The sequence below is a fragment of the Carassius gibelio genome, chromosome B18, assembly GCF_023724105.1.
Source record: "Carassius gibelio isolate Cgi1373 ecotype wild population from Czech Republic chromosome B18, carGib1.2-hapl.c, whole genome shotgun sequence".
Taxonomy (NCBI): domain Eukaryota; kingdom Metazoa; phylum Chordata; class Actinopteri; order Cypriniformes; family Cyprinidae; genus Carassius; species Carassius gibelio.
In genome coordinates, this window is record NC_068413.1 from 5,110,210 (window position 1) to 5,182,298 (window position 72,089).

At 37.1% G+C, this 72,089-nt stretch overlaps 1 protein-coding gene across 2 annotated transcripts; it reads right to left on the reverse strand.

Annotated features, from left to right (window-relative positions):
- Positions 1 to 29,796: 29,796 nt before the first annotated feature.
- LOC127977690 (leucine-rich repeat-containing protein 4-like) lies at positions 29,797 to 34,419 on the reverse strand. 2 transcript variants are annotated; one of them, XM_052582695.1, is made up of 2 exons: positions 33,088 to 34,419; positions 29,797 to 32,974 (listed from the first exon to the last, which is right to left on the reverse strand). In XM_052582695.1, the coding sequence occupies exon 2, from the start codon at positions 32,851 to 32,853 to the stop codon at positions 30,937 to 30,939; it is 1,917 nt and encodes a 638-aa protein (XP_052438655.1). In that variant the 5' UTR covers positions 32,854 to 32,974; positions 33,088 to 34,419; the 3' UTR covers positions 29,797 to 30,936. The 2 variants fall into 2 exon arrangements, with proteins under 2 accessions (XP_052438655.1, XP_052438654.1); XM_052582694.1 differs by having other exon boundaries at positions 29,797 to 32,977.
- Positions 34,420 to 72,089: the final 37,670 nt, after the last annotated feature.

Below are 72,089 nucleotides of genomic sequence, written 5' to 3' on the forward strand. Positions count from 1 at the left end.
TGCTAGGTTAAACTTTTCTGTTTCATTCTAAGCTTATTTTTTAAGGGGTGTGCTTATAACATTTTAGGGTTTGTTCACATTTGGCAGGCTTGGCTTGATAAAAATGAGCTTCGGTGCAATTTATTTGAATGAGCATGGATGCTGCCATCTGAATCCTTGCAGTGCACTAAACAAGCAGACTGTGAGCCACCTTTTTTGACCAGCTTCCAAACAAACTCTGGTGCAGTTATGACCTGAGATATGAAGACAAACAAACCAAACTTTAGACCGTTTTGCTGCATGCATGCATTTTTGCCCAAATATTTCCCTACACCCGGTGTGTGGTATAAAGCCCTCAAGGTTTTTAACACATACATAAATGGTCCTTCCTGACATGTTAACATTTTGGCATTTAAATAAACCAAATGCTCAAGGCATATTACTACAAGCATCTGTGAATATTGGCTGACTGTTTTATAAGGTTCAGGACTGGTTTCATGATTGCTGGTAAAAACCTTTTTATACGGGGGAAAAAGGAAGAAAATGCTAAGCCACAGCTGTGTAATTATCTAAAATGTCCTTAAACCGACATTTCTGAGAGGGTGTTCAGAATCGATTTAAATCTCATCCAGGCGAGAGAAAGGCAGAGAGTCACAGCATATTACAGAGCTTTTATGTGGTCTTTGATTCAGCTTTGCGTATAACTGTACGTAATTTGGTGTCACACTGGAGAGGAGGAGACCTCTGACTGTGACTGAAACCATCAGCGGTCCTAAAGGAAAGGGTACGAGGGGATCAGTTACACTCGCTGGAATTCCATTTATACTTGCAGTCCGGTAGGACTAACGCAGGTCGATCCCAAATGTGGTTCCTCCCCTCGGTTGCGCTTATTGGAGGAAGTCCATTTCAGCAAGTCAAGCTTATCTACCACGACTCATTGTTTTGATTAGAATATGATTGAGGGATAGGGATGACAGTACATAGATAAGGAAAGGAATCACTTAGAGGAAATTATGATGGAGGATGCTGAGAGAGAGACTTGTATCCATGGAACTAGAAGGACGGAACGGGTTGAGTGGATGACCAAAAGAAGAGAGATAAAAGAGACATAAAGAGCAGTGTTTTGGGCTTTTGTAGACACTGTGGCCACATGGTCTTTGTTGAACAAAACTGAATAATGCTCTATTCATCAGGGATAAAGTATTCCAGTTGCAGGTCTTGCTCCAGCACTTAAAAGACTTGAACTTAGACACGATTCCATTGGTTTTCTGAGAACAAGTTCTTGGTTCACATTAACTTATTTCAGAAAATAATTTATAATTATTATTATTTTTATCATTATAAAATATGTTGAATATTCTATTATTATTATTATTATTATTATTATTATTATTTTATATTGTATTTTATTGTTTTATTTTTATATATTTTAAATTAAATGTATTATTTTCTAATATTTTTTTAATATTCAATTTTGTATTTTTATAATCCAGTTATATTTTTATAATCGGTTATACTTTGTTTTATTTTAATAGCATTTTTATTTTATAAAAATATTGACTGATATTTTATTTATTGTATTTTTAATATTTTATATTCAATTTATTATTATTTTCTAATATTTTCTTACAATGTCTGTGAAAACACAGCTGAAGTCTTTCTTTTTGTGTGTGATTTATTGTTTTCTTCATAAAATCATCCTTCATAAAGATGTAGAACATTCTGTGAAAATATTACCTTTTTATCTTTAATATTGACGGAGTAAGGCCATGTCAAATATTTTAATTATACTGAAATTAATGGTTGAAATCAAAATGCTCGTTATCTCATAATTACATTTTGAGACTTTAGCCTGGATTTCAAAGACAGGGTCACATTTATTTTAATTTAATTCAGTAATTTTATAATTTAAATGTAATTAGCTAATTAAACGACGTGGTGCTGGACGGGAAAATGTGAACGGCACAGGACTGAAACTAGCAAACACATTTGCGCTGTGCCTTAGGTTGCATTGCGGCAGGTGTATGATGGGGCGCTGAGAATATTTGTTTTCGATTTGAATTCATTGATTTAAAAGTACACACAAGCTTTCTATAGACATATTTAAATTTCAAATTCAGTATTAATTTGTGAACTGCTGAAATTATTTACTGTATGTGACACAATTACTTTATTAGTAACTGTAATTAAATTACCTAAAAATGAGGAGTAATCCCTTACTTTACTTTTTCAGAGCATAAATAATTACTTAGTAATGCGTTACACCCAACTCTGGTGCCCAGGCTGCGTCTCTGCATCCTGCCTGGTGCCAGCACCCCATAATGCACTTTTTATAGGCGCCTCCTGATTTCCTGGATGGAGTGAGTATCTCCGTGGAATATCAATGACTCTTTGCTGAAACGGCGCAGTCAGTGGGGATGGACCACACAGGCCCATAGAATGGTACGAAGTACAGAGCCGCATGCTAGTCTATGAATGTTTCATCATCGCTGTTCTCTTAATCTGATGTATGTGGTTGTCCTCCAAGGTGTTTTATTGATTTCATGTAAAGAACATACAGCCTTTCCAAAATGAGACTTAGACTTTAATGTTGCTGCCGTGAGTGTTTTATACAAACCTGTAAAAAAAAAGGGGGTGTGTATTGATAAAATAAATGTATGGTTTTTACTTTTGATGTAGGAATATATGCATGTTGAATGTGTAGGTCTGAGATGGCAGAACTAAGAAGCAAAATATTCCTGCAAGTCTGTGTGAGCTATACCCAGCAGAGATGGCACCATGAATAGCAATTTTTTAGCAGGCCAGAGGTTCCTCTCAATCGAACTCGACTCTTTCCCATCGCTACGTATGGAGGATTTAGGTTTGAGTCTGTGCAAACCAGCAATCTCTTTTCCTCTCCTAACCAAAACCCTCTTTTTAATTAAATGTTTACGTACATTTAATACAATTTTGCCTGTTTGGGTTTTCATAACATGATTATTAATGCTACTAAATTGAAAACCCTAAACCTGAACCTTCTGTTTTATTGCACTTTATGTATTTGAGCCTGTAGTTTTCAGTTACAGTACATTTAAGTACATGTTATTCGTGTACACACTGAGCCAGAAATCTTAAAAATTGCTCTTGCATGCACCAAAAAAAAAAGGTTTTCATTAGGGGTGGGTGATATGGAAAAAATATCATATCAATTTTTTTTATTTTTTTTTTATTTTTTTTTTTAGAGTTAACGTTTTTATCACAATTCTTTGTCATGTTGGTTTTACTATTTTGCAAGTTGTCTGAGCATTACAGCCAAACTGATTCCCATATTATTAAGACAAAGCCTTTCAAGATAACAAAAAAAAAAGAGATATTTAGACGGCAGATATTAAGTCCAAAGATGGTGAATAAAAAAATATTTGTTTTCTTATTTTTTATAACAAAGATCAAAGATACACATTACAACTACACATTCAACAAATACACAAATACAATATGATCAAATATAAAAATAAAACACTATATAATCCTAATGCAACTGTGTAAAATTTCTTCAGTCAAGAGCAGTGAGTGATTTTTTTTCCCCACCTTTTTTTTTTTTTTTGTTAACGTTAAAGGAATAGTTTACTCAAAAAGCAAGCAAAAACATTCTGCTAGCTGTATGTCAATTCTCCCATAGTGTTTTATTTTTATACCACCATTTATTCACTCAAAAGTTGTTTTAAACCTGAATGAGTTGTTTCTTCCTCTTTTGAGGAACATGGAAAACCAAACAGTTGCAGGTCCACAAATACTTCCAGAGTATTTTTTGCTACTATTAAATTCAACGTGGACCAGCACCTGTTTGGTTACCCACATTCTTCAAAATATCTTCTTTTGTGTTCAGCACAAGAAAGAAATTAATACAGGTTTGGGACAACGTGACAGTGAGTAAATAATGACAGAAATGAAATTTTAGGGAGATTTTTCCCTTGACAGTAATGAAAGTAGGCTGCATGTTTGATAAGCCTACTGTTCCTTTAAGACCTACATGCATCTCATATACAGGCACGTATCCATTTTTCTCTTAACTGTTTACTTTCATTTTAGACATAACCAACTGAGTCTACATGTAATCCTTGTTTGTTTTGACAGTATTAGAACAAAAGATAACTTTGTTCAATAATCAGGTGCTGTTTGACAGGATTTAGCGTGTGCGCATCAGTTGTATAAGGCGCTCAGACAAAGCACAGGTCAGATCAGCCATGAATGAAACATTTAAAAGCACATTCAGATAACGAGAGAGTAACTTTACCGTTGAGTTAACACTGCTGTGAAACATTGTACAGTATGCCAGAGGCGCCAGAACTGCAGCTTACAGAATGTGCGCTTTAGCACAATACTATGATATTTCTTCAAAATCAGATCGTGGAGACATTTTTATCGTCCACGATATCATCTAGTTATCTGAAAAAGTAATCTGATTATGTAACTCTTGTTACTTGTTATTCGTTACCCCGAACACTGCATATCAAAATATTCTTGTGCAAGTGAAAAAAAAAAAAATATGAAAAAACTGTTGCATAAGTGTATGTAAAATAAAATAACTGTATGTAGACATTTAATTTTATTGTGTTAAAGTTTCAAGTATGAAAGTATTAATCAGGAATAAATATTTTAACCATTTGCTGGACCTAATTTAATTGCATATTGTTAAATTAGATTTGAAGTGTTCTTTGCAGTGAGAACAGAGCCATGCTCGTGCTGGGTGGAAAGTTGGCACTTGTAATTCAATGATGTGTTGGTGTGCAGGGGACTAAAGCTGGCCAAGCCTGCAGGAAGTGAATTATAACCTCTCAATTAAATCTGGGCATCTATGAAATATTGAATTGGAAACTCTTGAAGATTCCAGTCACGCCATGGTGCTGCATAAAAGCTGACTGACTGCCTCCCCGGGCCTGTCAGAGGCAAGGCTGGGGCTGATCAGCTTGGTTTTTGCATGCACGCGCACACACACACACACACACACACAGAGAGAGAGAGCAAGAAAGAGTAATTCAAGCTTATACAAGAAAATCTTCTCTCTCTCGCTCATTTCAGTTGTCTTTCTTCTGTGCATTTTTTTATGGTTAGCTCTAAAGATAAACTAAGTATCAAGGAGTCATTTTAATTTTAGTCTTACAAGGTCAGTCCTGTTGTGATGGAGTGTATCAGTAAGTACTTTTGCCTTCTATATATATGTGTGTATATATATATATATATATATATATATATATATATATGTATATATATGTATATATATGTATATATATATATATATATGTATATATATATATATATATGTATATATATATATATATATGTATATATATATATATATATATATATATATATATATATATATATGTATATATATATATATATATGTGTGTGTGTGTGTGTGTGTGTGTGTGTGTGTGTGTGTGTGTGTACACTGAACAAAATTATATACACAGCACTTTTATTTTTCCCCTCATTTTCACGAGCTGAACTCAAAGATCTAAAACGTGTTTCATATACACAAAAGGCCTGTTTCTCTCTAATATTGTTCACAAATCTGTCTAAATCTGTGTTAGTGAGCACTTCTCCTTTTCCCGAGATAATCCATCCACTTCACAGGTGTAGCATATGAAGATGCTGATTAGACAGCATGATCACTGCACAGGTGTGCCTTAGGCTGGCTACAATAAAAGTCCTCTCCAAAATGTGCAGTTTTACTGTATTCGGGGTGGGGGGGGGGGGGTAGTCCGAAAACCAGTCAGTATCTGGTGTGACCACCATTTGCTTCATGCAGTGCAACACATCTCATTCACATCGAGTTGATCTGGTTGTTGATTGTGGCCTGTGGAATGTTGGTCCACTCCTCTTCAATGGCTGTGTGAAGTTGCTGGATATTGGCAGAAACTGGAACACGTGGTCGAATATGCCGATCCAGAGCATCCCAAACATGCTCAATGTAGGAGTGTGCGATATGATGATGATTTTTGATCATGGATGACAAAAATGTCTCCATGATCTGCTTTTGAAGAAATATCTTAGTATCATGCTACAGTGCACATTCTAACATCTGCAGTTCTGGTGCCTCTGTACAATGCCACATGCATTCACAGCAGTGTTAACTCAGCAGTACAGTTACTCTCTCATTATTTGCATATGCTTTTAAATGTTTCATTCACATGCTGGTCTGACCTGTGCTTTTTCTGAGAGCTGCATAAATCTGAATTGCGCACACTAAAGCCAGTCAAACAGTGCCCGATTATTAATTTTTATTAATTTTTTAAAATATTAACTAAGTTATCTTTTGTGCTAGTACTTTTAAAACACACAAGGTTTACATATAGATTCAGTCAGTTATATCTAAAATGTTTAATTTCACATGAATGGGAATAGGTTGTAAGGAAAGGTGAGGAATGGCTCACAGACACACAATGTATAGAAATGTTTATAACAAAGCTTACCAGGTAAAAATGTCCCACCGGTTTTTATGCCACGCTAACATTAGTGCCATGAGAAAATTATATTCAGCTTTGTGTCCATAGATTTTTAATGGGTGTGTTCTAGCTGCTGCATGAGTCTGTTTTGCCTTGTTGAAGAAATTACAGCCAATAAAATGGAAGACTGTGAAAATGGCATCATTTCCTCTCCAATTCTAATAGAGTGGTTTTATATTGCTCGTGATCCAGAGGCTTGGGTGTAGAGACAAACTCACGCAGAGGTTTAGCTGTTGATTCAGAGATATTAAAGCTTCAAGAATTTCACCCCATCTGTGAAGGTATGAATTATGTATCTTGCAATGTAAATGTGTCACATGACCAGAATACTCATGCACACCAGGGACCTATTGTATCGAAAGTGTCTCCTTCAAACAGATTTTAAATGACTCCTGGACAATATGGCTTAGGAAAACCTGTGAGTTACTAAAGCATCTAAAGTAGATTTCCAGGCATAAATACTTTCCTTGCATAGTGACATGAAAGGCGGCGTCATCCCTTGAGATTCCTTGTTTAAAATGCATGTAGATCTTAGTGGTTTGTCAATTCTTACAGACCATCTGTGGCGGGAAAACATGCCGAGATGTTGGGTTGATCTCCAGGCGCTACTCCTCCTGTTAGAGCTTAAAGTCTTGTACAAGCCATACATTAAACAAGCCTGTCTTTCTCTGAACAGCCTCTCATGGCTCTTCAATGTAAGCTTTGCAATAAAGGAATCACTGTGTGTTTTGCTAGGGGGGCTGTGTTGGCTGTGCACATTGGTGCCATAATGCCTCAATGGCCGGTTTTATGATCGTCCATCAGCGTGAGCCAATGGAGCGTGTAACGTGGGTGTGATCCCCGCGGTATCTTGCTCAAACATTCCGCCCGGTGAGATTCTTTCACTTCATTCGGCATGCGTCTCCACCAGGCTCCCTGCTCATGCTCGCACCTGCAATTTGCATCTTTTTGTGATTCTCATTAGCTGTCGCTATCACATTATGCGGGCATTGTGGACACAGAGCTGTAAAATCCGACACCATCTTGTTCATTCAGGTTTGGTATCCCAATATTACTGTTTTTACTGTATTTATGATCAAATGATTTCAGCATTGATGTGCATAAGGCACATCTTAAAAAAAAATAATAATAATAAACTTATTCCAAACAGTTATTTTTATTTTATTTTATATTTTATCAATTTTTTTACTATATTTTGTTGCACTTGTTTTTCTTGATTGCGATTTATTAAAGGTGTCATATGATGCAATTTAAAATGTCCTTTCTCTTTGGAGTGTTACAAGCTCTTAGTGCATAAAGAAGATCTGTAAAGTTGCAAAGACTAAAGTCTCAAATCCAAAGAGAGATTCTTTATCAAAGTTAAGACTCTGCCACGTCCCCCTAAAACAGCTCATTTATGGAAAGGGGCGTTACATTTCCAACGAGTGTTTGCGGTGTTCGGCCAATCACCTTGCACTTGGTCAGTTGGCCAATCAGAGCAGTCTGTGCTTGTCAGAAGGAGGGACTTTGTAGAGAACGAGTATTTGAGAGAAATGGGGCATATAGGGCTTACAATAATGTACAGTATTTGAAAAAAAGAATCTGTTTTTGAACATTAAAGCATGTCAACACATTCTGTTTCACCAAATACACAAAATTATGATATTTCAAAAAGCTTCCTATGACCCCTTTAATGTTCTTTACTATACATCTGTATTTTGTTTTTACTATATATCTGTATTTTTCCCCATTTTTTTTAATCTATTTTGTCTCTCACTTTCTTTAAACAGGGAACAGACTGTCGTGATGTGCAGAGTAGTTTTGGGTCATATGATGATGGAAGTTTGAGGCTTAATAATTCAGATCCTAGTTAGAGAAACCTCAGCATCTGAAGGAGATGTTGACATTGAGAAAACTGGCAGACGTCCACATGCGTCCACAGACTCACACACGTGTGCTCACATGCAGGCGGGGTTAGTTTACGGGTTAATGCATTCACATTACACCTACTGGATCTGAACCATGCTTAACTTTGAGTCAACATTATGCCTCATAGTGTTTATTTATGTGAGGAGCGTGCTGGTTTAATTTTGCTCCAAGAACACACTTTCTGATTCCTCTCAGAAATGAATGAAACAATAAGGGATGCCTCATTTCTTATACAGCTCACGGTTCCTGTCTCTTCCTTGAGTAAAATTAATTTTGGGCACTCATACTGTGGCTTCAAGTATCTGGAAATGTTTGCTGCATTATGGAAAACTCTGGACATGGAATTCCCCCAACCGTTCTACTTGAACATTTCATCTGAAATGACATTATGAGATACCTGTTTTTTTTTAATTGAAGCAGATTGATCACGATCGATCATAATGCTCCATTATTTTAATTGGAGGTGGGAGAATTGAGAGTTCCACTTTAAGGGTTGCAAGTGAAATTTCACAGACTACAGACTTTTAATTTGGCAAAACAGAAATGAATTAATGTAATTGCATTCTATGCAAATATTAAACAGTGTAATTTAGGCAAGGCAAGGCATTTCGTACACAATGGTAATTCAAAGTGCTTTACATAAAAGAAAGTAAAAATCATTCAAAAATCCACAAGTGTCAGGGGTTTGGTGTATCATGAGCACACAAAAAAGATGAACGTAAACAGTCTTTAATTAATCCACACAGAAAGTATCCACAGAAGGCAGGCAGGTCAATCAAAATTTACTAAAAATGAATAATCAAACTCGGCGTAAACACAAAGTTTGCATGTTACAAATTGATAATGCAATACATGAATGGATAATACTTGTCACGAAATGAGTTTTTACCATATCTTTTTACTATCTATATATATTTTTTTATCAGTTTCTATTTTATTGATCTTACTTTGAACGAGTCATCCATGCATCTTTTTTTAAGCTATGACATTTTTTTTTTTTTTTACAAATGTAAAATAAATGTGACTAATTTTGAATCAAAATGTAATAGCTTGATCTTCCAGAACTCTCTTTTGTGACATGTTGGACTTTAAACAATTATTAAGTCCATTTTTTAAATGCCACATATCAAAAACCGGTCAACAGATGATGAATAAATTCCACTGATTTTTTTTATTTTTATTTTTTATACTTTGATTTGAATCACAATATTGAAGACAAGATTTGCTGCTACTACCATTACATCAAGACTTTAAGATAAAATAAATGTAATCTTTCTGGTTGTGAAACATTAATGGGTGCCGTCAGAATGAGAGTTCAAAGAGCTGATGAAAGCATCACAATAATGCAGTAATCCAGTAAAAGTCTTTTTTTTTTCTAAGATTCAATCCATCAAGGCACAACTTTAAACCATTAAAAACAGCTTTTTTCTAAAAGCATGCAACTTTTCACCTCACAAGACATTAATGATGGACTGAAGTCATTTGTATTATTTGTTGTCTCACCCCAGGACAGTGTGTTGTGTTTTCTTCTATCATGTGCTCCGTGACCTAGTTTTCCCCCATGTCTGATTGTGTCATTCAGTTCACCTGTATCTTGTTAATTATCCTTGTTTGCCTAAGTATTTAGTTCTGGTCTGTCCTGTGTTCTCTTGTCCAGTGTTAAAGTTGAGTTGTCTGTGTGTTACCTGCCTGCCTTCTGTAGATACTTTGTGTGTGGATTGATTAAAGACTGTTTATGTTCATCTTTTTTGTGCGCTCATTATACACCGCACACCTGACACTTGTGGATATTATGTTTTTATCAGCTGTTTGGACTCATTGCTCAGTGCACCCATTCACTGCAAATGATCCATTGATGAGCAAGTGGTCTAATGCTACATTTTTCAATCTTAAGAGTAGATAAAATAACTAATCTACTACTTACAGTAGATGGCTTGAAGGTGCACTATGTACATTTCAGCAATTTTTTTATTTTATTATTTTTTTTCGTATAGGTATCCATATATGGTAATGGGTTACTGTATGTCTCATTACTCAACTCTAGGGTGGCTTCACAAGTCCAAATCACATATTTGCATTTGTTCTTTTTGGTGTCTTTTCTCACACCTGGCTGGTCTGGTGTGTTGCGCACAAACAGGGCCATATGTAAATTCAAGAGTCTCATGAGTATTATCTCAAGGTCGTGACGCTCACCCTGCCACTTGGCCGAGCCGCATCGCTCAAAGTTTCCACTCCTCAGAATGTTTAATTATTATTAGACTGTTGCTTATTTGACAGTGTGTCAAATCAGCTTAATTAATACTGGCCATCTGCGGTAGTTAATGGCAGCCTCAGATTTGTGTGGTCTCCTGACAAGCTTATGGTGAAGGAAAAATGGCGTAATAAAAGAACCCATACAGTGGATCAACCCTTCATTATCTGCCACTATTACCAGCTGTGGGTGCCTAGGGCCGTGTAGATCTCTGTACCTCATCGGGAACGCACACCTGTCACGCTAATTTGGACGAAAAAGAATGGGGTGAACACCACAGGTGAAGGGAAATGCTGTGAAGACAGCCATTATTACCTAGACTCTAGGTCCGCTTGGAGTAGAGTCTGCCTTAGGGAGAAAGACAGAGCTACTGATCGCCAACATATCCACCCCCTCCATCACTAAATTGTGATGTGCGTCCGTGCTTATGCCATTCTCTTGATGTTCAAAACAAGTCGAAATCTTATTACTGCGAGTGAATGCCTTGGGACACTTGAAACTGGTTTCAAATAAGTTACGAGTGAGAAATAGCTGTTGCTTGAAAGGGTGCGACCCAAATGCATAATTCTAAGTCTGGTAAAATATCCCCTCTCCCATTTAGTATGGTACTTGTAGGCTGAAAGGAAATCTATGGACAGATGGAACCTTTACTGCAAGGTGTTGCCTAGAGATGAGGACAGAGACGATGAGCTGTCTCGATAAAAATATCGCAGGAAAATCTGACTCAACATGGAGCTGTGCTTGAAGGCAGCATCATTCTAGACAGGGGAGCATTGTTTAGGTATAGACTACTTCAGCCAAATTCAAGAATGTTTATTTTCTTAATTTACTCAACCTTGTGTTGTTCCAAACATGTGATTTGAACAAAAGGAGATGTTTTGTAGAATTTCAGAGCTGCTCTTTTTCAAGGGTTGTTGTCAAGCTTCTTAGTCACCACAAAAGCAGCGCAACATTAGTTTTCCTATATACTACCTTTCAAGAATTTCCTCTCGCTAAGATTTTTTTCATCAGTATATTAGAATGATTTCTGAAGAATCATTTACACTGATTACTGGAGTAAATTCCTACTGAAAATTCATTATTGCCATTACAGGAATAAATTACATTTTAAAATGACCGCCCAGAATTTAATCAACTTTCTGTCCTTTACATTCTTCAAAATGTTATCCTTTTGAGTTCCACAGAATAAAATGGGTACACCTATCTATTTTTTTTTTATATTTTTTAAATGTAATTATTTATGCTCTTCCCATGTTTTACATTTAAATTAACTTTGTCATTATTTAACACTCAACTTTAATTGAGCACTAATAATTTAACATTACTGCAAAATATTTTGTATGCTATACATTATAATGTTTGTGTTTACTTAAGCTTTTTATTTTACATTTTGTTGTTCATTTCTTTCATATACACACAATAATGTACATTTGTATATTATAAAACAAAATCTATTAAAACTTATGTATTTTTATATTTAAATTGCCTTCATCTAATGCTCGTTTAACATTAATATTTATTAACACAGTTAAATGTAATCTTTAACCAGCCTCAAAATATACATTGCATACTGTATGTTATAATATTGTGGTATCTAAATTTACTTGTACAATTGAAAAAAAAAATAATAATAATTGTTTGTCATCAGCTAACACTCATTTTAAAATATTTAGTCTCAAAATCAATATACACCATTCATACTGTGCCTTATACTGTATATTGTAATGCTATGATACCTACATTAACCCGAATAAGTAAAAAATGTGAATTAAAATGAATTATAATGCGTTGATACCTAAATTTACTTTTTTAAAATCAGTTATTGGTTATTAATATAAAAATAAAAAAGAAAATTAATGACTTGTCAATTTCAGAAAGGTTATTTATTTATTTATTTTTTAATCAGTGCAAACCTAGAAGAAATTAAGTTGTATGGATTTGGAATGGCATTAAATGAGTTATTAAATGAAGACAGATTTCTCATTTCTGACTGAACCATCCCTTTTAATGACTGATGTTTCTACTTGTTTCTATTCTATTCAAGCCTCAGTCGCCTTATTTTCTTTCCATGTAGCAATTCAATGTTTTCAACACTTCACCAGCGGGCCAACAAAATGCTTTAACACTTTAAGCTGCTGATGAGAGCATGTTAGCGACTCCGTTCAAGGCAAACACGCGCACACACACATTCACTCATCGGCTATAGAACGAGTGACTTAGACATAGATGAAATTTCCCCAATTTCACACTAAGCTGCCTGTACGAAGGCAAGCGAGCAGAGACACAGCTGAGTGTGAATATGCCAAAAAAGAAGGAAGACCAGGGTCAGGTACAAGAGAAAATGTCATTAGAAATGTGTGAGTGTGTGTGAAGCATGCAGACAGAACGCGTGTGTGACGTGGTGCAGAAAGCCATGTTATCGTCCAGAGTTAATCACTTTGTGCTTCTAGCCTGACTGCAGCCTTGTCCATTCCCCTGTAATTCAGTCAATGTGAAATTGGCTGACTCTGATGGTGTGTGTGTGTGTGTGTGTGTGTGTGTGTGTGTGCTCTAAAACATCACAGGCTCTGTCCTTAGGTTCTCTAGCTCACTTTGGCCATTGGGCTGCTCATTGCTCATTGTTCAGGTCATTCAGAACCATCTGCCTTTGAGCCAACCAGTCAGTCCATGCAACAGGAGGCTCTAAGCAAGTCCAAACGAGTTGATTCACTCGAGCCTCAAGTGTCTGTGAATGAGCAGGGAATTGGAACACTTTTTTCAGGTTCATCAACACTGCCAACATGAATTGGAAAGGGTCTGTGGGGTTACAAAAACAGTATCCGGGTCATATTGTGCTGAATATTCATGCAATAAGGTACAAGTGCTGTATTGTGAATTACTAAAGAAAATTGCTAGATGAATGCTTGAAACCCCTTTAAACATGACTCTATTCAAAACAGCCTTGAGAGCCGTTTTGCTTTAATAATGATCACTGCAAAATAAAAATAAAATATTAAGGACATACTACAAAAAATGTCTCATTATTATTATTATTATTATTAATTTCTATATATATATATATATATATATATATATATATATAAGTCGCACCTGACTAAAAGTCGCAGAGATCAGGTCAGACATTGTGCTAAACTCTCTTTTCGTGTTCTCCAAAATAAAAACAGTCAGGTTAGGAACAACATAATTATTATATCACTAGAATGTTCAATTATTGAGTCAACTATCCCTTTAAGTGTATTAAGTATACGGTTGTATAATGTACCCAGTAACTAAGTGGTCAGGATTTTCATGTCATAGCTGTTACTGTATCATTTATATTAGCACAGCTACAGTATATTGACCAATAAGCAGCCAGAATTGGACCTAACCATTTTATAAGCCATGTTATAAATGGCAGTGTTGCTCGTCATAATCTGCACATGCAACTATACTGTAATTATGGAACAGCTTGTGCAGCTACACAAGAACACAAGTGTAGCCAACATGCACAAATGCCATCAAATCTTCACACAGCTTATGCAGATGCGATGCATGTTTTAAATGTTATGTGTCATTAGATGAGGAAATCGTCCTGACACTTATTGTTACTGTAGAAAAGATGTGCACATCTATTTGTATGAACAAAATGAGTTGAGGTTGATGTAGTGTTTCACATAATGTGATTCGCACAAATGTTGCTTTTAGAACATTCTTGTCAACCAGTCAGAACCCTAATCCTGAAATCAATGGGCAGTGATGGGCTCTTTGGAATGTTTTATGCCCTACTTGTGTAAACCACTGTGCATGTACAGTGGTTAAGCTTTTTATTTTATAAGTTTAATGTAAATTTAATGCATATATACTCATATGTATAATTGTGTTATATTTATATTAATTATCAACATGACTATCCGCCATACTGGCACTCTAAGACACAAGCTGTACAATAGGTCAACGGTATTTACTTTTCTTTGTGCTGATTTGGTGACAGTACTACACCTGTTCAGTACTGTCTGAGGGGCTTTACTGACGGAAGGCATCTGTGGAACTTCTGTGGAAGGTGCTGATTCGACGTTCCTGTCACTCCATGTGTGTGACCGGTGTGTAATCCGCTGGAAAACCTCTCACCCTGAACACCCTGCTGCTGTCAAGTGCACATCACTTTGAGATGGACTCCCATGTCCCTACCACATCGCTCATCTGATGTGCGTCCATGTCGACAGATGAAGAGGATATTCTTGCTGACTGTTAGGAACTCAAACTGTAGATTCGAAGTATCTTTGTGTCTTTGTCTTTATGTTAGAATGAAAATGATGCAACCCAAAACACACACTCGCATCTAATTTAAATGACTGCAATTAAATGTATATAGGGATAATTAATCTAAAAATGTATTACAATTCAGATTGTCCAAGCTCCAAAGCACCAAAAAATTGTCCATATGCTTATGGTGAAGTATTCCAAGTCACCGGAAGTCAACCAGTAGATCCAAATTTAGAATTTAAGTCAGTGTGTAACTTATGTATGTTATTTCTGTGACTTTAATCTTATTCATGTTTGCACAGATTTCATTCTGATGTGTCTAACTGGTCCAATGAGAAGTTAGTATTCCATGCAAGTTTGTACAATTATACAACTCTAATATCAGTAATGCTTGGACAAATTTAATCTGACATTTCTAACTCTGTCCCATGAGATTCATATTAGATTACAAAATCGTAAAATGTTTACAAATATTTACAACACAAACACACTTTGGCTTGTACTTAGCCTCACTGATTCAGGTTGCAACAGTTTCTTAGTATTGTGTAAATTATCTCAGGTTTCAATGAAAGTGTCCTATGCATGTCAAACTATTTAAAGTTTGTGCAAGTATCCTGATTTTCAATATTTTTCAGTGAGTTAAAAGCCATCTGAGATTTATTGTGTGATTGTTAGATACGATCCTTCCATAATAAGGTGTTTATCTGACAGTTTAAGACCTTCGATCCCCACACAGGAGCCTCTATGGCCATTAGTAGTCATCCTTTTACATTCACAGAAACTCCCCATGGTGGAAACAACCTCTTGCACTCCATACTCGCGTTATGAATACATGATGCACTTGACAGAGGGGTCCATTGAAAATACACAGCACTTTCTTGGGTAATTCTATTATAGATGCAAAGAAAACAGGTGGACAGATGGAACCAGTCTAGCACAATTATTCTCTAGAGGACCCTTTAAACAATCGAATACATACCTATCAGAGTCTGCACACATTGTTCTAAACAAAGTCCTCTAAATTAATTTACATAGGTACTAATACAGCCAAGATAATTTCCAGTGTTCTCCAGAAGATGTATGTTTGCACTTACTATAACTAGGCACCTTATGTCCCCTTCATAGCCACAGGCAGCTGATCCATGCGCCGAGGCATGTGGCTCGACATTTCTGTGTGTTGCAGGGGTTTAAAGTCAGGGACTCTGACGTTATGGGCTTTTTAATGAGAGTAGAGATGCAGGCAGAGAGGCCATGAGTGTGATGGAGTAATCCACTGCTGAATTATTCATAGCAACATGTGAAATGAAACATGGCTGAGATTAGCGCTTTTCTGCTCATCACTCCCGTCCTCTGTGGACTCCGCAAACCTCCACCACGGACTAGATTTAACTCACTTTCTCCGAAGCCGCACCGGATCACATGGATGAGCGTATTCGGTTGCTTGTTATTATGCCGGTTTACGTGAGCGTTTGATAGAATTTGATTGAGTTTGATTGCATGAGCCCAATTCCCTCAGTTATAGGATATATGGTGCTCATGCTAATTTATTTGCCTATAATGATAAAAATCCACTTGCTCCTTTTTTTTTATCTCCATAAATCATAAGCAGTGTCTCAGAACAAAACCATTCGCAGTATCCATTAAAATGACATCACATTTTACAAGCCCGCCCACAACTGTTGACAGACACTGTTGTATTAGCAGAGACCCCACCATGAGTGAGCCACACACAATCCGCCATGTTTATCTTTATGCTAGAGCATTTAAAAGCAGCATTCAAGTAAGAAATGACTTCGTATTACAGCTATAGAAGTTTTCAGTCCAAAGCAGTGAGTGATTTTCTGCTTTTACAGTATTTTATTGTTTTGGTTATATTAAAGGGTAACTTAACCCCTGGTCAGAGCCTGACTCCACCCACTGGCAATATTTGAAAAATGCTGAAAAGTGGGCAGAGCACAGCGGAGATAGAGGGAATGAACCGAGGGCGGGACTGAGTGCGTGGGGCGTGAACCTGAGACCTGCAGTGACAGATTGATTGACAGCAGCTGTCAGAGTCGCTTAAATGGAGTGACTGTAGTGACGCAAGTAGCTTTGCAACAAAGCGTTCATCTGAAGTAGAGGACTTTTCTCCCCCACCTTCACCTGAAGTGGAGAATGTCGAGGTGACTGTGGCCTGAGCCATATCAATTCGAGCCGCTGGCTCAAACTGCGCTGTTAACTCCCGCACCGCGTCGCTTTTCAGTGCGAGCTGTGTGGAGAACTCGCGGTCTTCCAGGGCAAGTGCATGCAACCACTGGTGCCTAATTTTAAAGTCTACTGGAAAACTATGCAGTCCAGCAGTGCTGTCGCAACCAGCAACACTACATATACGTACCATCCTGACCACTGTACTAAATACAGATAAATCTACGCCAACTTGAAGCTATCCTAACTGATGCAATACTATCCTACTAACTAACTATGCTTCAAACAATACTTACTTAAACGGAATAATCTAAATAACTATATAAATTATAAAATATATAAATACTCGCAATTCCAACTCCTGACTCACTACAGTAATTTTGACGGAACAAGATGGGTTTTATACGGCCAAGGCGTGGTAGCTCGTACCAAGGGGCGTGGTGAGCTGGAAACTGCTTACGTCACCTGCCACCGCTTAGGGCACTTGCCACCAATAGGAAAAATCAACTGCAGTAGCCACCGTTCAACCTGAAGAGGGCAGCACTCAGACGTTTTTACACCATATATTGTAGAATTAAAACACTTTATACTCAAATGTCAAAAAAGTTACTTGAATCAATGAACAGCACTAATAAAGCCCAATTCTTACAGATCATTAACTAAAAAAAGTTGGTGTAGGGTTTAGTTACTCTTTAACAGTAGGGCTGCATGATAAATCAAAAATGAAATCGAAACCGCGATTAGACAGAAGCTGCGATTGTCATGCATGTGTATCTTTCAGGAAAGCACGGTTCTGTCATCAGTAGTAAACCTCCATCCAAAAGCCAGAGGGCGCACTCATGCTGAAAGTCCAAATACACCTTGCAGAAGAAACCCAGGAAATGCCTATAGTGGTAGTTGGATAAACAGAAGATTTAACTACTTTTATTGATTCAACGTGACAAATAAACACACAGCTATGACAATATATGGTTTATCTGAGTTCTATTATTATAATTTTCATTATAACGTATATTTATAATGCAATGCATTCGTCACTACTTGGGATGCTATGAAATATATTGTGCACCCTATTCTGTGTAAGAAGTCACATCATCTCACAGAAGATTTTATTTCAAACACTTGACTGATGTTATGAAGTGAGTTTGGAGTAAAAACTTTATTAAATGTTTTTTTTTTCACATGCTTTTAGATGGAGCAGCATTTACTACAAAGAGCCGTAGTTAATGGAGAAGCTATGCAAACAGCTGCCACTATCGCAAACGATTACTTCATTTTCATAATCGCGAAACAATATCACCTGCATTTTATATCCAATTTTTTTGTTAACTTGTCAGTGAACTACAGTTCTATGTAAGTAAATGCCGCTCTGTCCGAAAATATGTGATGGAGATTTATTGCTGATTACAGAACAGGCTTTACTGACAATGCACATCACCTTTGATTAATCGTGCAGTCCTAATTAACAGTCACTAAACGGATCTAATGTAAACATGTGATTTCTTTCCCAGCTGTTTACCGTCACAGACAAAACTGACTGTGATTCTGTAACTTATGTGTGTTTTTAATAGAAACTTAAACTTGTACTTGAAAGTTTAAGCGCAATAAAATTTGAAATGCTTTGGATGTGAGCGCTCCGAAAACCGTATATCTGTTTTAAACTGTTTAAACTGTTAGGTCTTTAAAACACAATTTCAGTGCGATAGACATGATAATCAAAAGCAAAAAAAAAGTGTTGGAAAGGTACAGCCCTATTCTGGAAAAGAGGGCGGGGAACTGCAGGTCATTTACATTTAAAGAGACATGCACAAAAACAGACTGTTTCTGCTACCACTCAAAAATATGCATTTTCAGAATGATATAATAAATGATCTGTGGGGTATTTTGAGCTGAAACTTAACTTGCTCATTCTGGGGAGACCGAAGACTAAGATTACAACGTATAAAGAGGAGCGTAATAGGTGCCCTTTAATGGCTGCTCTCAATATTTATGAAAAGCTGCAAGCAAACTTTTAAAGACGTGATCTTTTAATCCTTAACTTTGTACTCCGAGAAAGATAACAAACATGATTGAATGTTGTGTGTGACTGAATATGTTCAAGGTTTTTGCCAAGAGAGAGGCAGTAAATTGTTTGCCAGATGAAATGAGTCACTCCAAATGTCATCGCGGATGCCACTGAATCTGAGCCCTGCAAATTGCTGCACCTTCCTAAAACGCGCAGCCTGGCAGATTTTGTTTACATCTATTAACATGATGGTTATCTAATGGCATATGAACAGCTGGGGGTTAATAGCTGCCAGAGAATTGACTTGAATAAGCAGGGCACATCTCAGTGGTCTGGGGAATCAGCAGCACGCAGAACAATGCTTTTAAAAATTTGTGATCTTTGCTGAGATGGTGTACAGATGTGTGACACCTTGTCTAGGAAAGTTTTTGGCTGCTCAGACTTCCGCTGCCCATGCTGTATTTTTCAGTACATCATATTTTGACCTTTTCCTGGGAGTTTGAACTGTTTAGTGCCTGAGGCGATTCTGGAGGGCAGCGCTTAGAAAGACTAGTCACAACTTTCTTGCAGCCAGACAGAGAGTCACCTATAGAGAGCCTTCAAATGTATAACTCGGACATATCAGATGTGCTTTTTTTGTGGTATTCACCCCATGGTGTGGACTGAAATCACAAACACATCGCACTTTACTTTTGTGTGGTATTCACCCCATGGTGTGGACTGAAATCACAAACACATCGCACTTTACTTTTGTGTGGTATTCAACCCATGGTGTGGACTGAAATCACAAACACATCGCACTAACACAGTAAAGACACTGAGAACTTTCTCTTTCTTTGCCTACCTCTTTTAATCTCCAACCCTTTCTCTAAACTTCCCTCTAAATCTTGGTGAGCGGTTTGCAACTTTATGTGCCACTAACTTGCCACCATAAAATGGGAGGAGTAAAATGTATAAAAGTAAAAAAAAAAAAATATATATATATACATATATATATATATATATATATATATATATATATATATATATATATATATATATATATATATATATATATTAGTGGTGGGCATAGATTATTTTTTTTAAATCTAGGTTAATCTCACTGTGATCTTGAAATTAATCTAGATTAAAATGGCTCATTCAAATTCTGCCGAAGGCATTCAGAATATGTGTGTTACCCAGATAAAATTGACAAACAGTAAGTCTTTGAGAAGGGGTTTATCAAGCTAGGTGGTGCATTAGAAAAGGGGCTCATCTCCTGTTTCCAAAATGCATCACAAAGTGCTTGAAAAAGCTGTAAACTAATTCCACATTGCACAAGGTGCAAACAACCTTACCCCTGTTTCACACCAATGTTTAATTTTTCTTCAAGTTTGTAGGTGTCAAGGTACAGAAACCAAATAATTAAATGTAAAATAGCACTGGATAGTCTTCAATGTAAAAATGAAATATACAATCAAACCTACATTTATTCAGACACCTTCAACATTTCTCACATTATTACAGTTTTGCTATATATATCAAAAAATATATCTGGTGTCTGAATAATTTTTGGTTTGACTGTTAAAACTACAAATTTATTCAGTCAAGAGCAGTGAGTGATTTTCTTTCATTTTCTTGGATTAACATTACAGCAGCCAGTAGCTAAATTAGGCGCGGTCACTTTAAGAGACGATGAACGCATCCAATATAATACACATCCTATTTTTCTCCCCAACTGTTTACTTTTACTTAAGAAATAACTGACAGTTTTTTCGAGCATAATTTCCAAGGTGGATATTTTGACATATTTTATATGTATTTGTCGGCACAAGAGCAAAAATAAGCAAATTCGATGTTCAAGTGTTTTGAGTCGCCTTTCTCTGCGTGAGCCCTGAACACCAGAACACCGTGAGTACTGAATTGGGCTCTTTCACATCTTTTTGTTTGTTCAAACTGCGATTTGTATTTGTTCGTTCAGGTGCAGGAGAGACTTCGAGGAGAACTTCGCAGAAGAGAGCTCGGTTCAGTGTCGCTGTCCGTGATACGCGGCTCTCTCTCTCTCCGCACCGAACTCAGCGCGCGAGTAACCAGCTACTCAGTTGAAACAAGTGAAAAAGATAAGCTTTCACGACGATGTACAGCAGTGGCCAGTCAACTGTCCTGAGCATCTTTTTAGGCTGACCTCAGCCAGTTGGTTATATAAAATATCAAGGTGAAAGTCATCATAGCTTGCTTAGTATAGACCCAGCTCTCAACCCAACTTTGAGAATAGATTAACAGTGATAAATTTTTTTATCGCCCGATAAGAGTCTCGCGTTAACGCAGCACGTTAACGCCGATAACGGCCCACCACTAATATATAATACGAGCATGTGGGCTAACAGCTAAGCGATGGTTTTGAAAGTGATACATAAGTTTTGCCATTTTACAATGATGCAATGCTTTCAGAAAACCTTAATTATTAACCTTAAACATTAATTATTTAGATTTGTATAGATTTGTGTGGTTAACATGGTAATTGAAATATCTTCTGCTGTTAAATACGCTTAATCACAAAGGAAATGTCCCTGTAAGTACAGACGGTGTAGCCATGTACTGTTCAGGCTAGTTCACACTTACCCAACAAATACCAACATTCTAAAACTGGTTGTTGGATTTAGAATGAGTAATTTTTGTTACACTATGTCAACAGGTTTGAAATGCAATGGCACACACACACACACACACAAACCCAACTACAGTTGAAATTTGTTGGGTTAATAATATTCCACAGGTCTTGGTTAAATGAACTTGGTATATTTGCAGTATCCTGCCATATGCATCTCTAGTCTTGATATACAATATGGCAGAGTTCATGAGGAAGTCAGGCTGTCCGGGGCTTGATTAACCCAGCCATAAAGGACAGCTCGTTGCCGTGGTGAATGTCATTGAGGCCTCCGCTGCTGAAGTTCCCAAAGGGATCAGGGCTAATTGCAAATACAACCTTAGCATGGGACATTGCCTTGAGGAGACAGGGAAGTAGCGCTATACGCCTGTTAATGAAGCTACGGAGAACGGCGTCGCTCGGAAACTGTCGTTCGCTTCGAAATTGGGTGGCTGCAATTCAGCAGCTTCAATCATTTCGCTGATATATGCGGTATTCACCTAGATGATAATTAGATCTGTTTTAGAGAGGCGGTTAACGAAGTTACTGGAGTGTGAGAGTGCATGTGTGCAAACGAGCATAATCTGACTTTATGAAATGATAGACCAAAATAAAAACATTTTATTGAAAATTTTAATGAGTAAATAATAAAAATTGACATATTTTGCTGGATCAGTTTAGACAGCTCAGTCTCCCGTATTGTCTCACACATATAAAATACATTCACTCCCACACAAACATAAAAACGGCTGCGTCGAGGAAAACAAACACCCATCTAAGGAGGTCGTGTTGATTCAGTCAGTTTTCAAACATGTCGCGTACACTGCCGTGCCCTGTGTGGGTGCACTAGTGTTTCTCTCCCAGGGCCCCAAATGTGAGGATTAAGCTAAATGAGTTTGTCAGGTTCACTGTTTCAATCCCCTCTACTCAACAAAAGAAAAGGCACTTTTGGGATTTTAATATCCTTTGCTCTGCAATCCTGCTTTCTTGCAGCCAGCAGTTTATGAGGCTTATTTCCCCCCCTTTGCTGTGGCGAGATTAGTATAGGGCGAAGAAAGCAGTGTTTGAATTTTAAAAGCTGTAGGGTAAAATGGATTCCCCCTTTTTGATTTCTATCTTTTTGTTGTAATCAATCTTTCCACCAATTCCCTTTGTTCTCTCTTTCTGCTCAGACGATTTTTTTATTGATCTGATGACATTCACAAAAGCAGCTCACCTTAACACCGTATGTAGAGAGGAAAGCATGATTTGAATGACATGGTGAGTGTAACACTTTAAAGAGAAAAAAAACCTGACATTTCAACACACACAACACACAGAGCAAATCAATAGAGTGCATGTGTCACCCATATAACAGTGATGTGTATTGGCCTTTTGATTTGCGTTCTGTTGTGTGTGTCAGCCACACTGTTTATGCCCTGAGAGCTGCTATATTTGCTCCATATTTCCATTTTTATGACCACCCAGCTGCTCTGATTCTTTCTGAATCTTTCTCATTCCAATTCATCCATCTTCTACTCAGTCAGCAATTTCATCTTAATTAATTTTCAATCAATTTATAATTTCAAGAAGTAGATAAGTTTTGGAGCAGATTTCGAGAACTTTAACATTATATCACTTGCTCACCAGTGGATCCTCTGCAGTGAATGGGTGCCATCGGAATGAGAGTTCAAACAGCTGATAAAGCATCACGATCATCCACAACACAATTTTGGACAATTCATTAATGTCTTGTGAAGTGAAAAGCTGCATGTTTGTAATAAACAAATCCATCATGAAGATGTTTTTAGCTTCACATTGTTGCTTCTAGCTGAAATACGAATCCTCTATTCATAATATTGCTTTGTGCAGTGAAAAAGTTGTCTTGTCTGAATCAGGAGAGAAATATGCACAGATTAAGTACTGCTTATGGGAAAAATCAGTCTAAAACCTTCACTTCAAAGGATCCATTAGTGAGCAAGTGATGTAATTTCTCCAAATCTGTTCCAATGAAGAAGAAATCTCTTCTACATATTGGATGGCCTGAATATAAGTAAATTTATTATTTATTTTTATTTTTTTGTGTGTGTGAAATATTTTGTTCTTTGATTTATTAGCTTTGATATTTCATTTTATTTTTATTTACAATTATTTAATTAAATTTTATTTGATTCCGAATGCCAGGAAGTGGGACATTCTTTCAAAAACTGTACCAAGAAAATATTTTTACTTCCAGGATTGTAACCGTATGTTACTTGAGGTAATTTCATATAGAATTCATGAAAACAGTATGTTACATATAGTGTGTACGACATGGTATGCTGGTACATTCTGTAGGCTTTGCATTGGAGCATGTGAGTAGCTGCTAAGCAGTGCTTCTGGCAGGATAATATTTCAATGTTTTGCCACAGTAAAATGATGCAATGCTTTGATAAAACCTACTTAAGTTTTTTCACTTTTCTGGGATTTAAAGATGATGCTGGTGCTTTTTGTCTTCTTTGATATGTATAATTTATCTAAACTGCTTTGTGATAAGCCCTGAGACGAGATGTGTGTAGTATACATGAATTAGTTAGACGGGTTCTCAAGAGATCTGACTCAGGATCTCTGCTATGTTGAAAGCGGTAAGAACTGTGACATGTTGAGCAAACACTGAATCCCTGGCCTTGGTGCAGGCATTGGGTTCTCCTTCATATTTCATGTTTAGCTTCAGATTTTCTCTCTATCTCTTCCATATCTCTTTGTCTGTCTGCCATATTGACACAGATGTAGAACTTATCGCATGTTATGTTCTAAAGTCTGGGAGTTGTGGGCATGTTATCTATATTATGGTGTCAGAAAACTGAAAATTAAGTTGTAGTGTATGTTATATTGTTCTTTTGAGTCACAAAAAAGGTTTTTGGTGCTTTTGCACTCCTTTGATGTTCTAAAGAAAGAGTGAAGGAATGAGGAAAAATGGAAGGCTGCTACAGTAGTTGATGAAGTTGATCCATAACAGCTGATTGGAATCAGCCTTTGCATTAGACTATTAGAATGAGAGACATTGATACAGAAATACAGAGTGCATATACAGTTAATTTCATACCACAGATGTTCCATTATTTAATGAATGTTTCCCACTGATACGTTGGATTCCCCCTGATACAATTCTAATAGTTCTCACATTAATTAATTCTTCTGTTGTGTATGTCATTAACGCCCACAGCATTAGAGTGTTGAATCACAGTTGAATAACAGAATCACCTTCCATGGTGTTTATTGAAAGTGTGACACATTTTGTAGGAGTAGCTAGCCTGTACTAAATTTGATAAAATAAATAAAAAAAGCACAGCCATTTACGAATCGAGCATTATTGCACCAATTCATTTTTGTATTTTGTGATAATAGACACCAAGCTGTTAGTGTCAATAACAACCCACATGCACCGAAAGTGAGAGTATGAAAACCTTTTAAGCCAATAAAGTGCTTAGGCAAGTATTTAATTTATTAAAATAAATATTGGATAGCAAACAAGCAATTTCAATATTTTCAAATATGAATTATCAGATAGATATTGTATGTTTCTGCCATATACATAATATATATTTTAATGGGAAAATATATAATGACTTATATTATGTAGCTACATATGTAATAACAAATATTAATATTAAACCTATAAAGCTTGAGATTTAAGACTCCTCACATTTGCAAGTTTTGTTGTTGTTATTGTTGTTTTCTTGCTTTATCCATATTTGGAGATCTCTCCCTTCAGGAATGCTTTTCCATTGCTTATATCTTAAATGACAGCAGGTTAGAGCAGGTCAAATGAAACACCTAACACATTATAGACTACAACTAGTTTATGGCTGAAGTGTCACATGGGCTTGATGTGTGTATAGTAGCATTATGATTCCTCAGCAGCAAACGGTCGAGTAACCAATTTATCACTTTCACGTGATTCTTATTAAACACATGTGGTCACTTTGGATCAAACATAAAACCCACATGCACACTTGTCATCCAGCAGACTGCTGTGAATTGTGCAAGTTGATATGTGGAGTTTGAGCAAAGGAGACGCCAACCTTGAAGGTGGCACTTCTTCATCCATGAATGCTTCATTCATAACTCCTCAAATGTATCATAACTGGAAACCTTGAGGGGACCTTGAAAATTCCCTCTTTTCATCTATATTTTATAAAGCCTTGTCAGATGTAATTATGGTATGTTGGTATGTTCTTGTGAAAAATTCCGGGAATTTATTGGTGTGGTTTTCCTCTACCTCAAGGATGTTTATCGTCCGTTGGTTTGCATTTCGTCAGGGTCTGACGGCACTTAGCCACCGTGTTTGTTTTTGTCCTAAAAGCTTCATAAGCAACGGGAGGATTGGACTTTAAGTAAACAAACAAACAAGTTCAGTATTTCCAGGCAAGATAATCACGTAGGAGGCTGCAGAGGCCCCTGAATACACTCCTCATCCCTTTCCAAGTCATGCCGCCAATGCAACACCCACACACACACACTCGCGTTCCTTCTGATGGGCGTCGAATCTCGTACCTTGATCTTAGGTGGCTGGTTCTGTAAAACGCATCATCTTGTGAAGGGACTATGCTGCTAAAAGCATCTAGCGAATACAACAAAATCGCGCTAAATTAAACATTTCATTTTCTCCAAAATGGATTCGGACAAGCTTTTAATTTGTAAATCTGTCAGGGAGCATTGCGACAAGCATCCGTTACGGCTCTGCTTGTCCTCAAACAGAAATCAATAGGAGGAAATTCTAGCTGTCAGATTGTTTTTAAAAATGTAGGAAGGCAGCTCATTCCAGTTATCACTTCAGAATGAAAGCAGAACAATGTTGTTACATCCCTCAACAGAAAAAAACTGTGTTACAGATATATGATTAAACTCTCAGTGGGCATCTGTCTGCTGTCTGGACGTTCCTGGGGCACAGAGATACGGCCCTGCATTTTCTTTATCTGATGGTTCGATGGTGATATTTCCCGTACAACATTCTCTGTGCCTTAGTCTTTTGTTTTCTTGCACGGGGGTCGAGCAAAATATGTGAAAACAAATTCTAAATTATTAGTTCCCATTTAGTTCAAAGCAATTTACAAGACCACATTGTTTATCTTGAATCTAGTTCATGAATTACTTGATCCCAGATAACCAGAGTGCTACCAGCTTACTGTACATCCTCACACCCTTTCTGTGTTAATTTGGTTCGGATGTCGGGCTTAATGAAACCTCTCTTTCTAAGAATGCCAAGGTTTTTGTTTGAGAATGACACAATAACTTGTAGTACAAGCCCAATTAGAGCATGCTTGACTGATCGCATAGACTGTGTAAATGAAAAATCCGATCCTATGCTTAATGCATTTGAATAGGATAAAGCATTAATTATTTGACGTACTATATAAATATTAATGTAGAGGAATAAACAAACACCTTTCACAAGGTTCATTTTTGGTACCATACCTAATGCATTACCTACTAACAAATTGAACTTTATTGTAAAATGTTACAATTATTATGTTTTTTAGATTAAAATGTTTTATGTAGATGAACTTTTTTTTTTACAGTGTTTGATGCCCTAATCCATTACCTAATAATAAATCAAACCTTATGCTAAAGTGTTATCATTATTTTTTACATGGTAAAATGTTTTTAGATGAATATTCATGCAAATGAACAATCAAATTTTACAGTGTTTATTAATGAACCCCTAATGCATTACCTAATAATAAATTAAACCCGTATACTAAAGTGTTATCATTATTTTTGCATGGTAAAATGTTTTAGATGAATATTCATGCAAATGAACAATCAACTTTTACAGTGTTTATTAATGATCCCCTAATGCAATACCTAATAACAAATTAAACCTTAAACTAAAGTGTCATCATAATTTATTTTACGTTAAAATGTCTTAGATGAATATTAATTTAGATGAACAATCAACTTTTACTGCGTTTATTAATGATCTCCTAATGCATTCCGCAATAACAAATCTCATTCTAAAGCGTTCGACTCCTGCGCGTTTCAAAAATGTGTCATCATTGTGTGTTTCATCAAACAGAATGACTTTTAAAATTCATAGTCCGGTATAATGGATTTAATAGTTTGTTAATACTTTTAGAAATCTCGCCATTAATATCCAGTCAAACTTGCAATTAATTCAAACTATAGTTGGAGCAAAGCACTCTGGCATATTCTTCACCCCTTTTTCTTCTACTACCAAATCAAGAGAGCTAATCTTTATAACCTAGAAGAGGCCTCACCACTGTAATAACGGCAAACCAGCATGCCACTCACCCATGGCCAAGATGACCGTCAGAGCCCAGAACCATTGAAAGAAAAGCCCAGCCCTGCACAGACACTTCATTAACTGATAAGCATCTGGTGAGCTCTCTTCTCTAAGGTCCCTCTCCCTCTTCATCTCTATCTATCAGTCTACAGAAAGCTAATGTATCAGTCAGCAGAAGGAGGAGGGTGAGGGGAAAATGCGATCCTCAAATCTGTCAGGATAATTGTGCGACTGATAAGTCTCCCATGGAGAATCCATCAAAAGCCTTCCTCCATAGTGGTCTCACACTGTGCTAGTGTTGACGCAGGAAGTCAATAATGTCAATTAACGTAATAAAAAAGCAGAGGGGAAAAAAAAGGAATGAAAGTGATAAGCCTAATGGCGAAAAGCTGTTGTTGCTCAGATAGCACATGCTATTCCCATTAAAGATCAGATCCTGCATTGTTTTGAAGTCTAGAACTGAATTGAGAAATTGTGGTTTTACGTTGGTTGGAATGGTTTGGAAAAGACAGGAAACTGCTATACAGCTTCAACATCAACAGCTTTGTAAGGCTCATTTGCCTCTTTAAGTGGAATTCAGTTGAACTTGATCCTGTCATTATCATAAAAAAAAAAGAAAAGAAAAAAAAGATCTGGCATTTTGGCCAAACAAAGCCATTAAAAGCCATGTCACATCAACCAAGTCAGTGCAAGTCCTACAGACATTAAAGATTAAATTTACAAGCCTCATCATCCACAGATACAACACCGCAGTGTGCTATAAAGCCTCTTTCCTCTGAATAATGTAAAAACATAAGGACATGTAATGGTCTAAGGGTGTTTTTGTGTGTGTATCATTGCAGCAGTTTGGTTGTGGGTGTTTGCTCTGGCCTGGCTATGTTCTCCAAGACAAGTAAATTGATGTGTGTGAGGGAGGTAAAGGAAGGGTTACTGCAGGCTCAGATCTGAAGATGCCCTTGCCCCTGATTACAGCCTGCCCACACTCTTCCCCCCTTGCTAAATGTGTACAGCATACTGGCACATTAGTGTCCATTGGAGCCGAAAAATTCTCCTACTTTGCATGACACCAAGAGAAAATACCTCAATTATTTGTTGCAATATATTCGACACATGCTGAGTTTATGATGAATGTTATGGTAAAATATTTTTTTTTATAAAAAATATATATAAAAATAATGTCTCTTTAACATTTCAGTGCAATCCCTTGCCAGAATAAAGCTGCTGACATTAAGGAAAACAATACTAAATTTTTCTTTCTTTCTTTTTTTTTTTTTTTTTTTTTGGAATTAAACAAACATTCTTGTTGTAAATTTATTTTAGATTATTCAAGACCTCAGGAAGGTTGAATGTTCCATCAGAAATCAACCTAAATCATAACCCTTAAATGCTTCTCTTCCAACTCTCCCTCTCAACCTCTAATTTGGTGGATGTAGCAGGTTAAGCAGATCAATAAAGGATTAAATGCTGCACTCAACATAACATATGCAAGCACACTGATTCCTGAGCTTTGAACGAGGCACGTCAAACTACTATAAATGAACATAGCTCATGTTTCAAATAACATTTCATCATTAGGCACTGCATCAGGAAACAAGGCTGATGAGTTTGTGTGTGCATCTATGTGTGTGTGTGAACAAGCCCATCAAATACCTATTCAGAATTAGGATGTCACCACATTACTGTAGCCAGAAATTTCACCATGTGACAGCTCATTGCAGTATAATTCACTGTATCAGTGAAATCAATTTTTCTGAGACAGAAAAGCAAAGTATTGGCTGCTTCTGTGGTTGTCAGAATTTAATAATTAAGTAAATGTCCTGAGGTTGAAAAAAAGACAAAAGTTAGGAGTTTAGTTTAGAGAAATACAAACCAAATGTTTTCTTTTTATTGTTTTAACCTCTGTAGACTCCTCATAAAAATAGTGCTGCTCAAAATAAGGACAAAGAAAATTGCTGTTGGAACGATCGCAATAAAGGAAAGCCCATAATTCACACATTCATTTGAATCCTTTTATGAATAAAGAAACTGTGAAACCATGTTAATGTGAACCTGCAGCAATCCATCCAGTCACTGCAACCTTCTTGTGAGTCTTGCAAACTAACATCCAGGTGAGCCCTTGCACTACTAATCTGAAGCAACTGTTGTAATGCGTTTACTAAATTAGCCCTAAAAGCCACTCAAATCATAATTAACGCAGTACAGGATCTGAAAGGAACAGGAAAAAGCAATCAATATCCAACTCCTGAAACTGGATGGATAGTCTGGATAGTCAATCCGATTTCTCAAAAACAAGAGGAACATCAGAGTAATAGTCAGAAGGTTAAACTCAAAAAGCAAGCAGGATGTCTGTTCTGGAAACGTACTGTTAAACGCTTGGTGCAAAACTATGGCGCAGCCCAAAAAAACATTTGGCTGAGAACTGCAGAACAGCAGACTCTGTAAATCCAGCTGCTTTCATTCTCTCTTGGTGTCCTTCCTGGGTTTTGCAATGTTTTGTCTCCTATCTCTTAAGCCAGTCTCTTTTATTGCAAGTATAACATTTGGCACAATACAAATTCTTGGTGCTTTTAGAAGATAAGCCTTTAAAGATCAATCAGTGGACAGTTACTTAGAAAGTTCTCTGTATAAATGGGACTTGACTGCATCATATACAGCATGGTCTAAAAATCACAGTTTGCTCCTTTTCAAACAAATCTGTCTTCGTTTGCAATGTCGTATCAGCATCGTCACATTTTCCCATCTTAAATAGGAGTTACAAGTTAGAAAATAGTAAATTCATTTTTATATAATCTGTTTCCTGTATCATCCCATAGTGGATTGATTTATATATTTATATTAATATATTTATGTATAAGCATGTACAAGAAAACCAGTCTCATTTTTGCACTGCGTACAAAAGTATTTGCTGTCTTTTTCTGTTGGGCATTCTATTGCATGTTTTTATGATGAACAGAATAAAAGACAGAGCAGGAGAAGGCGGTAGGCATGTTATATCTGTGTTTCCTGTACCTTCTCCTTTGTGTGAGTTTTGATCGGGTAGGGTTCAGGGATAGTGCTGATGGTTGTTTTGCGAGGATCGAGCAGGGTGTTATTCTCTTCCCAGGGAGCAGAGTGTGCTGATCTGTAGGAGCTGTGTTTGTAGGTGCTGTTGTGATCTCTCAGGCTAACTAACATCATTCCACTTTCACCTGGTATACATGTCATTCTATGGGTGGTAGGAGCATCGTCTTTGATCTGAAAGGCCTCTATAGTCCCAACCGTGCTCCTTTGCTGGTGCCGTTTACGTAGCTTATAGAAAGCTATGAGCATAACAGCAGCAAGCAGGGTGACTGCCACGAAGCACCCAATGATAATCTTAGTTGTCTTCATGACCTCATCAAGACTGGCAGGTGGGCTTGTTGTTCCGCGTACAGTCGGCACAGAGACCTGTCGAGGTGTCTGAAGTAAAACGGTCGGCGTAGAGATAAAAACTGGCTGAAAGACGGAGGGGGAGGCGGTTACCGTCTTTGGCTTGATCACTTCCTGTGAGGTGGGCTCCACTTCCTCCACTGTCACCGTGGTGAAGTAACTCAGGTTAGAAGTGTTGAGCTCAGCTGCAGTCACATTCAGGTAGGCTGAAGCATTGGAGTTGCCAGCCATGTTGGTGACCATGCAGGTGTACACACCTGTGTCTGCTGGCAGCACATTGGAGAAGTTTAACGTCCCGTCATTAAGCACTGATATCCGTGGGTGATTAGAGCCATGGGTCAAAACTGTTCCATTAGGCAGGAGCCACCTAACTGACGACATGGGGGCTGTGCGACATTTCAGCTCAGCTACACGTTCAGCGGAGATGTTAAGATCCCTTGGGGCATCCAGGATTACAGGTGCTGAACACTGGAAAGTGCTCTGGTCCACCTCCACCAGGTAGCGTCCACGCAGGTAAGCAGGAGTGTGGCAGCGTCCACAACAGGTGGAATTAGTGGGAATGTACTCCCTCAGCCACCAGGCCAGCCACACGACATCACAGTTACAATGCCAGGGGTTGTGGTGCAAATGGAGTTCCACAAGGTAACTCAAGGGTGCGAAAAGGTCATGGGGCAAAGAGCTAAGGTTATTATGAGCCAGGTTGAGCTCAACCAAGGCTGTGACATCATCAAACGCATTTCTCTCTATGGTGGTGATCCGAGAGTTCATAATCCACAGCTTTTTCAGGGATTTCAAACCCCTGAAGGACCCAGGTTTTATCTCTGGGAAATAGTTTTCAGACATCTCTAGCTCCTCCAGCCCTACCAAAGGGGTCAGGGCTGGCATCTCCCGCAGGTTACACATTCCAAGGTTTAAGTATTTCAAGTTGTATAATCCCTCAAAAGCACCCTCAGAAATATACTCCAGCTTCTTTGACTCTCCCAGATCTAGACGCATTAGAGAGGGAACACGGTTGAATGCGTAGGAAGGTATGCTTTCAATAGGGTTGTTCCTGAGCCATAATTCCCGCAGTTTAGACAAGTACTCAAAAGCACCACTTGGGATCACTGTCAATCGGTTGTCGAACAGCTCCAGTGTGGTGAGACTGTTGAGGCCACTGAAGGCCCCCACTTCGATCTGCCGAATAGAGTTCCTTCCCAGTTGTAGCACCTCCAGGTGATGGAGGTGTTGAAAGGTGCCAGCTTCAATTGTCTCTATGCTGTTCTCCATCAGGTTTAAATGCCTAGTGGTGGCAGGAATGCCTGGGGGCACTCGAACCAGGCTACGCCTGGTGCACACCACCTTAACGAACTGGTTACCACAGGAGCAAACACCAGGGCACGTCAGTGGTCCGGAGGGGGCGGCGCGCACACTCCACGATTGCACCATGAGGTAGACTGCACAGAGCAGGGCTGCGTTGCAGGCACGGTGCACAGTTACCTGCCACAAGAGACTCATGATGTGCAGCGTTCATAATTCAACATCGCGTGTGGATTTGGCTGGGGTACGGAGAACAGTGGCCCTACCCTGGTTTGAGCAAGACTCTGCATCTGTTTGCCATTGACAGTGCAGGATGGTTCTGCTTTAAACACAGAGAGAGAAAGAGAGGGACAGACGGGGGCAGAAAAATATGAGTGAAGAAGGGAAAAAGGAGACCTATAGAATACATATGTTGAAATAGAATGCACCTACCTCATTAGCTCGGAGTTGTCCTTAGAATAATCCTTTATTTTGAAGCAAAACCCCAGCACTGTTCAGGCATGTTTCCCACTAAGATCACTGCACAGCATTTTCAGCTTTTTCTTTCATAAAAGTAATCTGGATCGTGAACTGATTTGCCAAAATGGCCCCTATTAATTCCAGTGAGAAGTGGCATTCAGTTAAACTGGTTCAAGAGGTAAGGCCCAGTTAGCTAAGCAGGTGCACGGATCCAGTCAGCTTGGAAAAGATCTCCTCTCAGTTCCCCCATTAAGTGTCCTTGGAAGGCGATGCTGAATAGCACTGAACAATTTTCACAAGACTCCATTGCCGAAGTACATGCACATTAAGCTAAGAAAAAATATAAAAAGAGAAAAAGGAGAAAACAGAAGAGGGGAAAAAAAATCCCACAGTCTTTTCAGATTCGTCTTTCTCCTAAACTAAGCCGTTTTTTTTTTTCCTTTTTTTTTAGTTTGCCATCATCCACCCCCCACTACACTTGTTCAGCTGATTAGCCGTGCGTTGATGAATCCAAAAAGGCTAACAGACATACACTGCGGTCATTCCGTCTTGCTTTTTTAACTCAGTCCTCGCTCCTGTCTATCGCTGAAGCAGCTGCGGACTGCCGCGTACACAGTTAGCAATAATCCATCAATTTCTCCAGAGGGGGGCTCGGGGGTGGTGTTGCGGGAGCAGAAGGGGGGAGGTGGGAAAGAGGACGGGGGGAGCAGCAGCAACAGCAGCGCAGCAGTGGTGAAGCTCTCTCCCTATCCGCTGATCGTTTGCTTCTCGTGCGTTCTCTCTCACTCTTTCTCTGTCTGGCTTCCTCTCTTTCCTTCTTCTCAGTGTCAGAAAAAAAATTGATTGATGCAGCCGTGTGACGTGTGGATAATTTCAGAGAGATACCTTGCAGAGGATTCCGTAGTTTGCCCTCCCTCCCCCCATTGTGGATCCTGCGGTATTCCTTTATTTTTCCTTGTCTTGAGGTAGTAAGTTGTGGCAGTTCGCCTGCTCTGTCCGTGAGGCTGCGGGTTGGCAACAACTCTGCAGTGGGAGGTGGGCAGCAGAAAAGCACTCGAGGGAGAGAGAGAGAGACGCACAAACACGCTCGCGCACACGCGTGGCAGAGAAGACCATCAACGGCAAGAGTAGCAAGCGGTCCTTACCTCCAGTGCTCACCCTCTTCTCTATATTTCTCTCTGTGTGACTGGGTTGCAGGCGGCAGAGTCTTTCTCCTCCTTTTGTCCTTCAGTGGAAACGTGAATGTACTGCTGACGCATCCCGCTCAGAGCAGTGCATTGGTTTGATGCAGTGTTCTTGTGTATTAACACATTCTCCCCCTCCTCGCCTAGTGTACTGCCTCTCTCTCTCAGACGCTCACACACCAATACACTCTCTAAGTCTTCCTGGTTCACTTTTCAATCTTTTTTCCTTCTCATTCTTTGACTCTTTTTGTCTCTACTTACATCCTTTCTTTCTATCCTCATTATTTTTTCTCCTTCACCTCTTTCCAAACTTTCCTCTTATACTGTCTTATAGATACTCTTCCAATTCTTTTCTCACATTTTCCTTGTTAATCTCTTTTGCTCTCATTTTTCCTATCCTTCTGACGTTCTTGTTCCTCTCGCAACCTTTCTGTAGTTTGTACTAGTTTTTTAATGGCACCGTTTTAAAATTGTTATTTAAGAAATAAGTGATGCTTTTTGGAAATACAAATGTGTAAAGAACATTTCTATTAAGAATGCATCTTCATACTTTAATTTGTGTACTCCAGATGAAAACAGACAAGCAAATGAAGACAGGCATGAAGCTATAGAAGGCTCTCCAGGATCACCATCTTTGTGAAAATGCTGACTCTGCTAGCATTGGCTGGCCAGTCTTAAGGGACACCAGAAAAGCACAGACTAGTGAGAAAGAAGCAGAAAAAGCTTAATGAGAAGAGTGTGGTATGATGAGACAACAAAGCAGCTTAAGTAAAGAAATAAGTCAAATAAATGTGTGCTAAAATTACAAACCTTGAATGAGAGAATTTCACATTTCCCTGCCACAGTGTATGTGGTAAATGGCACTTCCATAATTTAGAATTTGTTAGTAATACAGCACTGTAAAATGTGCATCATTTAGTTACATCAAGGGTCAAATCAAATAGAAATAGCATTTTTAAAGTTAAAACCTGCACACTTTCTTTGTGTGTGCACTGTACAGGCCTGATATAAAGAATGTTTTTGCTCAGGTGGCCGAAATGTCCGCCTGATAGAGAAAAGTTTTGCTCACCAAGAAAAAAATGAGAGGGAACATTGATCTGGCATTGACACCTATCAGTGTGGATGTATTATTGCACAAGCTAATGTTTTCAGTTAATAGGTTAAAAAGTTTCAAGTAATAGGTTACTGATATATTATTGTATATTAATTTTCAGTAGTATCGAGCTGGTCATGTGATCTCAAAATACCTGCTCCCATCAGGCAACCAGTTCCATATAAATCCAGTCAGATTTAATGAGGTATTTTTCATGTTATGTGAGTGTACATGATTTTAAACACATTTTCAACAGTCCATTTTCTTTGTGCAAAACTTTTTTAATGAGGAAAAAATATTATACTATTGTACCTGTCTACAAACATTTGTACATTTGAGCCTAAGTAGTAATTAAAGTGCTAATCTGTTATGTTTTCCCTTTCATGCAGAAGCATTTATAATACACAAATTATAAGCAAATAAATCTCACTTGAAATAAAACTAAACAAACGTCCTCATGTGACCTCACACTCACATTTTTCTCATGCTTCCAGCGGTTTTATATGTACAGGCTTTAGACCACTAAACTGGCCTTCAGTGCTTCTGTCATCTGGAGAATGAGCAGCAGCACTAGGTGACATCACACAAGAGACCGCTCTCTCAGGGGTCTTAACACATCAGGAGCCCAGCTGAGATCAGTCAGGAACACTGCTGCTCACATCAGCACACCCATGTTAGCCAGACCTTACATTCACACTCCATGCTTCACCGCAAATATGAACTGTTTGGACGTGGGGTATACATTTACACAGTTGTACAGTCAAGTGGTGACTTTATTCATCCATCCAACCAAATCACTTTTCATAATATTGTCCAGCACCTCTACATTCTAGCCTTCAGAGGAAGTGACATTTTTGAATCCTCTGCACCGGACCGAAAACACTTTAAACTGCACTTTTTTTTTTAAATCCAGAACCGATGATGGGAAGCACTTTCACTTTTATTTGTTATGGTTGCCGGATAGAGCTGCCAAATGCACAGAATGGTGCTTTTGGATGGTGTCTTATCATCTGTTACAGAGTAAGATGAAGAGTCATAGCACTGTTGGCTGAAGCACCATGGAGATTTTGCACACCAGGGAGCTGTATGTATTATCCTAATCTGGGTGTACGGCCAATGCTTTGACCCCCCATCCTCCCCCCCATTTAACAACTCACCAGTGGAGGTAATTGATGTCGATGGTGCAGATCCCAGTGCTAATATCATTATAGAGGTCGTATGCATTGAAAGGTCAGGATGGAGCATGTGATTCTTCTACGATTCGCTCCACTTCACAGCTAGCTGCTGAGTTTATTGGAGGTGTCAAACGCCAACCATACAGTAAAGCAGCAAGGCAGGAATGCTACACTTGCTGAAGAGACTTAGACTAATGAATGTACGAGGCGATTGCATTTTTCCTTCCTGCCTGACTACTACAAATCTGCAATTTATCTTTTAGCGTAAGCAATATTTGCTATGTTATCAATTCACTCTATCTGCAATAACACAAAACTGGTGTAAAAAATATTAATGAATAGCTGCCATACTGTGCTTGTTCTTTTAGACTTTGTTCATTACGCAGTGTAAAAATAGCATTTTTATGTTCAGTCATTCAATTATTTCATATTTTCTTCACTCTGGCTTATTTGTGCTTAAATCAACTTTGTTGTACAGTAATTGTCCTCATTTTGAAGTATTGAGAGAGCTAGCTGTACATAGAAAAAAGTCGAGATATTTTAGTACCTAATACCTATTACCTAATAATTATTTTTAATTGGGAAAATCTACTAGCCAAAAATGTTCTTTTTAGTGTCATATGATATTGTAAAAGAGCGTGGCTCTCTCAGGGGATTTGTGATCAAATATTTCCTCCTTCACAGAGATATCATCACAGTTGAAAGCCTTCAAGTGTTTTTTTTTTTTGTTTTTTTCTCCCTAATAAGTAGTGATATTCATTTGAGTTGTTAATTTGATCCTCACAATCATTAATAAATCTTTAGAAAATAAGAAAAATAGAAAATAACACAATTTTTTACATAAAAAATGAATGCTTGATCATGCCCCTTGACTTGTACATACATTCTATAATAAGAGATGTTAATTTGAAAGCTTTTCTTACATATTCAATATGCAGCTAATTGCGATTCAAGTGATTAAACAATCAGAATATCATGTAATTAATTTGATAAATTTTTTTCTAATCAATTGACAATCCCAATATTACTGTATGGACCACAAAATGAACACATTAGCTTTGCTGCAATGACTGAAGTAACAAAACTTTTCATGCATGGATTTGAATATTGTTTTAATTGTATGTTTTTAACATTGATTTCAAATAAACAGGGTGATTTTGATCAGTGACGTACCTCAGGGGTGATAAGTAGTATTCTGGTGGTACTTGAAATACTTTTCATTCTGTGTTGCCTATAGAACCTCACTTTAGTTTGTAATTTGTTTCAGTTACATTTCAAGGATATACAATTTGCATATTGTGTGCAGTGCAGTTGTGTGTGACAATCTTAACAGAATATATATATATATATATATATATATATATATATATATATATATACACAGTGTATTGTTGCTTAAAGGAAAACTATAATGTAAATATGTAGTGTAAAAATAACTCCCATTAGATTATAATGTTTCAGTTCCAGGTTATAGATGAGCTCTAGGGACTGTGTGTGTGTGTGTGTGTGTGTGTGTGTGTGTGTGTGTGTGTGTGTGTGTTTGAGAGTATGAGTGTGGTTTTGTTTGGTGACCTGGTTCCGGGTAACTGGTAACAAGCTAAATCTGGAGGGGGTGGAGGGGGTAGATAGATGGAGGGAAGCAGACGAAATGGGCCCATGTCGATATCGTTCCCTCTGTTCCACATCCCTAGATCCCTCTCTCCCATGCAGAATGAATATGTTGCATGCTGCGTCCCAGTTTCTGTGGCAGTCATATTTGGCGGTCACTGTGAAGGGTGTTAGTGAGCCACAGCGGCCGAGGGGAGTGGTTTGCGGTGACGGCACAGCTCAGTCAGCCTGAATATCGGTCAAACTCTGCCTCCGTAACATTTAATGGTACTCATCGTATACACACTTCATTACAGTAATTACTGCAGAGTGCTGATCATCATCTTTCTGATTGGGAGGGGAAGAGGTTCTGATGAAAGCATTTAGAGTGAATGAATGAATTGGCTCTTGGCTACGAGGCTGTTGATCCTCTATGCTTATCATAGCATGTTAGCAAAGTGCTGCTCTCAGGACTTCAGGTTCTGTAGCATTGATCTGGGCTTTAATGATGAAATCCCTTTTTGCTCTCCTCATCCTCCATTTTTTTGGAAGGGGGATGTTGGTTTGATTTATTAGCTGTCTAAATTTGCTCACCCTCATCGACCCTGCTCACGATGTCATGTAGAGATGTGGGTGTTGCTGAAAGGTGAGGATCGACACTACTTTATCTCTCTGTTTGCCCTATGATCAGTGCTGCTTGACTTACAATGAGCAGTGGTGCCAGTGTCTATTTTCACATCCAACTTTGAAACTCAATGCACCCAACTGGCCGTTGTCCAGATCTTTTATAATTCAGCTCAGCTTTATCAGAAAATTTGATTTTCTGATTTGACCGTCTAAGAGTAATGGAATATCAGATTACCAATATTTTATTTTAATTAGTATTCTAAAGGTGAGCTTGTTTCCGTGTTTGTTTTAAAGGGTTGTATCATGAAGAATAAAGTCTCTCTTGATCTTTTGAGATAAAAGAGATTGATGTACTACGAAAACATACTGGACATAAATATGACTCTTAATTCATGAGTTGGAAGTTAAATTGATTTTGTCAAACTCTCAGAAATTTACACTGCCATTCAAAAGTTTGGGGGTGGTAAGATCTTATGGTAAAAAAAAAAAAAAAAAAAAACACTAAAAGGAGGAAAATTGTGAAATATTATTACAATTTAAAAGAACTGTTTTCTATTTTAATAGATATAATTTAAATAGTAATGTATTCCTGTGACGGGAAAGCTAAATTTTGAGCAGTCATTACTCCAGTGTCACATGATCCTTCAGAAATCATTCTATCTTGCTGATTTGCTGCTCAAGAAACATTTATTATTATTGTCAGTGTTGGAAATCATTGTGTAGTTGAATAGATTTTGTAGAAACTGATACATTTTTTTCAGGATTTTAAACTTGCAAATCTGCAAATAAAACTTAAAGCTTAGGGTTAGGTTACTTTATTTAAAACTTTCAAACAAAGTGTGTCTCGATTAGATTTTGAATTACGTAAAGTTTTACTAACAATATTAGCTGACCAAGTAACAATAAAATGAATAATAAGAAATATTACACTGACGATTTGGGAACACTAACTTAACACTAAATGAAACGAGGCCAAGTATGTTGTATCATTCTTGGAATTTGTGCTCTGCATATTCCAAGTGCATACACACAGCAATGAGAAGTGAACAAACATACACCCAGAACAGTGGGCAGCCATTGCTGCAGCACCCCAGGGAGCAGTTGGGGGTTCGGTGCCTTGCTCAAGGGTCTCACCTCAGCCGTGGTATTGAGGGTGGAGAGACTGCTGGATATTCACTCCCCTCAACCTACAGTTCCTGCCAGACCTGAGACTGGAACCCACGACCTTTAGGTTACAAGTCCAACTCTCTATCCATTAGTCCACGTCTGCCTCCAAATTACTAAATATCTGTAAAATCAGTTAAAGCTGTTGTTTCACTTCCAGCTATAAGATTTCGACATTTCCATATCACATTTAGGCCCACTTAAAAGTGCACAATGCAACTTGATGTATTGCATGGAATTACAGTTGAGTGAATTCTGAATTAGCTCTTTAACAAATGTCTGGTTTTCTCAAATATCCTTAATCTGCACTCTCAAAATCTGCTTGCAGCAGTTGCCTGCACGACTCATTTAACATAAAAACCCTTTGTTTCAAACAGAATTATTCATTCAGACACAGTGGGAGGGCAGCTTAAGATTTCAGCAAAATCTATGAGTCTATGAGCTTGTTCTTAGCGGCGCCTCTTTATCTTGCTTTTGTTTTCGTCCCCGAGTACTCAAGCCTGGCTAATCGTATTTGGGATTCTGATTTCTTCAGTGATTGATTTTGCATGTCTGAATTAAAACTCACTTCCTGCTTCCTGTTGATTAATGCTGTGTTTGCAGGAACATATTTAGTTGGTCTTGTTGTTCATAGACTAATGTTCTTAATTATTTGGGGACCGCATTTGGTGTGGCGTGGCATCGCACAGATGATTAAGGGCTCCTGCACATCAGAGTAAACTCTTGATGGGGCGTTTAATGGATAGGAAGGGCAGAAATGCATTTTGAGAAACTGGAAAAAATCAGGTCACTTTTAAATCAAGTCGGGATACAGAAAATGGCTCTTCAGAATTACAACCGGACATGGCTCTATAGAGCTCTCCTTGGTCAGTCTCATCGGATGCCTACTTTTAAATGTGTTCAAGATTTAAAAATGTTTTAACTATTGGTTGCATTTTTTTCTTAAACCCTTTTGTTACTGTCCCATTCTGATCAATGGGTTTGCTTTGTTCTCTGATGCAGTGTTGACTCCAATATGTAGACACCCTAAGGCTGAGTTCATAAGAAAAGAGCAGAACTCTTGGTTGTAGTTTTTGCTGCATATTCGCTGTAATTAGTCCCAAGAGCTGGTGGCAATACCAATAGCAGGATATGATGGTGGTGGTGATTTATCAACCATTTATGGTTCATCTACTGCTAACCATCCATTTCTTGTAAGGAAAGCATGTTGGTATTAAACAATCAATGATACGCTGCTAATTGGCAACACTCTTGTGCATTTGTTCCCATTTACTGAATGTTTTTGCTGCTTCTGCATGTTATTCTGAATAAACTAGATATACACCCCTACAGAAATGACTCAAGATTCAGTGGCTTTAAATAAAATGGCGGTAACACTTTAGAATAAGGTTCCATTAGTTAATGTTAGTTAACTACTTTCGTTAACATGAACTAAGCAAGAACAATCCTTCTACAGCATTTATAAGTCTTAGTTCATGTTAATTTCAACATTTACTAATGCATTATTTAAATCAAAAGTTGTGCTTGTTAACATTAGTTAATGCACTGTGAATTACCATGAACTAACAATGAATAACTGTATTTTCTTTAACTAACATTAACAAAGATGAATAAATACAGTAATAAATGTATTATTAATTGTTTGTTCATGTTAATTAATACATTAACTAACATTAACTAATGGAACCTTATTCTAAAGTGTTACCAAAATGGCTTTAATAAAATATTTTAGTGATCATGTTAATATGATTTGCATTAAAAGTGACATCCAAATTAAGTTTGTGGAATCAGTTTGGCTAGTGCAACATCTACTGCACTTTCTCTCAAGGCCTGTGGAGTGGGTGTTACTACACTGACTGAATGGCTCTTGGCACCATCAGTGGAGCCCTGTAGATGGGCCTTCACTAAGTCACGAATACAAATAACTTTGCCAGCCACAGTCTCTGGGAGCTTAATGAGGAGCTTGCCTGGTATCTCATTCTCACTGTTTTGGGGCCATTGAGCTGGCCTGCTCAGAACTGTCCACTGACTGCCCACCTGCTTTATCTACATAGTATTTTTTTTCCCATATAGAAAGTTATGAAACTCTCCTCCTGACTGAAGCTCAGAAGGCAAGTTCAGCTTTCCTGAAGCTCGGTGGGAGAATACCTGTCCTGAAGTCTGCAGTCCTTTGTAGACTGGGCTCAGGTACCGTAGGAATGGAACGGTCTATTGAACATCACAGTGCTGTTTTGTAGATTTTTAGTGGAACAGTATGTTGGAATTCTTGGTTGGTTTTTCACTGACAGGGTGGTGGTTACATATATCTATCTATCTGTCTATCCATCAGTCCATTTGTCCGTGAACTGGGAACCAGAAAAATCTATGAATCTGCAGCTCATTTTCATTCCAATAGTCTACACTGCATTTATGTCCAATAGTCTCCAACATCTTGAGACTGGTATTCTTGTGCGCCATCGGAAATGAGGGAATCTCCCATGAAACAATCAGCCTCATAGTTTCAAGGATCCTTTTTATATTTCCTCTCCAGTCATATGCAAATGTTACATTTGCATGCAGGACTGAGATTGGCTGTTCGCAATTAACATTCTGGTAATGTCTGAATTCATTATCCTGGTGTTGCTCTGCCAGCAGTTTGCAGTAAAAAGGGACTTTGTCAATGTTTGATGTTTGGTAAAGAGATGTTAATTATAGCTGCACGAGACCCTGATTCTCTCCGACTTTCAGCCGGAGCACAAAAGGCTACTGTGATTGATTTCAGACAACAGACTTTTGCTTGTTTTTTGGCGATCCTTTAATGTAGTAAGACACAATCAGCATTTTCACCCTTACTTTGGAGGAAAGGCCATAAATGAATAGTCAAGTAAATTAATTAAACATTGACAGAAGGGGTCCAGAGTTTCTGTTGATACATGTGCCTGTGTATGGCTGCATTCATAGTTTCTGTTATAAACAACACGTTTGCAATTAAACATCTCTCTGATGTTATATAAACTGGAATAGGAAATACAATGTATGGTAACAAACCATGTTGTAAACCTGGTAAAGCTTCATTATGACAGTGAGAGAGAGAGAAAAGCTGCGAGTTCATGTCATCCATAAAATGTTTTGCCTGACTCATCTATTTGGGTTTTAATGCAGTTAACGTGATACTTTTAGACTTTGGCACAGACACTGAAACTGATTGGTCCTTGTTTTTTAAATTATTATCCATTGAAATTCAGAGCTCACAGGGGAAGCTGAAGACTTCTGGGAAAATATAGAATTTTATAGTCTCTGTCAGACATGTTTCTGTTCGGTTTTCGGTTTACTTTAGCAATGTCCAGGTCAAGCGTTCAACACCCAGAGAATTCATAGAGTTATGAAATGTATAGCTTGAATGCACTGCAAGTCACTTTGGATGAAAGCTTCTGCCAAAGGTGTGAATGTTTAATTATTGTATCCTGTCCGATTACATAGTTTTCTGTTGATCTCTTTTAAATAAATAGTGCAAAAAAAAAAATGGACAAAATGTCACAGTCCTCTCCAAACTGTGATGATTTGGTGTGTTTCTCTCTCTCTTTCTCTCTCTCTCTCTCTCTCTCTCAAAACAAACGATTAAAAGGAATCCAGCTCTTGAAAGAGCTCAGTGTGTTTGTATGGACGGAGGCCAGCCTGACTCCACTACAGCTACAGAGAAACTACTGAGGGGCAGTAAGAGTTGAGACAGGTGAAAATATGATTGAGGGCTCAGCGATAAATCCTGTAAACTGGAGGTTCTGACCTGTGGTAATATGTTTCCTATGGCAATGCAATTCTGGATTTCCCCCGAGGTGCTCTGGGCCTCTATGGAGGAAAAGCATTCAGCAGCTTTCTCTAAATTGAAGTCAATAATGACTCGCCATTTATTAAGTGTTCTCAGATACTCTGGGCAGCTTCTGGAAGGGCCACGATTGAGTTTTGAAAATATAGCAGACAAATAGGAATTGATCTATCGGCCCACAGATGAAAAAGGCAACAAAATACAAATATCATTTTTGGGCCGGTAATCAAATGTTTCAGCTAAGCAGTTTTGTGAATATATTCGATACAAACCTTTTCATGATCCCTTTTAATATATTTGCCTCTTTTACTTGGATTACAGAAGATTGTATTGGATCTGTGCTGACTCATTCCACATTTAAGCTTAATGTGTCAAGCTTTTAAGATTCATACAGTGGAGCAGAACAAGTGTGGAAGGAAATATCTTGTCATTGGGTTACAACTGTGGTTCTCAACCCGCGGCCAGTCACAAATTTAAAATGCAGCCCACACAATTAAAAAATAACTTATAATATAAGCAATAATGTTTTTTTTTTTTTTTTTTTTTTTTTTTTAGACAATTTCATTTTTATATGTCTTAATATCTTAATTAACGTTACGCAATTAACAAAGACTTACAAGAGCGCACTTTGGCAGAATTCCATTCAAGTAGTCATCAGAAGCCATTAGTTTGGTAAAATTGAGCATCAGAATGGGAAAATCTGTTATTAAGGGACAACAATTTAATGTGGAAAGTGATAGTGAAGGTAGGAGAGTGCTGGACTTTCGGCATCAACTTTTGGTTTGCCTTGCCACTCACTTGAAGATGTCCAGGCAAAAGGAAAAACCTATCAGTCTTGGGGAAAGTTACTTTTAAAACTACTGCATTACAATATTGTGTTACTACCTAAAAAAGTAAAATTACGTTACTCAGTTACTTTTTATGGAAAGTAATGTGTTACGTTATTGTGGCGAGTGGGGCGGGGCCGAGAGGCGTGGGAACGAGGAGTGAGGCCAGGTGTAGTGATTGGAGATGAGCTGCACCTGCGCCCCACCGCCAGTATCGAGTCCCACGTAGGAGATGGAAGGATATAAAACTGGAGTGACGACCGTGAAGGACGAGAGAGGACCAGGCCTGGGACATTATTTTATGTGTTTGCTTTTTATTTGTGCGCGTCAGTCGCCGCGAGGGGCTGACGCGCTGTTTTGTTTATTTTTGATTATTAAAATGTTTTTGATTGTGCGCCGGTTCCCGCCTCCTTCTTCCCGATGAGTATGGAGACGATATCGTTACAGTGGTGCCGAAACCCGGGAGAAGGAGGGACGCGCTGCTGAATATCCCTCGCCAATGTGGTGAATCCGCGGTGCCCTCGAGCAGGCGAGGTATGTGCCGCCATGGACGCTCGAGGCGGTGGGCTGGAGCGAGTTGCCGGGGACGGGCGAGCTCGCTGCCGACCGCCCACGATATGGAGGGGCGGCTGCCGTCCGTGAGGGAGCGGAGGAGTCGGCGCCGTTCGCCAGGGGGCCGGAGCCTGCCGCCTCCGTGACGGAATCCGGAGGGGCAGGGAACGGGGGACTCCTGCCGCTGCCCAAAATCGGAGGAGCCGTCGCCGTCCACCGGGCGGCGGAGGAGTGTCGTGCCGTCCGCCGAGGGCCGTCCAGTGCCACCGCCGGTCACCGCGGAGGAGATCACCCAGGCGGTGGAGGGCCGAGCAGCAGTGCGTCTGGGAACCGGATTTTTTTTTTTTTCCTCTCTCCCCTCTCTCGTCCCTGTCGCTCCTCCTTCCATCTCCTTTTCTCTCGCCTCCTCTGTCCTACCCCCAGGTTCCCGCAGGTCCCCGTTAGCGGTCCCCCCCCGGAGGGAAGGGGGGGGGGGGGGAGTAGAGCGCAGTCTCGAGGGTACCCCCCGGCCTGCGAGGGGCGATGGGGGTATGTGGCAAGTGGGGCGGGGCCGAGAGGCGTGGGAACGAGGAGTGAGGCCAGGTGTAGTGATTGGAGATGAGCTGCACCTGCGCCCCACCGCCAGTATCGAGTCCCACGTAGGAGATGGAAGGATATAAAACTGGAGTGACGACCGTGAAGGACGAGAGAGGACCAGGCCTGGGACATTATTTTATGTGTTTGCTTTTTATTTGTGCGCGTCAGTCGCCGCGAGGGGCTGACGCGCTGTTTTGTTTATTTTTGATTATTAAAATGTTTTTGATTGTGCGCCGGTTCCCGCCTCCTTCTTCCCGATGAGTATGGAGACGATATCGTTACAGTTATTTTTACGTTATTTTTTAAATATGAGCAGGGCTTGTTTATCTTAAGTCATTTTTGCTTATTAGTATGGTTGAACTGGATCATCAAAGGTCAGCAGCAAAGACATTAGTTAATAAAATTGGATAAGATACATTTCTGTTATTTAACATATTTAATTATTGCAGTTTTGCTTCAAATTCTGAATTTAATTCATTTAGTTTGTTTTAAGTAACTCTTTAAAGTAACTTTTTAAAGATATTTTCTTGTAAATTAAAAAGTAATGCGCTATTTTACTAGTTACTTGAAAAAAGTAATCTGATTACGTAACTTGAGTTACTTGTAATGCTTACCCCCAACACTGAAACCTGTACTATGCAGCAATCATCCTTAATTGCAGAAATGTGGCAAAACATCTTTGGAGAGAACCTCAGATTATTAAATTCGAAAGTGCTTTCCATATATGGATCAACATAGGCTACATTTGTAAATGCACATTTTCTGCAGTGTCTTGTATCAAGTCACACTTCCATGCACATCTTACAGGCTCCAGCTTATATTAATGGGGAGTAGAATTACAATGAATGTAATCGGTTAGTTATTATAATATTTAGTTTATAATATTATAAAGCTGGTTGGTTTGTAGTGGTGACGTAATATGAAAATGAAATGTGTGCAGCCCGTGAGACTTGCACTTGGACCATAGTGCACCCAAATGGGAAAAAAAGGTTGAGAACCACTGGGTTACAACCAGCCTGAATCGATCTCAACAAAAGTGACAGACATCAATACTTTTACCTATTGACCCTTTGTGAAATGTGTTATTGGTGCTGAGTTCATCATTTTAATGAACCGCATCAGAACATTTCACCCTGTTTTATACGCGTGAACTGATGCTTGAGTACTGAAACAAAAAAACTAATTATTTTGCATTAATCTGTTCAACATTAATCTCTTAATCTCACAAAATGCTTGTGTAATGACACCTCAATATTTGCCAACAGCATTAGATACAAAAATAATGTTAATATTTATTATAAAATTGGCAAATCTGATATTCACTTCAGTAAATGGATGAATCGAGAATACAAGGTGGTTTCAAATCTATTTTTTGCTCTGTTTATTAAATTGTCACTAAAATGACACAGCATAACGATGTAGATAAATTAACCATAATTTGCATGTGACATATGTATTAAATGCATTTGCACTTGATGAGACGGAGAATTGAAGCATTACTCTCTGTGGTTTTGTTTAACTCTTGACAGTTTAAATATTGAAAGAGGACCTGGAAAATGAAAATAGACTTTGATATTGTGTTGGTGGTGTAGATATGAGGTTAGCTGCCCTCCAAGAAGTTGACCATGGTTTGATTTGCAGCCAGAATGTTTCCTTCAGCCTTCCTGTAGCTCTAACAGTACAGCATGACGCTAGCAATGCCTGTGTTATGGGTTCAATCGCCATCAGTATGCCTTCGAATACAACCTACTTTGGATGAAATTGTCTGCCAGATCCATGAAGTGCCCAATAAATACAGTATGTGTTCCTTTGGGTCTTTGGTAGAGCACTGTGTTAGCAGTGGGTTCAATTCCCAGGAAACGTATAAACGTAAAAAACACACACACACACACACATATATATATATATATAGCCTTATTTTACTGTGTCACTTTAAACAAAAGTGTCTGCTAACTGTAATATCTGATTTTATAAATAGTATGAACTGCATAACATTATAGCTAAAATTTGTATATATTTTTTTTTTTCAGACATCTTTCTGTCATGACATTGTAACTATGAATCTTTAAAATATGCATATTTAAACTTCAGATTTTTTCATTACTTATAAGATTTCATTTACTTTTAATTACTTAAGATTGTATTATTAATTTAAATGTGGAAATATAAAGTTAAATGGCATGTATGTTGTGGGACGTGTTTTGTCTCTGAAATCAGCGAATTGTTGTGACAAGCCTCAAATAAACCGAACGTTCTTTCAGTAATGCTAATTGAATGTTAATTGAAATCTATATGATATATAATAATGTTTTTAAATTTTTTGTAATGTTTTTTTCAGAAATGTTTTAGTTGGAAAGTAGTTTGTTAAACATATTTAAAATGCTACTACTTTCTGTTTCTGTAATATTTGTAATCAAATAAATACATTTTCAAGAGAACATTCAAAAACAACAATTTTTAAAATACCATTTCCATTACTCACTGGGAACATTAGAAAACTTAATGTTCATGTGGTGCAGTTTAAACAGAAGTCATTAGGTATGTCCCAATTAGTTTAATTATGCACTATTCTATGCTGTTTTGTAGTATAAATAGTGCACAAAAGTTTGGAATGTTGGACACTTCATGCACTCAACTGTCGCAGCTTTAATTACGTATTGGAGGGGGGGCTATCAAATATAATTTAAAGTGTATAGTTTATATAGTTTGTCATTTGGGACGCAGCTACTGAGTTAGACATTACTAATTCAGCTGAATGCTAACTAACGTTACAGCCTCTTGTCATATTCTGTCCTGTACCAGCCTTTGATAAATGTAATTCTAAGTTAACTGTCACCTGACAGAAGCCATTAGCCTGATAACTTAATGTTAACATCTCATTTCTACACGGAGCACATTGGCACAATGCAAATCCCACAGGCCCTCGGTCTAAATGACTGGACAGTTGCATGCGGACTTTGGAGAGGAGGACAATACAAGTTTAGCATTGCAATAGGAATCGATTTCCATACATGAACCATTAAATGTGGATGCACTTCACCTATTGAAAGCCAAGATGACACACTCTCATATATTACTGTAAAGGTTTCTCTCAGGAGATACCGACTCTGTGACCTAGCTTCTTTAAGAGACATGGCTTTTATTTGCGTCATATTCAGCTGATGGCTGTTTACGACTGCTTACATGCATGAAATATGACAGGAAAGCTGTCACAGAGGCATACCGTTAATTATGGACAATGTAGTGACCTTTGAATTTATCTACATATTCCATGGTGGTTATTAAAGGCATAGTTATGTTTTTAAAGGGACAGTCTCCTACATGCCCTTTTGCATTAATGATTTTAGATGCTAATTGCATGGTGTTGAATTATTACCCTATTTGTTTACCATTGTATTGGTAAACTTAAAAGATACATAAAAATGTAATGTGATGGTAATACTATGGTACTTTCATATATATCATGGTGCAAAGTCTCATGATATATGTATATGTTCACATGGTACGTCATGGTAATTCGAAGAACTATGGTACTACAATGGTCCATAAAATATGAATATTATTATTATAATAAAAATTAATTAAAAAAATTACAAGGTACCATGGATTTTTAGTATGTCATTATTTTGGAAATGCACTATGGTCGTAACTGGTTATTCTTGACAGTAACCATGGAGTACCATGTAAAAACCATTGTATATGAATTTCATTAAATATGGTTATAATATAACTGAATAACTTTCTGAATGCTATAGTAAAAACCTGTTTAACATAACAAAATGTTATGGTAAAATAATGTCCAATTGTAAAATAATGTCCATATTTTTATGGTGAAATTTCACTATGATGCCATGTCCTATAATGTCATATAATATTTGCTGTTAATAGTGTTCATCGTCTGTTTGATTCCTCCTTTAATTTATTTATTTCCTACATTTCTGCCATATGCACATAAACTGACAATCACCACTGATAAGCGACTACTAAATATTGTGAAAAATAAAATTTTCTGTAAAGTTGCTTTGCAATGATTTGTAAGTAAACTTGAATTGAAGTCCTAGAAACCATTGTACAGTGAAATCAATCAATCAATCAAGATTATTTGAATGTTTTTCATTTTGAAATATTTTACTATTACTATTACTGTTTCTCGTGTAACTCAATGTGTAACTTACTGTAATAAATAAAGGATTATAATGTTAGCGTTATTGCTAAGAAGCATAAATTGGGTTGAGGGTAGGGTTGCATGGAGACTATTTGACTGTTGAAATTGAACAAGTCTTTAATTTCACGATTGAGCCTCCCTCTCTCTCTCTCTCTCTCTCTGACTCTCTCTGACTCTCTTTCTCTCTCTCTTTCTCTCATGTGCACATTCTCTCGTTACTCAGCAGAAGGTAGCACTGGGCGTTGTGTGATGCCATGTGCCGCTACTGGCATGTCCAACACTGGCATGATGCCCGCTCCATCCTCTGCTCCGTTGGCATGTGGAGGAGCTCATAGCCTCAGGGGTGTTTGTGTGTGTGTCTGTATGAGAAAGTGATTCCCTTCTGCATCTTTTAAAACACGCTATATTTATGGCTAAGGGTGTGTGCGTGTGCACATGAGCATATGACAGCCCCATGGCTCTGGATTTGTGAAGATGATAAATATGGGGTTGTTTCACACCCTGGCCTGTCTGAGCACTATTTAGTGAGCAGAAGATTGTCCCTGACAGGACATCGTCCCTGTCAGCCAGCGTCCCCGGGCTTCAGCACTTACCTTCCCGTAGTAACTCCTTAACGTAATTACTACTGAATAACAGGTCCTCTTCCTTTTATTAAGACTAATCGCTGCTTATTAATGAGAGGGGCGCAGTGCTCCTCCCACGTGTGTCAGAGAAAAATGAGCTAGTAGTTTCAGTCTGGCCATTTTTGTTCCTGCAGGCATGTAGTGCAAGCTAAATCATTACTGCAGAGGTGAAGACATCATGTATCCAATCAAGGGGACTCTGTAGCATCACTGAAAATGCGGTATCTTGCTTTAGAATTGTAAATGATCACTTTCTAACTTTAAATACATACCTTTTCACTTGTAAGCGCAAAAACACTTATGGGTGAACCTTACAAAAAACATATCCAAGTCATATTTCATCCAAACATTGAATGAAAATTAATAGGTGAAATTATGTTTTGCTTACATAATTGACATAAAAATGTTGTGCTTTTTTTTTTTTTTTTTTTTTTCTTTTTACATTCTATTGTCATTGCTGAGATATATTTTAGAATATTATACTTATTTATTCTTTGTTTTAAATCATATTAGTAAAGTTAGATAAAATTTGATTGATTGGTGGATTTTTATTTGTTGATTTATATATTTCTGAATGATCATATAACGTGTAATATTTACTTTACATTTTGCTCTAATATATCCTGTGATGATCGTTTTTTTCATGACAGGATGCAATTAAATTATAAAACATTAAAAACTGTTGATTAACAATATACAGTTGTTTAACATTTCACAAAATTGCTCTTTTTTAGTGTATTTTTGGTCAAATAAACGCAGCCTTTGAGCAAAATGAGCAAAATAAACTTTTTTCAAAAACATTAAAAAATTAAAATGACATTGATATTCATTTATTTGCTTGAAATATAGTCATTTCTGAAATTGGGATATTAAATAATTTTCTCAACATTATGTCACAATACTTAAATATTTAAAACAAAATACTAAAATAAAGAAAAATGTTATGTCCAAGTATTCATTTTAAGCAAACCCTAATTTATCAGTTTTGTTTTTTATAATTCAGGGTTGAAGTATGACCCAAAAGGTATTTTTATTTTTATTTTATTTTTTATTTTTTTGAGAGACAGAGATTCACCCTTATGCTTAATATTTAATCTGTTTTATTGTTATAGTTTTAGTATAAAGGCATTGTTCCTGAACGTTCTCCACAAAGGCTGGGTATGGGTGATGATGGAAAATTTGTTGGCAAAAAAAAAAAATCTAAGTCTGAGGTCTATGTAACTGTCATGTAAGTCAGAAAATGGCCTGTACTAGAAATGAACCGAAGATGTTTCTATGCTCTAGTGGCTACACAGCAGTTGTACAAGATTTGGCCCGAGTTGTCTTGCACATTTTCTCTAAGTGCCCTTCCCACAAGATTCTGCTTAGCATACCTTGTTACTAAGGTTACAGCACCCCCCTCCTAGACCCCACAATCTCAATTTTCCCTTTCTGAATCACATGACGGCTGAGTCACCCTGAGTCAAAACGTGCCACTGTCGAGTCATAAATGTGAAAGCGAAACAGCGACAGACAGAAACAGAGAGAAATGAATCTTAGATTGCCTTGCTTTATCCTCCTTTCATTTTTGGTCTTATTTATTTAACTTGAGATTGAATGAAATTCTTTTGAGAGTTTTAACTTCGGCTGGGATTTCAAGGTGCTTCATTTATTCTCCAAAGCGTCTCCTATTCAACTGTGGAATGATAACTCTCGCAGTGTCCCTTCAGCTGTGATCTGAAGGTCATTGAATTATTCCCATTCAGGTTCTGCACTTTCTCTCTGTATGAGATGTGTTACAGAAGTGCGGTTATTCACTTATTTTCCACCTGTGGCTTAACTAAAGCATATTGACGTGTTTTTAGTTGATTTAAAATTAATTTTCTCTGCAGCATTTTTGTATTATTGACGTACATGACAATATTTTACAGTTTTTGCAACTCCAGTTTTTTGTGTAACGTGTTCGTTTAAGTGTCTTTGAATCCTTAAGGGTGTTTACAGAACCCTTCTAAACCGTTCAATGTGCCTAATTTGTTAGACAAATGAAAATGACATTTCATTCCTAAATGCGTGTGCGTTTTCGCTCGCACATGCTCACACATGCTCACACATCCCCGTTTTGTATTCTGGTATGGTCTTTGTGAACGCCGTTTAGTCTAATTAGGCTTCTGTATCCATCAGGAGCGCGTGCGTGTATAAAGGAAGCGTTATCTGAAAGTGGCACATTTCTTAAATGTCTGTGACTGCTCTCTCTCCTCCAGCATTCCCGTGTCTGTAGAGTTTGGCTGTAAAAGCCAATTTGATAGAGTATCTCTTTGAGACTTAATTGGCGAGGCTTAGGTGAGTGTTTGACCCAGGTCCTCGGTTTATCAAGTGAGCAAATTTCCTGCCGAAGAGGCAGAAGGTGAAACGGAGAGCGAGACATGAATGGCAGACAAGTGGATTGTTTATTTATACTGAAAGTGACCATTAATTCATTCATTAATTCATCCAGTCATTCATTCATTCATTCATTCATTCAGCCAGTCAGTCATTTAATCTTGTTATATATATATATATATATATATAGAGAGAGAGAGAGAGAGAGAGAGAAGGAGTCTTATGTTCACCAAGGCAGCATTTATTTAATCATAAAAAGAGCAACATGTAATGCAACATTTGATTTTTTTTTTCATATTTTAATATTGAATATATATTTCATCATTCTTTGCATTCTTTGATGAAAACATCAAATGAACAGTGTTTCTTTAAAATATATATTTCAACCATTTACGAGTATTTACTGTCACTTTTCATGTAATACATCCTCAAATAATCCTTGTATTAATAATAATAATAATAATAAAGCTTACTGAACCCAAAGTTTTGAACAGTGGTAGTATGTGTTCATAAACTAACAATACTATATTTATTTCATACTTCAGGTGGTCGTAGATAATCAGAGTAACGATGCCATATTCACAAATTAATTAGCTTTGAAATAATTAACGGATTTGCAAAATGGTCTGAAATTTTGTTCAGTTTTCATCCAGTTCAGTTGGATTCATTTGGACCGTTCACTCACACACTGAATGGTTTGCAGCGGTTTCTCACACTGAAATAGTAACTGGATATTTTATAAGACAGCAATCGAAAAAGCCTTTGGATGAGGTGGATATTTACCTGCACTCTCCAAAAGAAATAAGGCACAAAAGCTGTCAGTTGGCCGGTACCCTTTCAAAAGCTATAAATGTGTATCATTTAAGTACTAATATGTACATTTTAGAGGCCAATGTGTACCTTTAAGGGACCAATCTGCACCCTTAAGTGGTATATATGGTGCAAAAGTGAACCTTTTTCAAAGGTACAGCCCAGTGACAGGTTTTGTACCTTCTTTTTCTGGAAAATGTCTTCTATAGTTTGTCAATGGCGAACCAGCTCTTTATTGCAGTTTGTGAACAAATCTGTTATGTAGGTAGAGATGATTTATCTCCATATATATCCTAAAAAAGAGCATCAAAATATGGGCACACGAGGGGGTGGGGGGGCTGTGATCCAATGCTGATAAAAGGCTAGAAACATCCCTGGTTTAAATTTGAGTCTGCCATCCTACAAACATACACAAGCTTTTGACAGTGGCCCCATTTTCAACGGAAAGCATGGCTCTCCTCCCACCAGGGCTCATTACAAAACATTCCAGCGCTCAAATCGTTCTCCCGAGCCCCACCTAACCTCTTTTTGGTTTTTATCTAGGTGCGCTTAATCACAGATTTGGGGTCACAGTCTGACACTAGCTTACTTTGTCTTGCCGATCCGTTAATTGCTTAATTTAAATCCTTTGAAACTAAAAACCCGGACAGGTTTCACCTGACATGTTCTTGACGCTGAGAAGAACACAAGCGATGAGTCAGAGGCCCTGTCAGTTAGCAAAGACGCACAAGGCCAGGAGCAAACACATCTCGATAACTGCGGTATAGAGCTGTGAGTGCATCCAGATGGTAAATCAAAAAGCAACATTTGCTTTTAGTGATCACAGGGGTTGTAGACATGATTTCTTCATTGTTATTATGTGGTTTAGGATGTGTATCTTCAGCCGTGACTGGGAGAGAGAGAGCGAGACCGGGAAAGAGACAGGTAGATATGTAGCTCATATACTTCCTATCCTCCTCACAGGTATTCATATCTGTCAGAAGCAGGCACTGCAGTGATCTGTGACTCTATTGCGTATGCATAATTCAACAAGTACACTCCATCTTAGCAGCTTCACTGTGCTGATCGACACCACCATATGCCTCCATGAATAAGAGAGCAGGGGAACGAGATTTGGGATTGCTGCTGATGTCGTTGTGAGTGTAATGATAGAGGATGGAAGGAAATATCAATCTTGTTCAAATCTAAAGCGGGGTGCAAAGTTCACATTTAAAATAAAGGAACATTATGATGTAAAATAAAGAAGCAATGTTTAAGATTAGGCAAATTTTTCTAGGTCGGCAATCAAATACGCAAGACCCACCTTTTATTAGTGTTGTTCTTTCTTTCTTTCTTTCTTTCTTTCTTTCTTTCTTTATTTGTTTGTTCTTTAAGCATCTTTTTGGGCCCTTTTTAAATGCAAAAATCCTCTTTGCATGTCAAATTGTGCATAATCAAAAATACTATGTTTAATTGCCTCATCCTTCAATAACAGACTTTTTGGAAAGACTTCATTATCTTTTAACAGAAAAAAAATAAATTAATAATAATAATTACTCATCCCTGTTGTTGGTCTTCTTCAGAAAAATATCCAGACCAACATATACAGCCAGAAACAACAGATTCTCATGCTTTTGACTCTTATCGTAGTTGTTCTGTTGTGTTTGCGAACCAGGGTTATTATATTTAACCAAAACGAAAACTAAAATCAAAACCATTAAAAATCTGTAAAATAAAATAAACATTGACTGAAATAAAATCTTTTTTTTCTTTCAGCTAGTTGACAATGCAACATTTCTCATTTTAATTTTGTTTACATATTTTGTTCTTCTATCAGTGTTGCTCAGTTCTAAAGTCCAAGAATGACCATCTAAAACAAAGGAACATTATGAGGCCCCCGAGACCCACTCGTTTCTGTTGTTGTTCTCTATTTATTATTATTTTTATGTTTATTGTATTTATCGATTAACTTGAAGTACTAAAATAACTAAAACTAAAACTGCAATAAATTTATGCAGACATTTAAAAAAGACAAAACCAACTGAGATGGAAAAAGGGAAATATACATATTTAAAAAAATCTAAATATTAATAAAAGACTACAATATATCTCATATCTAATATAATATTGTTGGGAATAATAGTAGCATTCTGACTTGAATTGTGATCGAGCAAACCAGTTTTTAATCACCCAATAGGCATCATTGCCTATTGGCTTTTTTTTTTTTTTTTTTTTGCCTTTTTTTTCTAACATCAAAAAATCCATTGAGTCATGTTTGGTTCTTAGTTTGAATGTGTGGTCTTTTTTTGGCACTGGGAAGGAAGTTTTGAGTTTGAAAGTTTCTGTACACCATTATAGTCATTCTATACTGGATCCTGTATAGGTTTCTCTCTTTCTCTGTCAGGTCTCTCGTTCTCTCTCTCTCTAGTAAGGCTTCCTGCCTCTCTTTCTAGTGGCCCAGCCATAAAAGGCAACAACCAATGCTTTATCCAGACTCCAGCATTTGAACGTGACAAAAGGGTATACTGATGAATGTCCGCCCCTCCTCCTGCGCTCGTCTCCCCTTCTTCGTTTTTTTTTCCCTTTCGCCCCGTTTTTCCCGCACACCCACGTCCTCTCACACGCAGCCCTCCCTCCCGCGCTCACACTTCTCTTTCTCTCTCTGTCAGAGGACAATAGAGCGAGGTGGACAGAAATGGCTCTTTGAATGACACAGGTTGGCACCTCATTCAGTCTGTGTATAAGAGGCCGCTGGGATGAATGATGCTCTCTCTGTGAGTCCCCCGCTTTGCTCCAACACGCAATTCCACCGGCATCAATATCCATAAACCCAGGCCGCTGCTCTTCTAACCTTAACAAATGTTCCTGTTTTTTCCCCATGCGGTGCTTATTGTATGCTTGTGTGCTCAATCATTTGATTAGGAATGATGAGATTTTAGATATCCCCAACCTTGCTAATGCACTACAACGGCAGTGCTCGAAGTCTCCAATGCATGTGTACATAAGCCCCATATCTTGTTTCTCTTTCATCTTTGACTTTACTGTCAGATTCAATTAGAATGGCAGGCTATTGAGGACGTTCTCCTTTGTTGGCTGCAGTCTTCTGGAAAGATTTCATGCTCGCTCCTTCTTTTAATCTGTCAACATGTCAACAGCTTTTTCCAGGCCGGAAGAGAATAGCATAAGCCCCGCCTCTTTCGCAGCCTCCGTTTGAGTCCGGCCGGCCAAGATTTTTTGAGTCTACACATGATAAGTTTAATAGTCTTATAATGTAATCATATATTACAGAAATGTCGGCCAAGCAAGAAGCCATAAAATGCAGGAACTGTAATAGGGATCATGTCAGTTTTATACAGGGAAGTTCAGGGACCATGAAATAAAAGCCATTTCTCTTCACAGACAATCATGTTGAGTTATTTTTATATTAAGGTGCATGGTTGCTTAATATAACAGAGTTATAAGGTCCAAGGCCATTCAGAAGGCATGCTACCACATTATCTATTTCTGCATTATCCAGAATGACTGTTGTGCACAATATGCAAATTTTGTTGTGCACAATGGCCTAAATGTGACGGATACAATACAGTACGCTATACAGAATTCTGTATGCCATAATGCATTGCTGTCAACTTTAACATTTTCAGTTTGATGAATAAACCAGAAGTAATATAATGTGTTTGTTTGTTTTTTTTTTTACAGCTGATGTCACAAAAATATCTTATTCTTAATGCATTAAACTTGATGGACTGTCAAGTAGAGTTTTCCGCAAAATTGGATTAACAAAAACAGTCATTTATTTTATAAATATTATGACTTAATTCCAATTGCACTATGACGGGTCAAGGTAGCATGCACTATGGTCAATCATAAAAAAATCATAGTAATATCATAGTAAAAAATTTGTTTTTGTCTTCAAGCTGATGTCACAGAAAAAGTAAATGTCTGTCTTGACGTATTGAACTGAACTTCCAAGTGATTTCAACAAAATTGGATTAAAAAATGCTTAATCCAAATAATAATTTCCAATATTGTGCAGTCTTGTTGCAGCAAGGTGGTATGTACTATGATATCTGAAAATTATTAATAGTAATAGTAAATAGTTTTAATACATTTTCACAGCTGTATTTATTTTTTAGCATTCTTAATCTATTTAACCGAACTGTCAATTTTTATTTTCCACAAAATTGGATAAAAAAAGAAAAGAAATCTAATTAATAATTTCAATTCCAATTTTTTTTTACTGAATTCAATGAATGAATTGCAACATGACAGTCATGATACAAGGTTGTATGTACTTTAGTTGAAAATCATGAATAATATTTTTGTTGTTGTTGTTTTACAGCAGAAAATTGTCTTTCCTTAACTGTCAAATTATATATTTTTTTACAAATAATTCCATTAAACAAATCTAAATACTTTGAGTCATGTGGCAAGGAAGCATCTAAAAGTTGAAAATCATGAATAGTATTTTTTTTTCTTCCACAGCTGAAAAAAACTTAATCCAGTTAACTGAACTGTTTAATTATGTTTTTCCACAAAATTGGATTAAAAATGACAAATAATTGTTATTTCCACTATTGTGGCTACAACCATGTTACAACACGGAAGAATGTACTATGATAGTTGAAAATCCTGAACAATTAAAATCTTTGCATTGTTGGTCAAAAAGTGTGTCACGATGACCACCGTTAACAAACATGGATCTTTATTATTATAGAATCCCAATTGCTGTCTCTCAAATGGAAATTATACACAATAGGCAAAGTGTAATTTGATATCCATTGATTGGGTGGAGATCCGTTCAGAGGATGGGGGGATTACCGTTATTGGTATTGATTTCAATAACTAGACTGTTACAATCCATTCAATATGGACTTGCTCAATAGAGTGGAGAAATGAACACGGTTTCTTTCAGTGATGGATTTTCCTCAGTGCTGTCAGTTAAAGGAAGCCCCTGACAGAGCTCCTGAGGGGTTTTATTGGTAAACCCATTCAGTATGTGTGTGTTGGGCAGGAAAGGGACAGTTAGCTCCAGTGCAACTGTGTCGCTTTAAAATACAGCACAGATATATACAAATCATCCGGTTTAAGTAGCCAATCACGAACTGGTCATGAGGGACCTAAACCAATCCAATAGCTGACATTAGTATTGATCTCTTCTGCATGGGTCGTCATTCAGACTTTCCTGTTTCCCCGGAGGTTAGTTGGAGCGACTTGTTACACTGAATCACCAGTATAAACACTGAATCATGGTTAGCAGACACCAACACAGTGGATGATTCAAATCATGTTATTGAAAATGCAGTATGTTCTTTTCTGTTTACATCTGAAGGTCACAGGCTATTCCATTTGGAAAGCAGAAGAGAATAATGAAATATTTTAACAGAATTGCTTTTTCTATGAATAAAGTCTTTTTACTTCACAAAGCTATTGTATGACTTAAGAAGACTTTTTATGTTTTCGTTTTGTTTTTGTAATTTTTTGAGCTAGACATCTACATCATTGATTTTATTAGTTTTTTACTTCCATTATGTGATTAAAAAAATTGCCTGATCCTCCATTTGGGTTCCACAGAAGACAGCACGTCACACAGCTTTGCAGTGACACGAGTGGATAAATGATGACAGAATTGTCATTTTTAATAAATTATTCCTTCAAAATCTGGATTTCTAACTGGAAACAGGTGTCTGCGCTTAGGCAGCAGGTCATTTAAATATGCAGGCAGCGTGTGAGTGCATTAATATTGCTATGTATGCGTCAGTGCATAATACGTGAGGTGCCTATAGCAACAGAATGTGCTGCAATGATCTGTATGCATGTATACGTGTTCATCGCTAGCCTGGAGTATTATGGCATGTTTCCACCTCATGGTTAGACATACCGAGACAACGAGACAAGACTCTGTCCCTACACACACCTGGTTATTATTCAGAAGTCTCTTGTGCTCACCTAGGCTGGTTTTAGTGATCAGAAATACAGCAAAAACGATCATATTCTGAAGTAGTATTGCAATTCAAAATAACAGTTTTTAAATGACTAAGTTAAATTACTAAATTACTCCAGTTTGCATGGTTCCTTCAGAAATCATTCTAATATGCTGATGTGCTGCTCATGAAACATTTCTTATTGAAAACAGTTGTTGCTTTAATGTTATTTTAAAAAAGTGTTATGTAAAATCTACTTTATAATACAGAATAGAGTTGATGTGATATGAACTCATACCTTGATGAAGTACTAAATGTTATTTTTATTCGTATATGGCCCTCTAATCTTTACACTAGCCTGATCCAGTAATTTGGTTGAGGTGTCAGGAAGCACCGGCTACAATAATTTATTAGCTGCTGACACAGAGAAAGCATTGATTCTCACAGCTGTAAATGTAGAGTTAACGTGAAGTGCTGCAGTACAGTTGCCTTTGCTTGCTGTTGAAACTCTCACAGCACTGCGTAAAGATCTCTGCAGTGGATTAGCAGCTACCATGAAGCATGGCTTTCAGTGGATGCTTTTTATCTAAATAACAGTACAAGGGTGAAGCCTTTAGGGGAACCTGTAGTTAAAGGAATAGCTCAGCCAAAAATAAATAATTTACTGAAAATGTACTCACCCTCAGACCATGCAATATGTGGATGAGGTTTTTTTAATCAGAACAGATTTGAAGAAATCTTTTAGTACATCAGTTGCCCACCAAGGGATCCTTGAATGGGTGCCGTCAGAATGTGAGTTCAAACTGCTGATTAAAAACATCACAATATTTCTGTACTGTAATGTCTGTAATAAATAAATCCATCAATGCGTTTCTAACTTCAAACCGTTGTTTATGACTACAATATGAGTCATCTATCAATTATATTGCAGTCTCCAGTGAAAAAGTCCCCTTGTCTGAATCAGGAGAGAAGTATGCACAGATCAAACACCAGTGAAACAGTCTAATGACAGTTGTGTCTGTGGATTTAGTTGTGAGAGGACAACAACAGGGGATTGACATTTTCACTGGAGCAAGTGTTGTTATGGATTATAGACTGGTATTTCCTCTAGAAGTGTCAGTTTCATTGTTTTCTTTTTTTCTTTTTTTATCTTCTTTTTTTTTTCTTTTGTGGAAACCTGTGGCTTTTAACTCCACAAAAAATTAATTGAATGACTGGAGTCATGTGGATTACTTGTGGATTATTGTGATGTTTTTATCAGCTGTTTGGACTCCCATTCACTGCAGATGATCCATTGGCAAGTAAGTGAAGTAATGGAAAAATTTCTCCAAATCTGATCCGATGAAGAAACAAATGCATTTAAATCTTGAATGGACTGAGGGTGAGTACATTTCCAGCAAATTTTCATTTTTGGTAGGACTATTCCTTTAAAAGGATTTTGAACATTTCAAAGCTGTTGCATGATTCAAGCTATATGAAGCACATTTATTATGCTTTGTTGTCATGTTAGAGCTTGACAGCCCTGAAAACATGACATAAGGTTGAGTAAATAATGACAGACTTGTCATTTCTGAGTGAACTATTCCTTTAACTAGACTCCAGGGCATGGTGTGGTTCAGGCAACCTTGCATTGTCTTCATAGTTTTCAATGCTTCTTCTGATTTTACGTGATCAGAAATGCATAACTAGTCACTGTGATGCTTTAAGGCAATTCCAAAGCCCCTGTAAAGCTAAAACAGTGCACCAGTGAGCTGTGTATTGAGTGTTTGGGGTAAAGTCTGTTTTTAATTGAAGCAAATCTACTCTAATCTTCACTAAGGATGGTGGATTAAGTTATTTCAGCACGAAAGCATGAATAAACAGCTCTGTGATAGGTCTGGAGATGCTTCTCCCTCTCTATTTAAAAATCCATTATAGCAAAAAGCCTTTGTGTTGCACAAGTCCCTCTCTGTTTACTCGCTCATTGTTACATCCAGCAAGAGCAGCATGGAGCCGCATCTGCTCTATTGAGATGTTCTCAACCAGAGTGTGCCTGGCTGGGGACGGAACTGGGGGACTTTATTAGGGGAAATGAACAGAACTATATAGTTTAAGTGGTCTGAATAATTTAACCCCAAATGAACTCTGTTATAGTGGGAATGATTATCACTTTGGTAAATCAGTCCTCCGTGAGACCATTGATTTCAGTTGCAGCGGCTCTGGATCTATACTTGCTTGACAAATTACAGCGGTGGAGTGGGTGGATGTTTATTCTTGGTAACAGAATTCATTTCTGCAAATGTAAAAAAAAAAAAAAAAAAAATTATAGTTCATCCAGAAAGGTAAATTCTGTCAAATTTAGTCTCAGTTGTTCCAAACCTGAATTTTACTTCTGCTGAACACATAAGAAGATATTTTGAAGAATGTTGTTAACCAAGCAGTTGACGGTAGCCATTGACGTCTGTATTAATTTATGGAAGTCAACGGCTCCAGGCAACTGTTTGGTTATCAGCATCCTTCAAAATATATTTTCTTTTTGCAAACCAATTGAGTGTGACTAAATGATGACAATTTTCATTTTTGGGTGTACAATCCCTTTAACTTCCTCTGATTAGGAAGTATAGAATATGTGAAAAAGAACAAAATATGATAAAGAGCAAGAGAAACAGAAAAACAGACTATAAAAAAGAGGTTTACCTACTGTTGTCAGCGCAGATCATATCAGAATGGCTTTGTCAGTTTTGAACCGATGCCAAATCTCTGCTCAGTGTAATGCAGTATTGAAAGATGAAACAGCTTGATATGATTGTGGTTTGATCGGATGCTGGCGAGTACTTTCAGCTGCACTGTGCATCAATTTACGCTTGATGTTTTAATGCATTTCTCCGCTTGTGGGAACTTCATTGAAACAGTCGAACTTCTGTATTAATAGTAACCTTTTGTTTGATAACTCTGGAGCAAAGATGACTTCTCGTCTTCTCCATCGTAATTGGAATTACCTCCGACTGCTTTCAAACAAGCCTCTGAGACAATAGAGTCTCTAGGTATAGAAGTATGTGATACCACTAAGAAAATAAGGTCTGATTATATGTAGAATAGAAGATGCTTTAATATTCCAGATGAAAACATTGGCACAACAAATGCACTCAATCCCAAACCCTTCACTAGTGACTATCTTCAGGTATTGGGGATTTCTAAGTGGCGTGCAAACTAAACATAGTGACTATAAAAAATAAAAAAAGAGTGCACATAAAAGAGTGTGAAGTGGCCAACGCTATCTCACGACCAATTCGTACTTGTTTTACGAGGTGGCTTATTCGTACGAATTTGTATGACCTCACTGGTACGATTTTATACGACCCCAGTGACGGTTAGGTTTAGGGGCGGGGTTAGGTGTAGGTCATTCGTACAAATTCATACGAATTGTGCAAATCGTAAAATACGTATGATTTGGCAACAATCGTATGAATTTGTACAAGTGTGGTCGTACGAATTCGTATGAATAAGCCAACTTGTGAAAAATGTACGAATTGCCGTGAGATCGGGTTGGAAGTGGCACCAAACTGTAATTTAAAAATAAAAATAAAAATATCAGATATTTTATTGTTAATTTGATACATTATTGAACCAAACTTGTGTTTTTGAGGGTACATATATTCAGAAGCTGTACATGACTGGATGGCTGCCCAGTGGTGCTACAAAGATGATCCTGCTTTGGTTGGACCCATGCGTATTACAGTGATTTATGATGAAATCCTGTCGACGCCACTCTGTGACTCGTGCCTAATGACTTGAAGAGCTAATGACTAGATTACGACTGCTGTGCTTTTTTTCTCCATTAATTTCCAATTCTGCCCTGGTTCATCAATTCCATCGTAAATTTGATTTCACCTGATAGCATCCCTTCCTTTTTCAAGAAGCAAGAGGAAAAATATAGATCCATATATTAAGTACTTGGTCTAAAATAAGTGATAAAGTGAAGAGATGAATGGGAGAACAAACTTTTTCCATGATTTATTACCAGTCGAAATCTGGACACACCTTCTCCACTCATTTCTTCTTCCAAATTTAAGATTGATAGTGAAGTCATAATAAATAAATAAAACCTATGAAAAAAAAATATTTTGAAAAAAGCTTTGGTAAAGAAACTCATGAGCCGGCACAATTTTTGTGTGTCTGTGCAAAACATAACCTTTGGATCAAATGGTCTCTAAGATCATGAGAAATATTTCAATAAAGTGTATTCAGACTTCTTCCTGGCAGTGTAATTTTACACCTTAATTTAAATCTGACCTGATGGATTAGGAAACACAAGGAAAGTAAGAAAAGTTACCCTAAATTAGGCATCCCACAGGTCACATTCATGAGAAAATGTTTAGCATTTTGGTAAAAGCTTTGTACATTCCTCCTTTAAAGATAGTAGCCTAAAAAGGTGCTTTATTACTATTATAAATAAATAAATGAATAAATACATACAAAATATACACAATTATTTTCTCCACCTCTTAAAGTGCACACATCTAGAGATGGCCATAGACAGGTCATGGTTTGTAGATTAACAGAGTTAAGTCAGCTGAGACCAGACAATTGGTCAGAACTTTCTCTGCTCAATCTCAAAGTGTGAGTGTGAGAGTGGGTTCTGTTTAAAACCAAAGAACAAGTGCAGCCCAGGGCATGATAATAGAAGGCTGTTTCTCAGTGGGAGAAGATAGAATGGTTTGGGGGGAGAAAAAAAAAAGCATTTAATATTATCCCAGGATGAGACTGACTTTGTGCTTATGTGTGTCTAAGCGAGAAAGAGTGTATCTTTACATATATTTTATTTTTTATATGCACCACCATTCAGACGTTATAGGTCAGTAAGTATTTTTATTGATTGATTTGAAATAAATTAATACTTAGTCAGCATACCTTTAATTGATCAGAAGAAATTGTAAATTCATTTATAATGTTACAGAAGGTTCAGACTGTTTCAAATAAATGTTGTTCCTTTGAACTTTCTGTTCATCAAAGAACAAATATTAAACAGTACAATTGATGAAAATGTGATCCTGAAAACTGTTTTAATGGTTGTGATTGATTATATTTTAATTTATATTATAATAGAAAGTTTTAAATTGTAATAATAGTTTTAAATTGTAATAATATTTCACAAAATAAAAAAACACTTTTTGATCAAATAAATTGGTGAGCTTATCAAACATCTTTTATCTTTCACATAAAAATAAATAAATAAAAAATCTTATTGATCCCAGATTTTTAAGTAGAGTATATATTTGTTACATTTCAAGCTATAAAATCTAATAGAGTGGTTGCATTATCATATTTAGCATGCAGTTTATTTAACAGGTTTTCTCAGGAAACATGTTCACCCTAGCTTTAACAGTTCCCAAAAAAAATGTACAATCCTGCTCATGTGTTTTGTCCTCTTCTCTGTTGTTGCTCTGTTTCAATGTTGTTACCACAAAGGGAAAAGAAAGCCCCATTATTTGCTTGTTAATTAGCATTTAGCAAGGACTTCAGCGCAAAATCAGTTGTGAGGGGATTTGGCACAATGCTAATCCCAGTTTGTCATCAGTTCACTGAAGTCCTTAAACACCCAGAGGTGTTCAATTTTTGAAGGACAAGAAGTTTGCAATATTAGCATTTAAATCATTGTAGTATTTAATTTGCTGACAGACGTTTTCTCCATTTTTTTTTTAGCAGCGTAAATAAGGTCTCAGCTGATTTGGCTGGTGATCATCTTAAATTGCCAGTGGTATGTTCTGGGGACTGTCATGCTAGTTTCTCCTCTTTAACCAATACTGCTACACTAGTCAAGTTGAACTATGTGTTACAATATCCTGCTTAACTGACCAGTTTAGAATATATGTGAGCTGTCTACTTTTAAGGGTTAAAAAAAAAAAAAAACATACATACATATATATACATACATGTTTCATGTTGTATCAAACATGTACAGAATGGTATACATTTTTCTGTACAGCTATTTTAGTAACTAATGAACTATTATTGTTTTTGTTAATATTTTGAAATATATTTTATTTTATGTTTTCTGCTTTTACTTTAATTTTGAAATTTTAGTTTTTTGGGTGCTTTATATATATATATATATATATATATATATATATATATATATATATATATATATATATATATATAAACAAATCTAAAATCCATATTTAGAGTATTTATAGTCCATTATTATAGTATTTATTATTTTTAGTTATTATTTGTAGTTTTTATAGTTTGTTTAGTTTAGTAATTCATCTTTAAATAAAAAAAGAGTAATGTAGCCTTTGATAGTGAGCTGAAATATATTTACTTATAAAATCTATTTTCAGTATTTCTTTCTGTCATTTTTATGTTTTTATGTCATTCTATTTTGTTTTGTGTCATTTTTATGTTTATTTTATTTCAAATGGTGTTTTTAATACCTTTAATTTTAGTTTACAATAATGACCTTGGATTCTTGCTGCTCTTTTGCATACAGTCACAGTAAAATGTATATATTTAAATTTAAATTAAAAAATTAAACGATAAACAAAAAAAAATTAATAAAAATTAGTTCAACTTGTGTGTGAAGTTATTCTGTAGCATTGTGTGAGAAACAGGAGTCGTTCCTCAAATAATTTGTTTCCTTTCAAAGGAAAAGGTGCATTTTTGGGATCAATGTGTTTACAGGTTTGAATAATAAGACAAGTAAGAAGGTGGCTGGAACTGAAGGACGCTTGGTGACATTTTATCCACCTCAGGAAACACCTGTCTCTGTGTCCTATTTGCATTCCTCATACACACACACACACACACACACACATCTCAATGAGTGCTAACCTCTCCATGTTGTCATATTCTCCAGAATATACTTCTAAAGGACTTCCGTGTCTTTTCTTTTTCTGTCTTGACTGTGTTAAACCCATTAGTGATTCTCTGCCCTCAAAACACTCCAGGCACTGGGTACTGATTAAAGTCGCATTGCTTTTAAGAGAGGCCATCTACAGATAACTTATCAAGCTGGAGAGCAGAAGATCCGTACTGGAGGTTACATGCTTTAATAGAAATGGCTTCGGGCGTCCTCACATCAGCCCTGGAAAATGCTGTCCTATCCCATATGACTTACTGGAGCATTTCACACAAAATGTGTTTATCTTTTCTAGCAAAACAAATTGAAAAGGCTTTTTAGGCTGTGCTGCAGTCAATTACAGAAGAAAAATGCGCTTGCCATGGGACCCTGATCACAGTGAATAGAAATGCTTTGGAAATGATTAGAACTCTTTTTATTGACACAGTAAATTTGTTTTACGGAGGCAATGAGCTGACACCGGGAACAAAAGACTCGGATAGTCAACAGCTCGTACGGTTGCAAACTTCACTAGGCGTTCAGTGTTATTTCTTCCACAGAAATCTGTTTAAACAACGGGACATGAGTTTAAAAGATGGTGAAACCGCTTTTGAATTGGTAATTAGGTGTATCCTTATTGCATTAGAATATCTTGATGGATATTTTCAATGTAAGATGCGCACACGCCTGGTTAAATGGTCTTATATATTGCAATAAATCCACTGAGCGCAGTCATCGGGCCTAATGACTCCCATGAGATGGCGGCACATACCATTATGGGTTTCTTATTATGTTATGACAGTTGGCAAAGGACATTGTGCTGAGGGTATCCTTTTATCTTTCTCCCAATGTAAACCAGACTCTAATGCTTCAGGGGCCTAGGTTTAGTGCTTTTGGATAAGGGGCTTCTAAATGCAAGCACAGGATGTACTTTCTGCTGTTGTTGAGACCACTTTAATGAAATGCTGACTCAGAACTGGTATAGCTGTCCAATGAAGTGGCCATTTCTTATTTTGGTGATGCATTGTGGCATTTTCTGCAGTTATTCTTAGTTTCAATTGATGCATTAAATAATTTCACAGTTTTTGTGACTTATGTGCCTTGCTTTGCCGTGTGCTGTATGTTATTGGCCTGGAATTCTACCGATTCTCTAATGCTTGCTTTGAAAATCCCTAAGGATCTTAATGTCTAGCCAATGCATACAATGATGCTAATTTGAAATGAACCTAATTTGAGTCAGTTTTGCTGCTGTATTTGTGGTTTAGCTAGTTATTTAAGAACAGAAAATTTTTGTTGATTATAATACAGCATTTGCAAAAATTACATCCACTTCCCAACACATTTTGGTGCTGATCTGAAACTTGATGTCAAACATGTTCTTTTTATCATTACACTTGGGTTTCTACATGAGAAACACTTTTGCTTGTTTTTTTTTTTTTTTTTTGGTGGTTTTATATATATATATATATATATATATATATATATATATATATATATATATATATATATATATATATATATATATATATATATATACACAAAATATCTTACACTAAATGTGTAAGATATTTTGCATAAAAATAAAAAAAATAAATAAAAAAGAAGAAATCATCATCATATCTTAAACAAATTCTTGTGCTGGCATGCAAAGACTCAATAACATATATTTGCATATTTTCCACAAGCCAAAAAGCTCACATAATCTTGTATTATTTTCAGTCATTGTTTTGGAATATCTTTATTGTATATAATTGTATAGATTTTCTGATCCCTCTCATGTGTGTGCATTACTATTATTATTACATTTGCTTATTACTGTATATTGTAATTATTTAATTTATATTCTAGAAAATTCCTGCAGGTTCTGCAAAGAATATGTCAATTTAGGAGTAGAACTGCCTATTAATGATATTTTACATAGATTTCTCTGTATTTGCACAGGGGTTCTGTGGCTGTGATTCTGCTGGTTTTACTTTGCTCATGAGTAATAGACTGCAGAGGTCATTTGTCATCATAATCACTCGTGAGCCCTTATTCAGTGTCAGGAGACCCAGAGTTCAGCCGTGCCTTCCCTCTGTTGCTTAAATGATGGATTCTCTTTTTTCCTTCTCTCTACCATCTCTTCTGTCCTCTTGCGGTCTTCATCTGTTTGTTCTCTTCCTTCGGGCTCCTCCTTGACATTGAATGTTAAAAGCGTGGTGGGACAGGGTCAGTAGGTCACTGTATGTATTGTAAAGGGGGTGATCCATCAGAGATCAGACAGAGAACTATGATGAGCTATCAGGGAATATAAATAGCTAAAGAAACCCAAGGAGACGGGGAGAAACTGAAACAGGTGGAACATTTGAGGGCACCTACAAGTGTCTCATGAAGCTGAACGCGAAAAAAAAAAGAAAAAAAAAGAAAGACATAGAGAGAAACAATTACGCTCCATTAAGTTCAGATATAAAAAGTTATTTGGTCAAGTATTTATGTTCAACTTATTTATTATGTGGGTTTCTGGAATGCTCTTTCTGACTGGACAGCAGTTGCATTGATTCAACAAATTTGTATAATGACCACTAAATTTCTAAATTGCTTTCAGCCTTTCACATATCTCATATATATATATATATATATATATATATATATATATATATATATATATATATATATATATATATATATATATATATATATATATATATAATATTTTAGCATTATTTGTACATTTATTATTACAGTTTAGAATTAGTTTCTTCTTATATTGTATATTCATTTGTGTGTTGTGCAGTTTTGTTTTAATTTCAGTAATTTGTGATTTTTTCTTTTTATTTGGTCTCTTTAGCTTTAATTCATGAAAATATAAGTTTTTGTGCTTTAGTTAAAAGTGTTTGTATTTAAACTTTTTTAAAGTTAATTACAAAAGCATTATTTCTTTTTTTTCAGTATTTATTTTTTTTTTTTAAATATGTATTTAATATTTATCATTCATATTATTTCAGCTTTATTCCAAATATAATTTTTAATAGTTTTAGTTGTAGTTTTAGTTTTCGTTAATAAAAACAACAGTGCTCGAATGACTTTAATTTGTTATATTAATTTTAATGTAATAATGTTGCATTAACAATTTGATCGATAACTTAAAAAAAAAAAAAAAAAACATATATATGTATATATATATATATATATATATATATATATATATATATATATATATATATATATATATAAACTTATTTCAGTTAATTGGCAAAACATCATTGCTGTTTGTTGGATTTTTTGGTTGTTTTTTTAATGTAATTGTTTTCATGTAATTAATATTTTAGTTGTAGTTAATAACACTGCTTGAAGGACTTAAAATAATATATATTAATTAGTCATAGTAATAATATGTGTGTGTGTGTGTGTGTGTGTGTGTGTGTGTGTGTGTGTGTGTGTGTGTGTGTGTGTGTGTGACCTAGAATAATAATTCACAACCAAATATTTCAATTCAATTTTATTTGTATAGCGCATTTCCGCCAGCCTCCTGGCTAACCAACGTGCTTTACATAAGAGCAAGAATATTACACATACATAAAAAATAGACCAGACAAAAATTTAAAACCACCCATTTCAAAATGTAGCATAACACAATAGTCAGTACACTAAGGAAAATAAAAAAGTTTTTAGCAAGGACTTAAAAATAGACAAGGATAAAATAGAAAATATCTTATTTGGTAAGTTGTCTTGATAAATACCACTCGGCTTTGTGCACAGTTTGGTATGAGTGTTGTTCGATTTAAAACGATCAATATTACAGTTCAAACGCAGCAATAGTCACTGGAGAGGCAGCCAACATGAACATAATCATAATTACCTAAACAGACTTGAAACCTTCACATCCATTTAGCAAATTTACCATCATGTCACATAATTATCAGAGAGACAAACATGAGATAAATGGGAGTAGTCACGGTGTGGACAGAACAGATCTTCTATACTGAATGAGCGGTATTCAGAGACGATCTACAATCACTGCATGAAAGTAATTGGTTCATTAAATGTGAATGGCTGCCGCTCGGTGTCTGCCAAAATTTGGTATTTTGGCACAGGTCTGCAGCTTCTAATGGACTTGGTTACCGTGAATGATTAAAAAACATCATTTATATAATATCTAATATCTCTGCTTTTTAGCACCCACCTCACAGATAATCATTAGCATGCGAAATGTTGCATATGCTGCTTTTCCACAGGACTTACCTTGTGATTCTGGCGGCAACCCATTACAACTGAAGGGGAAATAATGTGTGGGGAGTTTTTTTGCTTGTGTTTTTCAGGTCCCTGTAATTTACTAAGAAACTCTATGCACAGCAATTGCTTCCATTATGTGATAAAGCTAGGGGAAAAAAAGCTAATTTTTCTTCTCTTATTTTTGCTTTAAGCTAGTTGTTTGTATAAAATCAGCATTAGGAACACACATGATAGACATCTAGACTTTCCTCTTCTGTTGTCGTAGATAAGTGTTTAGCCTGCATTTTTGCTTACAGTACAATTGATATTCAGAACATGTCAGGAGAGCGGTACTTTCCTTAGTTTCCTCTCCTCTGTGCCAAAATGTGCCAGTGCCAAGAAAACCATTAGCTTGACAGTGTCCCCCCAAAATGTGTATTAATATACCTCCATTCCCTGTTTCCACTCACATGCTCTCCAGCAGCAGTGGAGTGCCACAGGAAGTGTTTTTTCAGTGGCTGGTTCTGGCACATCACAAACTACGGCGTCCCGTTGACTGTAAGTGCAAGTGTGTAAGGGAGCGCTGAGAGGGATTGTGGGCGAAAAAACAAGGACAAATAACTTGCAGAGAGCGAGAGAGAGAGAGAGATGAAAAGAGATGCACTGATAGTATTGAAATGAAGCAAAGTACAACATTTTTTTTTTTTTATGTAAAAAGTTATTTTACATAATTACAGTTAGCGATAATGGTTCAAAACTAATTTTCAAAAATTGACAAATTTGCCATATTTTGCATGTATGTGCAGAGATTTTATTAGAGAATACTCTTATGCTCTCTCTCTCTCTCTCTCTCTCTCTGAAGGAACAGCTGATCATAGTTGTATACGGATTGCAATTTTGAAATAAATTTAGTAGCAGAGCTAGCCTACTGCAAGCGATTTTTAGAGCTGCAAATCCATTTATCCTTTGCTGAAATTTCCGCGTCTTCATGGAGAGAGCACGTCATTGTTGCTTAGCAAAGTCAGACGCCTCAGGGGCGCTTCTGCCCGAGCGCTTTGGAAAGGAGGAGAAAGACGCGCCTAGCGTTTTTCACGCGTTTTTAGGTAAGGCGCTCGCTCACTCAGCACGCGCTGAAGGCTCGTTGCGAAATGTCTAATGCATTTAACAGACCAGAAATAGAAGATCCTCCAATAACCAACAGGTCTGTTTGGGTGCACTTTGGATTCCCTGTAAGCTATAATGGTGATGATAGAATGAATGGTAAATAGTAAGATCTCATATCCGCGGCTATAACGTAAATGTAACGTAAATGTAGCCTACCAATCGCCGCGGTGATGTCTTTTGCCCTGTTTGAGTCAGTTGGAAATGTCTGTCTAAATGCTGCGGGAATAGTTTGTTGCGTGTATGTTTCTCCTTTTTTTTGTCTTTTCCCAGATACTGACACACTAAGGTGATGTCGGCGTAAATGAGTTGACATGTTTCAAGTATTCCCGCTGGTGTTTTTTTTTTTTTTTTGTA

Excerpts from the sequence above, each read along its gene's own strand:
- LOC127977690 (XM_052582695.1), bottom strand. The coding sequence starts at position 32,853 with ATGAGTCTCTTGTGGCAGGTAACTGTGCACCGTGCCTGCAACGCAGCC.